The 72,089-nt window shown below is 36.1% G+C and overlaps 3 protein-coding genes, 3 long non-coding RNA genes and 2 other non-coding genes across 11 annotated transcripts; 4 read left to right on the top strand and 4 right to left on the bottom strand.

Moving 5' to 3' along the window:
* The first annotated feature begins 8,905 nt into the window (after positions 1-8,905).
* Positions 8,906-9,013, top strand: LOC125584852. The gene has a single exon (XR_007321759.1). It is a non-coding gene; the product is annotated as a small nucleolar RNA R71 (small nucleolar RNA).
* An 8,272-nt stretch (positions 9,014-17,285) lies between these two features.
* Positions 17,286-22,070, top strand: LOC106406426 (indole-3-acetaldehyde oxidase). Its single transcript, XM_013847091.3, has 9 exons — positions 17,286-17,543; positions 17,609-19,395; positions 19,474-19,683; positions 19,782-20,000; positions 20,084-21,040; positions 21,119-21,214; positions 21,307-21,405; positions 21,488-21,677; positions 21,756-22,070. The coding sequence occupies exons 1-9, from the start codon at positions 17,411-17,413 to the stop codon at positions 21,971-21,973; spliced, it is 3,909 nt and encodes a 1,302-aa protein (XP_013702545.2). The 5' UTR covers positions 17,286-17,410; the 3' UTR covers positions 21,974-22,070.
* A 5,391-nt stretch (positions 22,071-27,461) lies between these two features.
* Positions 27,462-30,132, bottom strand: LOC106406397 (zinc finger CCHC domain-containing protein 7). The gene is made up of 7 exons (XM_013847051.3): positions 29,793-30,132; positions 29,582-29,680; positions 29,329-29,490; positions 29,081-29,239; positions 28,833-28,949; positions 28,510-28,710; positions 27,462-28,406 (listed from the first exon to the last, which is right to left on the bottom strand). Exons 1-7 carry the CDS (start codon positions 30,060-30,062, stop codon positions 27,735-27,737), a joined length of 1,680 nt encoding a protein of 559 aa, XP_013702505.1. The 5' UTR covers positions 30,063-30,132; the 3' UTR covers positions 27,462-27,734.
* A 1,377-nt stretch (positions 30,133-31,509) lies between these two features.
* Positions 31,510-34,110, top strand: LOC125583956. Its single transcript, XR_007320963.1, has 2 exons — positions 31,510-31,891; positions 31,985-34,110. It is a non-coding gene; the product is annotated as an uncharacterized LOC125583956 (long non-coding RNA).
* A 3,199-nt stretch (positions 34,111-37,309) lies between these two features.
* Positions 37,310-37,416, top strand: LOC125584843. Its single transcript, XR_007321750.1, has one exon. It is a non-coding gene; the product is annotated as a small nucleolar RNA R71 (small nucleolar RNA).
* A 6,121-nt stretch (positions 37,417-43,537) lies between these two features.
* Positions 43,538-45,317, bottom strand: LOC106403017. Of its 2 annotated transcripts, none has more exons than XR_001280901.3 (2): positions 44,635-45,317; positions 43,538-44,534 (listed from the first exon to the last, which is right to left on the bottom strand). It is a non-coding gene; the product is annotated as an uncharacterized LOC106403017 (long non-coding RNA). The 2 variants fall into 2 exon arrangements; XR_001280902.3 differs by having other exon boundaries at positions 43,538-43,963.
* Positions 45,318-46,660: 1,343 nt separating this feature from the next.
* On the bottom strand, positions 46,661-48,963 carry LOC106406111. Of its 2 annotated transcripts, none has more exons than XM_048751586.1 (9): positions 48,600-48,963; positions 48,309-48,512; positions 48,157-48,214; positions 48,004-48,066; positions 47,773-47,848; positions 47,481-47,596; positions 47,265-47,354; positions 47,043-47,174; positions 46,661-46,960 (listed from the first exon to the last, which is right to left on the bottom strand). In XM_048751586.1, the coding sequence occupies exons 1-9, from the start codon at positions 48,833-48,835 to the stop codon at positions 46,826-46,828; spliced, it is 1,110 nt and encodes a 369-aa protein (XP_048607543.1). In that variant the 5' UTR covers positions 48,836-48,963; the 3' UTR covers positions 46,661-46,825. The 2 variants fall into 2 exon arrangements, with proteins under 2 accessions (XP_048607543.1, XP_048607544.1); XM_048751587.1 differs by having other exon boundaries at positions 48,411-48,512; positions 48,600-48,941.
* Positions 48,964-68,144: 19,181 nt separating this feature from the next.
* LOC106404644 lies at positions 68,145-71,661 on the bottom strand. 2 transcript variants are annotated; one of them, XR_002662196.2, is made up of 5 exons: positions 71,086-71,661; positions 70,863-70,987; positions 70,521-70,763; positions 68,661-70,443; positions 68,145-68,507 (listed from the first exon to the last, which is right to left on the bottom strand). It is a non-coding gene; the product is annotated as an uncharacterized LOC106404644 (long non-coding RNA). The 2 variants fall into 2 exon arrangements; XR_001281054.3 differs by having other exon boundaries at positions 70,701-70,763; positions 71,086-71,653.
* Between the last annotated feature and the right edge of the window lie 428 nt (positions 71,662-72,089).

Raw genomic sequence — 72,089 nt, 5'->3', positions numbered from 1 at the left:
TAAAACTCTCCAACCTCTCTCTAATCTCTTTGAACATCAAAACACCAAACTTTATATCCATTTCTCATTTTTTTTATGTCTTCTCACTAATTTATCTTCTTTATGCAGGTTTTTCATTACATGATTCTCATCTTTCACTCTTTCAAAGGTAGATCTCTAAATTTTGGATATGAATTTGTGTGTGTTTATATGTTAGCTTCTAAAAAGCTATAAATTCAACATAGTGTGACTGTTTTGTTTATTTTGTAAGCATAAAACTTTCATTTTTGAAGTTTTTCTATGTTTTGAAGTCATTTGAATGTTTTTGAATTTGCAGGTTTTTACAGATCTGAGAGACTTTGAAAGACTTCTTAGAAAACTCTCAGAAGACTCTCGGAAGACTTCTCAGAAGCCTTCTTAGAAAGTCTTCTAATGCATTTTATGCTAGAAGACTTCCCTTGAAGTCTTCAGGAAGTCTTCCGAAGTCTTATACCTAAAGTGGTATAAATCTTGGAAGACTTTCGAAAGACTCTCGAAAGACTCTCGGAAGATTTCTTGGAAAATCTTCTAATGTATTTTATGCTAGAATACTTCCCACGAAGTCTTCAGAAAATCTTCCAAAGTCTTCTGTACAAAGTGGTACAAAGAGATGATGTGAAGTGGAGTCTAAGCTTATCTATGTTGAGGAATAATATCTAGCTGTGTAATAATTTTGTTTATGGTCTTTTTATGATTTGTATGTGTAATATTTTAGTTGTGAATTATTTTGTAAACTTTAAGAGATGTTAATCAAAAGAATGATAAATATGTTAATGTTTTGCCAAAAGTATTTTGACTTCATTAAAGTTATTGATGCAACATACCAAAAAATATTTTAATCATTCTACCCACACATAACAAAACACAACAACACAAAAACTTATTAAAATTTGCTAAAACTAAGAGAGAAGACTTCTCAAGAAACCTTAGTCAAATTCACAAAAGATCAAAATTCAATTTTAAGCGAAATTTTAAATTTTAAATCTCATGAAAATTAAAAATTGTATCTTATGAGGAAGACAACACAAACACAGAACATCAACTTAATAAAACAAAATCATCGGAGAAGACTTCTTATGAGGAAGACTTACAGAAGACTTCTCCGTTTAGCTAGAAACATTATTAAACATCAATTTTTGCAGATGATTCCCAAGACGCCTCGGCAAAATTTTCATTATCACTTCCATGTGTTGTGTAACATTTTTATAATGATAAAATTTAATCACAAAGCATCTACTCAAAATTTCGTATTAAACACTCAGTGTATGAAGATGGTACCTCGTCAAACAACCACTTCAAGGGTTCTGCTATGTGAAGGAAGAAAGAATTCGTCACAACGTTGGAGGTTATGATCTGGAACATCCTGCAAGTTTTAACAATAGTTATAAACACTAACATTCGGTTTTCACTCAAAATAACATAACATGCAACTTACTGCGAAATGTTTTCACTCAAAATAGCACAAAATTTCCTGAACACTCCTCGCGACGGCTTCGCAGGGGCTTATGCTCTGGCTTCTTGTCACTCTTGAAAAACCCTTTCAACCTTGTGCCTGGGGTGTACACGCCTCCTATTTTCTAGGAGATTTTGTGCTCGCGTTTACCACTGATACCACTCAAATTACCCTAAGGAGTGAATTACTCTCTCAAATAAGAGGTTCAATTGTAGTACTTAGGGATCGAATCCACAAGGAGCTAGAGAACCTATTAAATCTAGTAATTTATTAATTCTAAGTGTTTGTTGTTTTATGGTTTAAATGTAAATAGCAATCCTAATTGAGCAAGTCTATTTCTCTACTAACAAGATGATTTGGGGGTGTAACTTATTGGAAATGTATTAGATGCAGGGTTTCTATTCAGGTGTTGGAGATTATAATCCTATAGATGCCTATCAGTTGCATGCATGATATATTAGAGCTCAACCCCTTGAACACAGTGATCAGCGATGACAATGTTTCACTGGTTACCTAACTAGATCTTGGATCTCAACGTCGTTTGTTGACCACAAGAAAGTGTCGATCAATGGTCCTATAGGGATATCGATCGATACACCTTTCACAAATATCGATCGATTGTCAGAAGACAATATCGATCGATACTTCTAGTTAAGCCCTAGGCGCAGGTTGGTAATGCTCACTACCTGTCTAGTTCAGCGGTAGCCTTTTTCTAGCAGACATAGTATGACAGATTAGATTCAGGACTGGATGGTCAAAGATGCTTGACTCATGCAGATTCCTAGGTTCAATATTCTAGTTAGCTAATGTAGAACAAGCATTAAGAACAATCAATCAATGAATATCACAACTTAGCAATCTATAGTTGGGGCTAATCCCTCTAACCTATTTGAACCCTGAATCTAACAGGTAAACTACTCAATTCATGACACAAAATATAAATAAAAACTGCATAGAATAAAATAGATGAATCAATGGAGTTCCAATCACAAATCTCTCTATGATCTTCTCTCCTAAAACTCTCTGCTGAAAATAAGAATACAAAGGTGGCCAAAAGCTCTCTTGCCTCCTAACAGTTAGGCAAGTATATAACTATTAGGTTAAAAACTCGTCAGGGGTAATCTTGTAATTTGGTGAAGTCTTGGGTTTAAAGTCGGCTGAAACCAAGTCGCGCTTATGCATCTCGACATCGATCGATGGTAAAGGATGTACATCGATCGATCATAATCTTCAATCGTCGAGGCTTCTCTTCTGTATCGATCGACGTCACTGGATGTCCATCGATCGATTGTTTCTTCTTCGTATCGACCTCTTATGGTCAGCTCGGATGAAATCTCTTCTAAGCTGCTAAATTCTCCATAATCATCACTTTACTCCAAGATACTTCTGAACCTGAAAACATACCTAATAGGATAGAATATATAGTATATAGATAGTAAAATACTTATATACCATGGGTAAAAAATGGGTCAAATCCATGGTATATCAACTCCCCCAAACTTACCATTTTGCTTGTCCTCAAGCAAAACAAACAGGCAGTCTCTCTGAAAGAGGTTTGAAAACAGCAAGGACTTATAGATATAAAACATAGAAATCATCACCTCTACAATTTCGTAAACCACATCTAAAGTCCTAATCCCAAAAGCACATTATGCAATATCCTAGCTTAGCAACCAAATTCAACTAGTCTACAACTCAGCAAATCATGGCTGACATTCCCCTCTACTAACCTCATTTCTTAGCATAAATATAAAATTGCATGCTTTACCTTGGGAGTATCGATCACAGGATGCAAGGATTTCAGACAAGTATCTGGAACTGCAGGTAAAAGTTAGTTCCTAATTTCTCTCTCTCTAATTTCTCTCTTGAGTCAAAGTCTGCTTCCATTGCAGGATCAGTGACCAAGATTGGACATGCTTCCATGAATCAAGTCTTAATGGTGGTTGCCACCAAGCCATGTTCACTTCTTTTTGACATATATCCAAGAATTCTTTGTGAAGCGAGCCTTGAAGATTGCCGCCTCCAGGTCCCATTCGGATTCTTTATTTAGAATCTTTATGAAGCAAGCCTTAATGGTTGTAGCCACCAAGCCATGTTCAGATTCTTCCTAACTAAATCCTAAGTCCTATTTAAATAATAATTTTTGGATTTTTTTTTTTAAATAAATAAAAACTAACTACTCTAGGATTGAAATAGAGAGAGAAAATTGTGATAAATAAATCTACATAAGGCTTTACCTTCCAGACTTGTCTGAAGAATCCGATCTCATGTATACCAAGCCCGAAGACAAGCGATTATGTCAGGTTTAGTGTTGGAGGTCAGCTTTGGTTCTTTCAAACATTCAAGGCAAGTGTGTATAGTTGACAGGTTGATCCACTTTAGCATCTTAGCACTATCTGCAATCAGTAAATCTAGAATGGTGCTAAAGAGTGGTTAGATATTCAAGTATAAATAAGGTCATAGCCCCTTTCACATAGCTAAGCATAATTTATAAAAAAAATATATATCAGTAAACTTCCCCCCAGACTTAAATTACACTGTCCCAATGTAACACAGTCGGAGTTACGGCGGAAATAAATCATAAGTACAAATGTAACAAGTTAGGAAGATAAACCTAACCGGAGTGGGAATCGATCGATGTGCATAAGTATGCATCGATCGTCGTGTGTGAGTGTATGTTGATCGATGTCGACGTGTCGTCCATGGTCGATATGTTGGTAATCATCCTACTTGGATCTTGCAATAAATCTGAAAGAATAAAAAAGAAAGTAAATACTAGTAACTAAGAAAATCAATTAAAATTACCTAATAGTGTGTTGCCTCCCACTCAGCGCTTTGTTATAGTCATTTAGCTTGAATTTGGAGGTATGTGGCTAGTTGGTGGAAAAACAGCTACTTGTTGGGAAACAAGCATCCACTTCATCTCTGCACATTCTGGACCAAGCTGCAATGAAACTTCTTGTGGCCTCATCATTTCTGGTCCATCTCTCATCCATCTTTTGTACTGCATTTGAGATGTTCTGTAGCCTTTCTAGGATGTCTTCAATGCTGAACTGATACCATCCTATATTGTTGTAGGCGTATTCTGATAGCTCGTTCAGTTGCTCCTGCATTGACTCCATGTTGTTATGTATCAGCTGCTCATCGTCTGGTGTACACGTGGTGTCGATCGATGCAACCAAGTGTCTGTCGATCGTTTCTGGTGCTTTACTGTCGATCGATTTGGAGTGTTCTCTGTCGATCGATGCTGATATCTGGTGTTGAGATGCGAGTTGCCTCTGAATGGCTTTGACTTCTTTTTGTAGCCATTCTGCTTGGCTATCTAGTCCACTGAGTTTGACGTCGAATGGAAAATAGATGTCATCACATCGCTTCTCAAGTCGTCCCTCCAAGGTGTATATAGCTGTGTAAAGCTTTGATGTGATCTGATCAACTTCTGCTGCTGTGTAGGGAAGATGTTCTGTAGGTTTCTTGCCGTCGAGCGATGTTCTTCGGAACCTATCGATCGATGTTGAACCTTCTTCCTGAAAATCATGTTGATCATTAAGTTTACCAATGTCCTTCTGGGCATTCATCATCTGTGTAGACAAGGTCTCCAAGCAGCGCATGATAGGTGAGGTGAAACGGTCGTGCATATCCTCATAAGATTTTAACCTATCCTCCATGGCTGTGAACCTTGTGTCGATCGATGTGATGGTGCAGATATCGATCGATGTGGCTGGCTGTGGATCATTCATGCGAATGGTATCCAAATCTTGCTGTAGCAAATCAATTCTCGTGCTCAACCAGTCCACGTTGTTGTTGAGAGGGTTGTATACGTCGTTAATCCTCGTGTTGATGTATGCGATCTCCCATTCATCATTCTTCTCTGCCAAACTTTCTGGTTCTGCAGGAATCTAGGATATCTGTGGCTTGACGTCGATCGATGTTGCTTTGTTGGCGTCGATCGATGGTGATGTCGTAGCTTCCTTCTCAAGGTTGTGCTGCATACTCTCAATCTATGTCCTCATCTCTGCCATACTTCTGAAAAGCTCATTGTAACCTCTGTCCAAAGGTTGATAGGTGTCATTTATCAATGTCTTGAGTTCATCTCCTAGCTTCTCCTGAGCTCCACAAATACCAGTCACCATCTCATTGATCTCATCCTTGGTGTAGATCTCTGGTGCCAGTCTTGTAGGTGTGAAGGAAGTGGCATGTTCTGGAAGACATATGTGATTCTCTCCAAATATTGATGCTCTCTCCAGAATTTTTATGATGTTGTCCTTGGTAACAGGAATCATCTCACCAGCTACGCTTCTTGCATGTCCAGACCCATCTCTGTAGACTCCATATTCGTCCTTCTGTTCCCATCTGAACTTTCTGGCTCCATAGCTGTCATAAGCGCGACGTCCACATTTGTAACGTCTATCGATCGATGGTGAAGGTGACTTATCGATCGACGTTGGTGTTACCCTGTCGAGTGACGTTGAAGCAACCTTGTCGATCGATGCTTAGCCAACAGGTCTGCACGATTGGTGTGGACCAATTCCTGTTGTGGTGGCCCTTGGATGTTCGTCTGGAACAGCTAGATTGTTGTCTGGAATGCTGCGTTGCTGCATAAACAAGTTGTCTGCTCCATTGACCAACTAAAGAATATCTGCTATGTCCTCTCTGGATACTTGTAGAATCCTTCCATTTATAGCTCTTGCATGGCCATCTTGGTCCCTGAAAATACCAAATTCATCAGGCAATAGAAAGTCGTAATCAATACTCATATTCTTCCTAGTACATAAGGAAAGTTTAGGTTTAGAATGAGAATCGATCGATGTTGATACTAGTGTATCGGTCGATGGTAGACATTTGTCTGCTGAATTAGGGTTTTTGGATTGAATGCTCTTCATGGACGTTCCTTCTGATTGGTTTGTGGGAGCATTCATCTTTTCTGCTTCTGTTTCGTGAGAAGTAATCTGGGGTGCAAAACTCCATATATAGGTATTGGTAAACCTATTTGGAATTGGAATATTCCCTTTTTCCTTTTCTAAGGTGGCGGCCTTGATATCGATCGATGTACCAGGTAAGGTATCGATCGATGTAGAAGATCGTTTTGCTGGATGAGGGTGGGTATCAACCGATGATGTGTAGATGTGGTCGATCGATGGTGGAGGCATGTTGTTGAAGGAATGGGTTGAATATCTTTCATCCTGTATAGCAATCTCTGTAGCTATTTCCTTCCAGTAATCCTCATCATACTCCTCAGTAGGATCCTCATTGGATGAAGGAATCACAGTCTCCACTGCAAAACTTTTATGGAATCCACTATCTGCCCAACTGCCTATGGAATAGTTATCTCGTCTGTTCTTGTTGGGTTGTTGAAAGGCAAAGTCTGGATAGTACTGATCTGGTAATGTGGAGTGGTCTACCGGTTGCATCCCGTCGAGAGACGTGGGATAGCGTTCATCGGTCATCGTTGACTCATTGGAATCGATCGATGTGATAGTGTGTGTATCGATCGATTCCGAGTACTCGGTTTCGTACTCTGCTCCACAGTGGCATGCTACAATGTAGCCAAGATCATTTCCAAGCTCCACGACGTTGACCTATTGTCTCACAACTCGAACTAGGTCATAATGGACGTCTGGATCTATCAATGTCAGACACAATCTGTTGGTGTTCATTTCACATACAGCTCCTACTGTAGCTAGGAAAGCTCTTCCAAGAAGATGTGAAGAGTTCCAGTTAAGCTTGATGTCCAGAACATGAAAATCTACTGGGACAAGGGCATTACCAATCTGTACCTCAAGGTCTTTTATGATGCCTCCTGAGCTTCTTTCTGAAAGATCCAGGAAGGTGAAAGATTCTGATGAGGGCTCTATTTTCAGACCCAGCTGGTATGCCATAACCTTAGGTAGTATACTGACTGATGCTCATGTGTCACAAAGTGCATGGGGAAATTAAATACCCTTTACAATACATGGTATTGCAAACTTCCCAAGATCACTCTTCTTCTTCAATGTGATCCTTAGTTTCATCATTTCCCTGATGTAATGAAACATTCTCCTAATGTCCTCCTCAATCTCCTTAGTCTCCTTGAAGAACATCCACAACCGGTGTGTGTAATAAACTTCATCAAAATGTTTCTCCACTGGGATTCTGAGGACTCTTTTAGTGAAACCATCCATTTCCTTCTTAAGGTGTTTAGGAATCTTCTCCTTCCTTTTCCTTAACACTCTTCCCTCAGTTGCCTCATCAACTTGCATAGGCTCTGGTGTAGTGTCTGAAGGGTTGGTTGTAGGTTCTGGTGGGTTTGCTAAAGTTTTAGGTGGTGGTCTGAGTGCGTTGATTTGGTTACTATCAATTGATGGTAATCGCACTCGGTAGGTGAGAGGTGCCCGTCGATTGATGGGTGGTGAGGGGGGTTGATCGATGTTGGTCTCTCTTTGTCGATCGATGGCTGTCTCATGCGGTCGATCGATTTTTATGTAGAAAGGGGAGGGTGGGTGAGGACGTTTTTCCGCGAATTCCTCATGAGTCATGATTTGAACTGCATTACACTCTGCAGTCGATTCAGCAGATGACGTCGATCGATGTCCAGAGTAATCCGTCAATCGATGTGCATCCATTGACATCGGTCGAGACCATTGAGATCCGCCGAAGCTCATGTAGCTTTCAACTTCGAAATCTCCTTCTCCAAGCTTCTCATGCTTCACCACTTGCCAGAAATCATCATCTAGGATGGCATTCACGTGGTGTTTTGCTTTCTCAACTCCTACCTCTCTAGCCAAGGCTTCTTGCCTCTTTACAGTGTCTCCAGTCTGAACCACTTGCATTTCAAGCTTCCTCACTTGAGTCCCTAAGGTCTCAATCCTTGTGTTCAGACTGTTGTAGGCTGAATCTATCTTCCCATTGAAATCCACAGTGAGTTGTTGCTGTCCTTCCAGAACTCTGTCAAGCATTGCTTCAATCTTGCTTTCCTGAGTCTGTGGTGGTGTATTCTGGTAGTATGAGTTTCCATAGCCTCTGCTGTTGTGGCTGAAAGGTTTCTGGAACTGTGAACTCTGGTTACTCCTCTGACCATTGCCAAAGTAGTTTATGTTTCCACCCTGGTTTCCAGACCTCTGAAATCCAGTACCTCCAATATAGTTCACATCTTCTTCTCTTTCCATGTCTACAGCTACTTCTTCTTCAGCTGAGCAGACCTGCTTCCTAAGAAGCTCATGAACCACATCTAACTTTGCTCTAACTTCGTCCATCTGCTCCTTTCCTAGGGATGCAATAGACTTCTTCCTCTCAAAGTCAGTGTTCTTGGTGCTGCTGATGTTTGCTAGATTTTCTATCAGTCTCATAGTTTCCACTGGATTCCTGGTGTTGAAGTTTCCCTCGCTAGCTGTATCAAGAGCCATCTGATACCTCAAGGCGATACCTCAGAAGAAAGTGCTCAGCAGTTGCACTTCATTGAATCCGTGGTGTGGACAGTCTCGCTGGAAGAACTTGAATCTGATCCATGAATCTTTGAAAGACTCTCCAGTCTCCTGCGCGAATGTAGCAATTTTGCTCCTCAAGTCTTCAGCGCGTGCCTCTTCAAAGAAGTTTCGCAAGAAAGCATTCTTGATGTCGGCCCAGGATTTTAGAGATCATGTGGGTAGCTACTTAAGCCAGTGCATCGCTTCTCCAGTCAGAGTATACTTGAAGAGCTTGCACAATAGGTAGTCCTCAGGGACTCCAGATGGTCCATAGGATGCTCGTGCGGTAACCTAGAGTAGGGTATCTACGACACGAGTGTGTAGTACCGAGACTTCAGCTCGAAATTCTCCTTTTGAATCTCTGGAAGTCGAATAGCTGATTTGTTGGCGTAGTACTCGTCTGGACGATTGTAGTCAGCCAGTGCCTTTGGTGGAGCAGCCTCTTCTACAGGTTGAGCAGCTCCTGTAACATCAGCATCAGAGATTACATTCCCCTGAGCGTCTAGTTTCTGACCTGTTGCATTACGCAGATGACCATCCTGGTCATACAGGTTTCCATTCTCATCTTGTCTGAGAATAACAATCACAACCATCCTCCGCGACTGAGGATCTATTGATGTAAGCGGTGTAGTATCGATCGATGTCGAATGATGTAGATCTGTCGACGATGAAGGTCGGGTGTCGGTCGATGGGTGGGTGCGAGAATCAGTTGACGTAAAAGCTGCTGCGTCGAGTGATGTTGAACGTTGATCTTTGCGGCTCGAGCGTTCCAAGTGAGTAGGATCTTCTGAGAATAGCAGGTGTTTTTTCTTGTTGCTTCTGGTACTGCTGGGCATGTACCTGAAAAGATAAGAAAATTTTTTTTCTCAGAATGAGGGTAAAGAAAAGAAAAGAATTAATAACACTAAATCTAATGGCGATCAAAGCTCCCCGGCAATGACGCCAAATTTGATACCACTCAAATTACCCTAAGGAGTGTATTACTCTCTCAAATAAGAGGTTCAATTGTAGTACTTAGGGAACGAATCCACAAGGAGCTAGGGAACCTATTAAATCTAGTAATTTATTAATTCTAAGTGTTTGTTGTTTTATGGTTTAAATGTAAATAGCAATTCTAATTGAGCAAGTCTATTGCTCGACTAACAAGATGATTTGGGGGTGTAACTTATTGGAAAGGTATTAGATGCAGGGTTTCTATTCAGGTGTTGGAGATTATAATCCTATAGATGCCTATCAGTTGCATGCATGATATATTAGAGCTCAACCCCTTGAACACAGTGATCAGCGATGACAATGTTTCACTGGTTAACTAACTAGATCTTGGATCTCAATTGTCATTTGTTGACCACAAGAATGTGTCGATCGATGGTCCTATAGGGATATTGATTGATACACCTTTCACAAATATCAATCGATTGTCAGAAGACAATATCGATCGATGCTTCTAGTTAAGCCCTAGGCGCATGTTGATAATGCTCGCTAGCTGTCTAGTTCAGCGGTAGCCTTTTTCTAGCAGACATAGTATGACAGATTAGATTCAGGACTGGATGGTCAAGGATGCTTGACTCATGCAGATTCCTAGGTTCAATATTCTAGTTAGCTAATCTAGAACAAGCATTAACAACAATCAATCAATGAATACCACAACTTAGCAATCTATAGTTGGGGCTAATCCCTCTAACCTATTTGAACCCTGAATCTAACAAGTAAACTACTCAGACATAGCTAAGCAATTCATGACACAAAATATAAATAAAAATTGCATAGAATAGAATAGATGAATCAATGGAGTTCCAATCACAAATCTCTCTATGATCTTCTCTCCTAAAACTCTCTGCTGAAAATAAGAATACAAAGGTGGCCAAAAGCTCTCTTGCCTCCTAACAGTTAGGCAAGTATATAACTATTAGGTTAAAAACTCGTCAGGGGTAATCTTGTAATTTGGTGAAGTCTTGGGTTTAAAGTCGGCTGAAACCAAGTCGCGCTTCCGCGTCTCGACATCGATCGATGGTAAGGATGTACATCGATCGATCATAATCTTCAATCGTCGAGGCTTCTCTTCTGTATCGATCGACGTCACTGGATGTGCATCGATCGATTGTTTCTTCTTCGTATCGACCTCTTATGGTCAGCTCGGATGAAATTTCTTTTAAGCTCCTAAATGCTCCATAATCATCACTTTACTCAAAGATACTTCTGAACCTGAAAACATAGCTAATAGGATAGAATATATAGTATATAGATAGTAAAATACTTATATACCATGGGTAAAAATGGGTCAAATCCATGGTATATCAACCACCACTACAAACATAATTCTCCTCGTCGTCCATCTCACACACAGGATGGGCTGGTCCCCCCGGGGTTTCTTCCTTTTGCAAAGAGGGATTAATTTGAACATGGATTGGGGTTCAGGTAGGGACGGGTGACCTACATGGAACTGTTATGTTTGGATCATCCACCATTGGGAAATCACGGCCACCGATGTCTACAACAGGGGAGGCAGATGAATGTTCAACGGCCTCTACAGCCTTTGAGGGGACTCTGACTTCCTCTACCACAACGCCTGGATTTGGATCCTCCAAACTAGAGGTTTCAACCATATTTTTCTCCACATTGGGTGAGACTGGTTGGACATTACCCACCGCAGGGGTTCCACACTTCGATTCCTTTATCATTGGTGACAGAGGTTTTGGATTACTCACGTTTGGGTTAACAGCTTCCCCACCTTCTTCATATGTGGTGGATGCAACAGGGACTACACAATCCGGATTGGTGCCTGAGGTTGCAGGATCTGTGGCAGCAGCTTTTATTCCCGAGTTGTACAGGTGAGGGTTTGATTCACCCCACGTGACATTAACAGGTTTGTCATCTTTGAAACGCTTCGGTAAGGGAGCAGCAGGTATAGGCGTCTGTTCCTTAAAAGTACTCTGCAAACAGTGTCAACATGAATGTTGTTAAAACTTCCATATTAATCATTAAAATCGCTGAGGACACGTTAAAATTTTAACAAAGACAGGACAACCTTTTTTGTGGTGACACATATCTCTGTGGAAGAACAAATACAGGTTCCTGGTACACAATGACATCATTGCAGGGTTTTACATGAGAGGTTGCATCGTTTCTTTGGATTGATGCGAAAATTCCCTGCATCTAATTGGTACACCATATATTTATAATCGTACACAAACTTCACACTTAGGGAAAAAAGATACAAAACTCGGTTACATCACCTCAACGGCGTCTGTTCTATGAAATCGTGGACTCATAGCATTGGCATCCTCATTAACGTCGTGCATCTAAATGTCAGCGTACGAGGGGATGGGAACCTTTTTTACCTTAAAATGCCAACCGCGTTGGAACATAGAAAATATCATAAGATTTTCGAATCAAGCCACCAGTACAAGGGTTTACCTCGTCGGAGACGTCCATGCCTTCGCCTGACCAAAGAGAATACTAATGTTTTCTCAAACCAGGTGTATTAACCACCAATTTTGTTTTTTTTTTGCCTTCCGGTTGGTGCGCTCAGTGTGGGGACCATCACTCTTAGGAGACCCGGACAGTCCATGATTATCGTTGTTTGCCTTCCTTTTGCGGGTCTGGTCGATGGCACCTTCACGCAAACTACAGCGACAGCAGCACAAATTTCTCCCCAACTCTCCTATATGTTTCTGGAAGGCACTAGCCAGCTGTTTGAACTGCTGTTCATCCACGGCTTCAAATCTTCATGCGTACACCTGTCTGGTTGAGGAGGAGCCTCTGGTTCAATGTCTTCAGATGAAGAGATGTCCTCGATTATAACTGCAGCAGGTTTACGGGGGCGTAGATTGAGGCGGTGGACGGGTTGATCATTAGGTTGGGCCACCTTACGCACACCTTTGCCCGCGTTTTCTTTTTCATCTCGAACGGGGGCAAATGAAGTGTCTCCATTCGAGAAATCTGATTTTTTAAAATGATGTCCACTAAGCATCAGCTCAACCAAATGCGTCACACGCTGGTCTGTAACCTCATCCAACCACATGTATCGTTTAGCTTCCGGAGTAGGCATGAATTGAACGACTAACTATTGAAGAATAACCAAAAGTGGAGATATTAATATATGTTTTAGATACTTAAAAATTTATCGAAAACATAATTGAAATGTCAAAGAGAGAACCGCAAACTTACATCTGGATCTTCTTCGACTTCAACAATGTCATTGATACTTAGAATGGGGATAGTGTTCTCGCATGCGAGATGGTTAACTAAGAAATTGTCGGTGGACTGTGTGTTGGGAATCTTAGCCAACAGCAAAGGCACCGCTTCAAAAGCAAACAACTGAAGAGCCAAAGGGAATCCATAGGCAGCTGCGGTCTGTTGAGATAAGCGGTGGCGAATTTCTCCCAGTGAGTCTTCCCTTGTATAAGGCGGCAACAAATGCGGTAGAGTCTTCAAGAATGACTCTCTACCCCAAGGATACTCCAAGAAGTACTCTACGTCGCAAAGCATCTCGACATACTTCGAGGTCAGCTTGAGCCATTTGTTACTGCAACATATAACACCATCAACCAGCGCAATGAGAGCCAAAGGAACACGTTTCCAGGGTGCCAGATATGGATTGCGAAGCATTTTAAGGACATCAGTCACCATAATGTCACCAAGCATTGTATCAAAAAGCTTGTGCCACATAGTTGAACCTGGGTCGTCCACTGCTTCAGAATCGGCAGCATCGAATGCTCCGCAGTTCAACCCAGTTACTTGGTGAAACCAATCTAGTGAGAAGCGAAGAGGATGAGTCGCAAAGTGGAACCAAAGCTCATACTTGCGAACAGTCAGAAGCTGACGGCAGAGGAAGTTGTTTAATAGCTTTGCAGAGTTGTGGCAACGAGCAACAGACAACTCAAATAGCCTGCCAAATTGAGACCCCATTATAATCTCCATGTCTTTGGAACCCTGGTGATAAGACGCAATAGTTCCAATGACGTGAGCCTTCGAGTAAATATTGAGACGCAATTTGGTTGGGTAACAACCCCAAGCCAAAAGCTTCGGAGGCAATTTCGAGGAAGATTCGGCCTCCTCAAGCTGGCCAATAGCCAGATCCGCCATTGGTCTCTGCACGGTCGAGTGTATCGATGATCCCATCCCCTCCTCGCCGGAATCGGAAACTATAAAATAAACAGAAGGGGAATTAATAAGAGGAGGACATGAGAAGAGAATAGGAACAGCCAAGGAGCGTCATCACTGGGGAAAAACAATACAAACAGAGGAGGACAGGAGCATCCAAATCGAAGATCGGTGTACACATGCAAGGAAGAGCGGAAGGAAATTCTGATGTTTAGAACAGTGGACGAAACAGCTAACCTGGATACCGCAGAGATTTCCGACGTTTTTCGGTAAACGGTGATGGTGACGAAGTTATTGGGTCGTCTGACTAGGGAAGAGTGAGGGCTCTCACGTGCGAGGGATGTGTGGCATTATCGTTATTCTTTCGGTCGATAAGGGTGTCTTACGTAATTTATGGAAGACTTGCGCAGGGTCAAAAAGCCACGCGACCCGCAAATAAAAACTTCTCAAGACCCAAAACCCAATTTGATAACTCGTCGACGACTCACTTCTCCAATTTTCTCACAATAACATGCTTTAAGTTTATTTGAGGTCATTTCTCTATTTCAAAAAAAAAAATTAAAACTTTTCCAAAATTTTTTTTGACAATTTTTATAAATGTTTTTTTTTAAATATTTTTATTTTAAAAAATTTAATGAAAACATTCATAAATAGAAAAATGATTGCTGACTACATGAAGCATTGACCATCACATGCCTAACCATGCAAACTAAACAAATGTATACTTAGCTACACGAAGTATATATTATGCATTGCAACAAACCCTCAACTTTATGATATTATGTAGTTAATATCACAAGTTTAATTTCATTCATCCAAAAAATGATGTGTATGTCGAAGACCGTTTAAATCTTCTGTTTCATCAATTAAAATGTAATGTATCTGACGGTAATTTGCCTAAATTGATTTTGATCCGTGTTTTAAAAGCGTAAGAATATTTTTAACAAAATCTAATTTACAAAATCAATATGTTTTATAAATTTTGATTAGTAATGTTTTAACATTTTTATTTTAGTGTATTTTAAAACAATATAATTATATTATTTTATTTATATTAAATATAAAAGTTATATAAGATATTATTTAAATTTAGTTTTTTTAATTCTTTAATCTGTTTTGGTATGAAATTTTAATAAAACTTCTGTTATTTGTTTGATTAATTGTGTGATATATACTTATTTGATAAACAAATATTATAACCTTCTTTGATGAATTATTAAGTTAATAATTCATTAACTTAATAATTTCATATTAAATAAATAAAATGTTAGAGTTAATAAATTAACAGCAAATAAGTTTTATAATTAAAAAATTATCAAAGAAGTATATATCACACAATTAATCAAACGAATTACAAATTTTTTACTAAAGTTTCATAAAAAACAGATTGAAATAATTAAAAAAAAAACAGATTAATATAAATGAAAATAATACAATTATATAGTTTTAAAATACACTAAAATAAAAATGTTAAAAACTACCTATTAAGCGTTCATAACAAAACAGATTAATATAAATAAATATAATACAATTATATAGTTTTAAAATACACTAAAACAAAAATATTAAAACACTACTTATCAAAAAATGTTAAAACATATTGATTTTGTGAATTAGATTTTGTTAAAAATATTCTTACGCTCTTAAAATGTGGGTCAAAATTTAATTTTAGTAATTATAGTCGGGTCGGTCATATTTTAATTGTTGAAACAAGATATTTAAATGATCTCTAACATCCACATAAGTTTTTGGATGAATGAAATTAAACTCGTGATGTTAACTACGTAACATCATAAAGTTGAGGGATGTTGTCATGCAGAACATATACTTTATGTGGGTAAATATACATTAGTTTAGTTTGAATGGCTAGCCATGTGATGGCCAATACTTCACGTAGTTAACAATCATTTTTCCTTCATAAATTGGTATGATATCTTCCAAAATTTGAGTTCAGTAATACCATCCTCAATAAGTATAATATCTTCTTAAAACTTAGGAATATATTGATAAATATATATAATATATTCATAAAATATAGGAAAATTTTCATTAATGTGTATGTAAAAGTCCATATTTTTTTATCATCATGTAAATATACATTCTTAAATGTATATTTAAGAAAACCTTCATGAATATATATTTATGATACATTGCTGAATTCGAATTATAAGTATATTTTGTAAGATATTCAAGCATATTTTGTAAGATATTCTTAGATATGTATAACATCTTTTTTAAGTTTTTGGAAGACCTTCCTGAATTTAATATCTAAATTTTATAAAAAATGTTATACATTTTGAAATTATTTTTGTATGTTTTTGAAAGATGTTATATATTGATTAATATTTTTCTAAATATGCATATAAAACAAATTCAGAAAAATGTCATACACATTTAGGATGAACTTCCAAATACATACAACTTACAACTTACATTCAAAAAGTGTTGTTACATGTTTATGAAGGCATTCCCCTGGGAAAAATATTTACAAATTTATAAAGATATCATACACATTCATGTCAGGTATACATATTTTTTAAAGAAAAATAGTTTTCCAAAAAGAAATTTCAAAAAATTTGAAAAAAAATATTTCGGTTTTATTATTTTTCCAAATTTTTAATATTTACTTGATGATATAATTGTCAGTTACTTCTTTAATGAAACGTAATTTGGTCATTTTGATTTTTGGTGGATATTTTGGGAACAAAAACTAAAAAAAAAACTATTTAAGAGATTTGCCCAAAAAAATATAAATAGTTAAGGAATAATGAAAATAAAAAGAAAAATTGGTAACAAAAATCAATTAAAAATGAGAGAAATTAAAAAATAAAAAGAAGAAAATGTAGTCTAGTATGGTTGTGCAATAAGATTGTAATATATGCAATTTGTGGAAAAAAGTTTTAAAATTAACAAAAAAAAAGAAAACATTTGCCGTTTTTTGACAATCCAAAAGTAATTCAAAATCAGAAACTCAATCATAAGAATTTTTCTAGTTTGTAGAGAAATTTTTTATCCTTTAGAATCTCTCCCAGTTGAGCGATTTTATTTTTCACATTTTATTTTTCTTTCTGTTCTCATTTTGCAGATTTGTTACTGCAACAGGAAGAGACTATCAACCAATCAGGGCAACTAGGCAAATCGTGATAAGCATGTTACAATATGTGCATATTTTTTTCTCTTTTTTTGGCCATCTCTTTAAGACTTTTGACAAGTGTCCGCAGAATATATGTACAACAAGTCACGAGGCGCGAGTCACAATTTAGTGGTAAGGGAGATTTTCCACTCTCCCCCTCAATCATCTCATAGCCGTACAATAATATCACTTTATATATTCAGAATACGTGTGCACTTGCATACAACAAGTGATTAGAGAGAGAGAGAGAGAGAGAGAGAGAAGATGAGCTTGGTTTTCGCCATTAATGGACAAAGGTTCGAGCTTTCCCTTTCTTCCGTCGACCCTTCAACAACTTTGTTAGAGTTCCTCCGTTACCAGTCTCCTTTCAAGAGCGTTAAACTGAGTTGCGGCGAAGGTGAGTGATTACTTGATTACCGTTTTCTTCTTCATTTGTCTGATAAAGTTGTGGTTTGGTTTTAGGAGGATGCGGTGCTTGTGTTGTTCTTCTCTCAAGATACGATCCTGTTCTACAAAATGTGGAAGATTTCACGGTGAGCTCTTGCCTCACGCTCCTCTGCAGCATAAACCATTGCAGCATCACAACATCAGAAGGACTTGGGAACAGCAGAGACGGTTTCCACACGATTCACAACCGATTCTCGGGTTTCCACGCCTCTCAGTGCGGTTTCTGCACACCAGGAATGTCTGTTTCTCTCTTCTCTGCTCTCTTAGACTCCTCCTCCTCCGAGTTTACTGTTCTTGAAGCAGAGAAAGCCGTGTCCGGGAATTTATGTCGCTGTACCGGATACCGTCCCATCGTTGATGCTTGCAAGAGCTTTGCTGCTGATGTCGACATTGAGGATCTCGGATTCAACTCTTTCTGTAAGAATAGTTTACCTCCGTTTGATAGTGAGAAGCGTGTCTGTTCGTTCCCAGAGTTTCTCAAGGATGAGATGAAGTCTATAGATTCGGGAATGCATCCTTGGTGTAGCCCGGGGAGTGTTGAGGAGCTTCAACGATTACTGGGAGCATGTAAGGCTAACCGTGATGGACTTTCTGTGAAACTGGTTGCTGGTAATACTAGCACAGGATACTATAAGGATGAAAGAGATCGGCATCACGATAAATACGTTGATATAACTCGGATACCAGAGATGAAAGAGATAAGAGAAAACCAGAACGGGGTTGAGATAGGAGCTGTGGTAACAATATCCAAAGTTATTGCTGCTCTAATAGAGATTCGAGTAGAAAAGTTGTTTGGGAAACTGGCTGCTCATATGGAGAAGATCGCTGCCAGGTTTATAAGGAACTTTGGTAGCATTGGAGGAAATCTTGTAATGGCTCAGAGGAAACAGTTTCCTTCTGACATGGCTACAATACTTCTTGCAGCTGGTGCATCGGTTAACATTATGAGCTTGTCGAGAGGACTCGAGAAGGTAACACTTGAACAGTTCCTTCAGGGACCTCCTCTTGAAGACTATGATCTGGTTTTGACTATCGAGATACCGTTTTGGCATCATCAATCCTCTGAGTTCCTCTTTGAAACCTACCGAGCTGCACCTCGTCCTAACGGAAGCGCTCTGGCTTACCTGAACGCTGCTTTCTTGGCTCAAGTGAAGGATAGAATGGTGATTAACTGTAGATTGGCTTTCGGTGCTTACGGGACAAAACACGCCATTAGGTGTAAGGAAGTTGAGGAGTTCCTCTCGGGGAAACTAATCACTGACAATGTTCTGTCTGAAGCTATTACCTTACTTGGCAAGTCCGTTGTGCCACAAGAGGGTACAAGCAATCTTGCTTACAGGTCAAGCTTGGCGCCTGGCTTCCTTTTCAAGTTCTTTCACTCCTTAATAATAACGGAGAAACCGTCTTCAAATGGTTACTACCACTTGGATCAGCCTAAACCGTTGCCAATGCTGTCATCTTCACAACATGTTCCTATAAACGATGAATATTTTCCGGTGGGCGAACCTGTTACGAAATCTGGAGCTTCCCTTCAAGCTTCCGGTGAGGCTGTTTATGTGGATGACATTCCAGCTCCCGCAAACTGCCTCTACGGTGCTTTCATCTATAGCACAAAGCCATACGCAAAGGTAAAAGGTATCAGTTTCAAGGAAAACTCAGTACCTGATGGAGTTCTTGCAGTCATTTCTTACAAGGATGTTCCTAAAGCTGGACAAAATATTGGTCTGAAGTTTTCATTTGGCACTGAGCCCTTATTTGCAGAGGATATCACCCTTCATGTAGGCCAGTGCATCGCACTCGTGGTAAGTCTTATCTTAATTGTCAATGATTTTTAGTTGTTTCTTTACTAGCAGTTTTGGTAACACATTAAAACTTTGCAGGTTGCAGATACACAGAGACATGCGGATACCGCAGCTAATCTTGCAGTAGTTGAATACGAAACAGAAGATTTGGAACCACCAATCTTATCAGTGGAAGATGCTGTCAAGAAATCGAGCCTGTTCGAGATTTATCCTTTCTTATACCCACAACAAGTTGGAGACACATCAAAAGGAATGTCTGAAGCTGATCATCGAATTCTCAGCTCGGAAGTATGTATTGTGATGTAGTCTCTCTCCTTCACATTTATTTTATTAAAAAGAAAAGGGTATATGTTCCATCTCTTAATATAACTTTTTATGTGAAACAGATAAGACTTGGATCGCAATACTTCTTCTACATGGAGACACAAACAGCTCTTGCAGTGCCAGACGAAGACAACTCCATTGTAGTTTATAGTTCATGTCAGACCCCTCAGTACGTACATTCCTCGGTCGCTGCTTGCCTAGGCATCCCTGAAAACAAGGTCCGCATCATAACCAGACGTGTTGGTGGAGGCTTTGGAGGAAAAGCTGTCAAAGCAATGCCGGTAAGTTTTATTTTATTTTATTTAAATGTCTTCTTTTCACTCACTTTCTACGCAAGAAACGTCAAAGCTATCCGTCGTCTCAGGTTGCAACAGCGTGCGCAGTTGCTGCTAATAAACTGCAGCGTCCTGTGAGAACCTATGTAAACCGTAAGACCGATATGATCATGACTGGTGGGAGGCATCCCATGAAAATAACCTACAGTGTTGGATTCAAATCCACAGGGAAGATCACTGCTTTGGAGCTAGAGATACTAATCGATGCAGGAGCCACTCTAGGCTTAAGTATGCTGATTCCATCAAATATCATAGGGGCGCTAAAGAAGTACAATTGGGGAGCCTTATCTTTTGATTTCAAACTTTGCAAAACGAATCTTCTAAGCAAAGCAATCATGAGAGCACCAGGGGATGTGCAGGGTACGTATATCGCTGAGGCCATTATCGAAAATGTAGCATCTAGCCTCTCTTTGGAGGCTGATACCATAAGAAAGATCAATCTCCATACATATGAGAGCTTAGCTCTGTTCTACAAGGACGGTGCTGGTGAACCACATGAGTATACTTTGTCTTCCATGTGGGATAAACTGGGTGTATCTTCCAACTTTGAAGAGCGGGTTTCGATTGTCCGAGAGTTCAACGAGTCTAACATATGGAGAAAACGAGGGATATCTCGAGTACCCATCATTTATCCGGTATCCATGTTTGCAACTCCAGGGAGAGTAAGTGTTCTGAGCGACGGCACGGTCGTTGTTGAGGTTGGTGGGATCGAGCTAGGACAAGGGCTATGGACGAAGGTGAAGCAAATGGCTGGTTATACTCTTGGTTTGCTCCAATGCGATGGAACTGAAGAGCTTGTGGACAAGATACGAGTTGTACAATCAGATACGTTGAGCATGGTCCAAGGAAACTTTACGGGAGGTAGCACAACATCCGAGGGAAGTTGCGCAGCTGTTCGTCTCTGCTGTGAAACCTTAGTCAAAAGATTGAAACCTTTAATAGATAAATCGGGTGGTCCCATCAGTTGGAATAATTTGATTTCTCAGGTTTTTCTTTTTAAACCTCACTGCTTCCTGATTGAGCTTCTTGATTTTCATTATTGTTATTATAATGTCCAAACGCAGGCCTATGCTCAGTCTGTAAACTTATCAGCAAGTGACTTGTATACTCCAGAAGAAACTCCCACACAGTACCTGAACTATGGTGTTGCAGTTAGCGAGGTAAGCTCTTTATGTCTTCTCTCAAATATCAGAACTGGAACATGTATGTATAAATTGAAGTAACTTTGGTGTATTCAATGATGTTAATATAGGTTGACGTAGACCTTGTGACCGGACATACCACGGTTCTACAGACAGATATCTTATATGACTCTGGAAAAAGCCTCAATCCGGCTGTGGATTTAGGACAGGTGAATAATAATAGAGAGCACACAAACACACATTGACTCTTCTTCACTTACAATTGTGATGGTTTTTTTATTCGGTCTTCAGATTGAAGGAGCTTTTGTGCAAGGACTTGGTTTTTTCATGCTTGAAGAGTACATAACAGATTCAGAAGGACTTGTTCTGACAGACAGCACATGGACATACAAGATCCCCACTGTTGACACCATCCCAAGGCAGTTCAACGTTGAGATACTAAACAGTGGACGCCACGAAAAGCGCGTCCTCTCTTCTAAAGGTTAGTATTTTGTACACACAAAGCATTTCAAGATCCGGGAATCAACTTTTTGATCATATTGTTTTCATGTAAATGCAGCTTCAGGAGAGCCTCCGTTACTACTGGCAGCTTCGGTGCACTGCGCTACAAGAGAGGCGGTTAAAGAAGCGCGGAAACAGCTAAGGATGTGGAAAGGTGTGAATGACTCGGAGTTAATGTTTCAGTTGCCGGTTCCAGCTACAATGCCCGTTGTGAAGGAGCTTTGTGGTCTAGATATCGTTGAGAGCTATTTGGAATGGAAATCCTCAGTTAACTAAAGATTATATGAGTTAACAAAAAATTATCAGTTTTTATATTTAATATATATTCTTGTCTTAAATTTGGAGATCGACATCATCTTTTCCTGTGTTTTAACTATTCATTTTCAATTGCTCAAAAAACTGTATAAAATGAAATCAAGCTTAGTAACAAATACAAGATCATCTTCAAAAGTTATACAAAGATGAATGTTAGAAAAAAATCTAAACAGTTGATCTGGAAAAAGGAAGTGAGGGCTGCACAAACTATATACGTAGGAGAACTAGAGAAGCTATCAAACCATTAAGAAACCAATCTGAACTAGATTTTGATCTGCGCAATCGCGCGATTGTTTGTTTTCATTTTTTTTATATAAACATTTTGTTTTCAATTTTTAATTGGTATATATATTATAATATATATGAGGTTTGTCTATCACTTTTTAAAACATAATAATTTTATCATATTTTTATTGAATTGGTTGTTTCAAACTTTCAAAAGTTATTAAGAAATTAAACGTTTAGCTTCGTAGATTTATATTATCGAGTATATTAAGGTTGTTCAAACATAATAATATTAGAGTATATTTGTTCTCCATCAAATAGGTTGTTTCAAACTTTCACATGTGTTTATTTCTTCTTATATTTTTTTGTTTGTCTGTTTGATTACTATTTCATTAATGAATAAATAAATAGAAAAAGAATTTGGAAAATATTAAAATATTATCATCTTCAAAGATAATCAAACATTTCACAAAATAAGAAAATTAACAAAAACTAAACTTAAAGCTTCGTGTATAAATTTTATAACGAATTTAATTTAACATTTAATTATATTTTGTAAATGAACTATATACAAAACACAAATCAATGTGAAATCAGTTTAGTTTTAAAAATGTATCTGATTAGGTGTAGAAGTCTCGAGAAATATTTATGCTCCTTGCAATCTCTTTCAAACACGATGATACAGCAGGATATGAAAGTAAAAATTTGATAATAGAGTTTTCAGATCACGTTTTTTTGCTTGGAAATGATTGATAGTTATTTAGTTCCTATAATGTAGCAATATTGTGTTATAGACATATTATTTAGTTCCTATAATCTAGAAAATATGTTATTTAGACCTATAATAATATAAGATTAGAGATTAAATGTAACATGACTTTCTAGTAATAAGTCCATTTGGTTATTTTTTTTTAAATCACACATAAATCAAGGTTCTGACTTTTGTTTTAATATATAATAAGATGTTGTGAAAGAGTCAAGTGGCCCAAATATCCTTAAAACTATTTAAATTGACAACTATGAGTTAAAGATTTTTACAATTTTTTAATCAATTTAATACATTTAAATACATTTTTACCCTTTTTTTTTTGTAACACAAATACATTTTTACCTTAGATTCAAAGATTAACATCTACCAAATTTTTTTAAACTGTCCACCATAAAAAAATATAAACTAGTTATAAAGGTTGAAAAAAAGACAGTTGGGCACAAGCGTCACGTCTGTAGACACGACTTCACACAAGAGCTAACCAAAGTAAGCCCAACCAGTCTGTACCTTGACTGAATCTATAGTAAGAGCATCAAACTTCATGGAGACGACTAGCACCACATACTCGAAACGGGTCCATCCTAAAGGAAAAAGCCTCGTCGCTATAATCTCTTCAATCACTGAACCTAGGCTATTAATGACGATGACAAAGTTGATGCGAAAGAACACCGAAGACACAATACTATCAAAAAGACAAGATATAAACATAAGTCATTCGACAAGGTGGGATCAAGGAAGATAAGATCGTGAAAGACCAAATCGCAGACCACAATCGACCCTTACATTGCTTCACCAAACTCAGAAGGAAGAATTAACAAGTTACATCAGAGGTGACTTCAACATGTACCGCACACCAAGAAGAAGATTTATAGATTTATAGATATGGTCAAGCACAACAATCAAACCACCGCGTCGCAGAAGAGATCATACCACACCACACAATCTTCAAAAATATTGAATGACCCTTCAACACCTCTAAAGCCAAATAAACTACACTACCGACTCTCTCCCAGTGCTGACGAGACTCGCCGGAGAAGGAGAACCGATCAACTTTTTCCTTTAACTGCTGCTAGGTTTTTTTTTTGTTTTTGAGAGGTTTTTTTTCAAATGGTTTATCATAAAAGTTTTTGTTCAGATTTCCCTTTGGTATATCTGTTTTCTTAACCTTTATCGCTACTGAAATACCATAGTATAGCACTAAAAAAGTTTATGTCACAAATATAGATTCTAAAGATCAAAATGACCAAAATATTTCAGTAAAGAGGTAAATATACACTTATACCCCTAAGGTTAACTAATCCAAACTTTAAGGTTTAGAGTTGAGCGGTGGAGATTTATGATTGATATTTAAAATTTTATAAAATAAAAAATAAATATTAAAAATTTGAAAATAAAAATTTTAAAAATAGTTTCAAAAAGTATTTTCGAATTACAAAAATAAAATTTGAAAAAAAATATAAAAAAAAATTCGAAAAACAAATTTATATAAAAAAAAAAATTTATAAAAAAGTTCAAATTTGAAAACATATAATCTAAAACTATAAAAAAAATAAAAAAAAAAATTATTTTTTTTATTTTTATTTATTTTTTTTTTTTATTATTATTTTTTGTATATCTAGGGTAGTAGGGTCTTTTTACCTATTAAATAAAACATTTTGGCATTTTCCTCCTTATGGTCTATTTTTATGATCAAAACTTGAAAATAGTCTATTTAGGAGAATTACCCTTATCACTAATTTATATTTTTTTATGGTGGACAATTTGAAAAAAAATTGGTAGATATTAATCTTCGCATATAAGATAAAAATGTATTTAAATGTATAAATTGATTAAAAAATTGTGAAAATCTTTAACTTGTAGTTGTCAATTCAAATAGTTTTTTAGGATATTTGGGCCCCTTGACTCATTCACAACATCCAATGTTTTGAGAACATAATTAACCCTAGCACCCCAAATAGAGTGCTTAATTTATTTTTATTTTTATTTTTTTTGGTTTTTTGTCTCTGATTAAAAAAAAAAATGAATCAATCGCAGGCCGCCACGTGTCAGTGGGGCCCGCGAACAGTGGGAACAACCGACGTTTACTGCGCTTGTTTAAGCACTGCTGCTTCCATTTATTTTATTTTTTTTTAAAGGTTAAGCACCGGGGTAAGCACCCCGGTTAATGGTGGCCTGATGGTTTGCTATCTTCTCAAGTTCTCCTACATATGTAGTTTGTGCAACCCTCATTTCCTTTTTTCCAGATCAACTACTTAATTTTTTTTTCACATTCATCTTTGTATAAATTTTGAAGATGATATTGTATTTGTTATTAAGCCTGGTTTCATTTTATAAATTTTTTTAGGCAATTGAAAATGAATAATTTAAAACTCGGGAAAAGATGATGTCATTCTCCAAATTTAAGACAAGAATATATATTAAATATAAAAACTGATAATTTTTTGTTAAAGATGATAATTTATAAACTGGTAAAAAAATATAAACTAGTTATAAAGGTTAAAAAGCAGATATAACAAAGGAAATCTGAACCAAAACTTTTAGATAAACCATTTGAAAAAACCTCTCCAAAACAAAACAAAACTAGCGGCGGTTAAAGGAAAAAGTTGACCGGTTCTCCTTCTCCGGCGAGTCTCGTCGGCACTGGGAGAGAGTCGGTAGTGTAGTTTATTTGGCTTTAGAGGTGTTGAAGGGTCATTCAATGTTTTCGAAGATTGTGTGGTGTGGTCTGATCTCTTCTGCGACGCGGTGGTTTGATTGTTGTGCTTGACCATATCTATAAATCTTCTTTCTGGTGTGCGGTACATGTTGAAGTCACATCTGATGTAACTCGTTAATTCTTCCTTCGAGTTTGGTGAAGCAATGTAAGAGTCGATTGTGGTCTACGATTTGGTCTTTCACGATCTCATCTTCCTTGATCCCACCTTGTCGAATAAATTATGTTTCTATCTTGCCCTTTTGATAGTATTGTGTCTCCGGTGTTCTGTCACTTCAACTTTGTCATCGTCAGATAGCCTTGGTTCAGTGATTGAAGATGTTATAGCGACGAGGCTTGTTCCTTTAGGATGGACCCGTTTCAGTAGTGCTAGTCGTCTCCATAAAGTTTGATGCTCTTACTATGGATTCAGTCAATATGGGTTGGTTTGGGCTTGCTTTGGTTAGCTCTTTTGTGAAGTCGTCCCTACAGATGTGATGCTTGCGCGTCCCTACAGACGTGATGCTTGCGCCCAGCTTCTTTGGCTTATTTAGACGGTGCCTTTAAGGCTTTTGGCTTCAATGGTAGTTATGGTATTACTACTTGTTTGAAGTGTGATGCTTTGTGAAAGATTGTGTCGTTTAAAGATATCGTTTGGTTTTTGTTGTATTGTCTCCAAAATAATCGGCATGTGGCTTCGGTTCCTATCCGATATAGCTTTTCCTTAAGGCTCTTCATAGTCCTAGTTTAGTGATTAAATCCATCCTAGGAAGATGTGATGATTGTGTAAAGAACTCATGTGTCTTTGTTTTGTTGTTGACAAAACAAAAGTCGACAAAATAAAATCTGAGCAAAACATGGTATAGATATCAGTAAAAGCTATTTGAAATGAAAATCACGAATTAATTCAAATTTACGAATTAACAAAAAGATTTTGCCGATTTTGATATTGACAATGATTTTTAAATTTGGAGAATAATTTCTTACTTCTGCGCTGTTTTCAATAACCTAATTTTGATTGGTTGATTAAGAAAAAATAATCAATTTTAAAAATGAAATCATGACCGATAACAAAAAAAAAAAGTATCCCCAGATTTGAAATTAAACAAAAAAAAATACAGATAAAACTAGCATGGGACTTTTATCCGAGATCCGGATCCGATCCGAGGTTCGATCCGGATCCGATCCGAGGTTCGATCCGGATCCGATCCGAGGTTCGATCCGGATCCGATCCGAGGTTCGATCCGGATCCGATCCGGATCAGATCCGAAAATCCGGATATCCGGAGGGGTCGAATCCGGATCCGGATAGTAAAATGTTGGATCCGGCTTTGACGGATCCGGATCTGGATATCTTAATTTTTAAGTCTGCATATCCGGATCCGTAAATTTTATTAATAAATATTTCAAAAATAGTAATATCTATATATAAAAATTAATTTTATTTAATATATTTTTATTTTTATAATAGTATTTATAAATTTTATGTAAATTTTGTAATATTATACATAGAAATAATTAAAGACATTATATATATTTTTATTTTTTAATTATGGTTAATACTTTATATATATATATATTAATATTATTTTTTATTTATTTAAGGATCCAAATTCGGATATACGCAGGATATTACCATTTTTAGAAGGATATTCAACACCCAGATATCAGCAGGATATTACCATTTTTAGAAAGATATCCAACACCAGGATATCCGAGAACACCGGATCCGGATAAGGATAGTAAAATTATGGATCCGTCGGATAAAGATCTGAATACCTTAAAATTGCCCGGATACCCGATCTGTCTCAGGCCTAGATAAAACAAAGAAAAATGTGATGTGTTGACATGGGGAAAGGAAATGAGGACTGACTAAACAAATTGTGTTTGGTGAGGAGAACAAAACATAATGCTGACCCCAAAACTTGAAACAAATACTAGACGCCTATGGAAACTAAGCTAACCTGTGATCCCCAACAAAGACCATCAAGCATAACTGATTTCGAGCTAGATCGTCGCTGACCAGATCTATTGACACTACCAACGACCATAGTCCCCTTGAAACTCGTCATAGTGGTGGGCCGAACCATACCTTGAGGGTGCAGGTGCATATCTTTGATTATGCTGATGATGACGGGAAGAAGGATAATTTGGCTGCCACCTTGAAGGTGGATGACTCAAGACACGCCCACTAGACTCGAATGATGAGTTTCTACCATATGGTGTGGTCGGAAAATTCCCACCGGAATGGAATGTTGGTGACCTTTGCTTATGACCACCCATATATGTAGTGGGTACCCTATGGTGGTTATGACCCGATGGTGTAACAAGAGACCTCAGTCTCCTCATCTTTCCTCTTTGGAAAGAATCTTCCTCCGGATCCTCTGTGATCCATCCCCCTCTCTGTTTTGATTTCTGTGGTGTAGAATGGGCTTGTTCTCCTTTATGTGTTTTCTTCTTACTCTTCAACTTCCCGTTAGACTCATGGGGAGTAGAATAATGTTGCGAGTTTTCTTTACTCTTCTTCTTCTTCTTCCCATTGGATTCATGGGGAGTAGAATCGTGTTCTGAGTTTTCTTTACTCCTCTTCTTCTTCTTAGTCTTCTTCCCATTGGATTCATAGGGAGTAGAATTGTATTCCGGAGTTTCTTTGAATTTCTTGTGAGAATTGCTCGATGGTGTAGATGTCTCACGGTTCCTCTTAGAAACCTACATGCAGAAGAAAAAAAGGGAGCGCTGAGTCACATAACATGAGAGAGAAAGGGAAAAAGTGAAGAAAAGTCAAAAGCAGAGAGTGAAATAGAGCGTCTACCTGGAAGGAATTCGGACATTCACGAGCAAAATGTCCTGCTCCATTACATCTGTAGCACAAACTCGGCGAGTCTCTTCCATGTGAAGTGCTTATGCTCGACGAGTTCGGGCATTCACGTGAGAAATGCCCTTCTTCCCCACACCTAAAGCATGAGCTGGCAGAATCTTTTTCTGTGCTTTCCTCATGGTATCTACCACATGCCTATAGAGAAAATTATTATATTCAGATAATGAACTCAGCATCGATACTATGAGAATAGATCGATTCAGTTTAGAGCCGCGGACTCGTGTGGATGATTGAAAACAAGAATCTCAACAACTTACTAATCCAATGTGACCCAGTTGACCACATCTGTAGCAAGACACAGCCCATGACGGTGAGTTGCCAGGTTCAACACAGCACAGATGGCCAAAGCTTTTACAGACATAGCACTGTATATCCTGGTCAAAGTAAATACAGTAGCATCATTTGTCTGAACTACAATCTAGGCCAATTATATACTAAAGCAACCAGAAAACAACAGAAGGCGTGAAAAAGAAACCTTAAGCAAGATTATTAAAAACAAAGATACCTTCAAATCATCTCGAGAGTACTCATACTTGCACAATATCATGTCATGTCCAAAGTCTCCACATCTTAAGCAAACAGCTGATTTAGATCCGCTTTTGTACTTATCTGGACAATCTTTCGCTCGGTGGCCACTTTTTTTGCAAATATAACAATCGTGTCCCTGTACAAACAAGGAACAACCCTAGACATAAGGCTAAAGAGAGTATATTGGAACAATTAAAAAAAAACAGCCGAGGCTCAAGACCGCACCTTTGTACACTGCTTTGCACCGTGTTCCAAACTGCCGCAAATAAAGCAAGGCTTCTTACGCTTTGTTGGAGTTGGACAATTAATAGTAACGTGACCAGGCTCCCCACAACTATAACAAGTCTCCCAACCAGCATCAGGTGGGTCAAAATACCTCGCTCCACGCTAATAATTACAAACACATCCAACAATTTTCATCACAAAGAGAGATCTTGTTACCCGAAAAAATAAAAACAAAAAGATGATTTAAACTCACAAGAAGCTTTTTCAAAACCATATTGCTAGATGTTGGTTCAGCAGATTTCTCATCTTCCCCTTTTGGTATATTTTCATCTTGGTCTTTCAAGACAATGGGCTGTTACAATATAGAGAAAATCAAGAAGCAATAAACACAAGCATCAAACTTTACAATTGATTTAAAGCAACGTTTAATGAGGGAGATACAGAAGAGAACCGTTCATACTGACAATTTCGTGGGCATCTTCTAGACTGGTCTTCGTCTTCTTCTTATGACTCTTTGAATCTCGTCCATTCACCATCAAAGTACTTACTACACCAGAACCGCCGAGATCCGACAAACTTGTGTCCTTTGAATCATCTAACTCACGCCTCGATAACGCTTTCTCCAATATCTTTAAGCTAAGATCTTCATTAGCTTCGTCTTCGTCTTCATCCGAGCCATCTCTAATGGCTACTGGATCTTCCTTGTCCTCGTTTTCATCACTGCGCCTCGGCATGGTTTCGATTTTGGTTCAGAAACGGGATTCTCTGTGTTAACTGGTGTTTTGTGTTACGGCGGTGGCCAAAGACTAGTGTAGGGTTTGTATTTATTGGTTTTACGTTTTTACCCTTTAATAAGGTACACCTATGCAAAAAAAATTATTATATTACGGAAATTTTTCAATATTACAATAAATATATTGAAGATCTCTGCATATTATTTGAGAAACATTACAGGTTCTTTTTGTACTAACATGTTATCATTAGAATGATTCTTAGAATCATTAGAGAAATATATTGGTACATCGAATTATATAATAAGTTTTTTATTAAACTAACAATAAATTCATCATTAATGTACTTTATTATTTCCTTAAATAAAATTTACGGAATTGCTTAATGTGGCTAAAGTATATATGACAATTAATGATTTTGAATAATAAAAATTTGATAAAAAATAGTGTATATTCTATCATATTTGTTTAATTTTAAACTACTAAATAAATTAAATAACCACAATAACCATATAATAAAAATTTAGATTTTTATGTATATATTATATTTTGAATTTTTCAATATTACAATAAATTTGAAGATATTTACTTAAGCCTCGATATATTTCCCGGAAGCGGTAGTTACCCGAAAAATCAGATTTTGAATCGGATTTGGATACAGGAAAATACCCGGTTGGATAAAGTTTAAAATTTGGTCAGGTACCGGATTGGATACGGATAATATCCGGGATCCGTATGGGTATTCAAAAAACCCGAATTAAACCTTAATTAAGATAACCCTAATAATCTATTACTAGGATAAGACATGCGCTTTGCGTAGAGTGAATTCATTTGTATATATTATCGATAATTGTTTTTATATATTTGATCATTTTATTTATATATATATAATGTTTTTTATTGTTATTATATAATTTCTTTCTGATGCACCAGATCAATTTTTATTAAAAATTATGGAAGTAAACTATAATTAATACTAGAGATGGATCCGCGCGGATTTTTGCAAGAATGATTTTTGTTTTACAGGTGAATATTATATATTTTAGATGTGTCACGATTTTGTTAGAGAATTGTATCGCGGTATTAGTATTTTTTTTTATAAACTTTTATTTGTTTTCCATTGTAAATGTGCAATTTTTTATACAAAAAACTACATTGCAGAGATATCATATTGAAATGTTATTAGTTTAGTAAATACTAATATGCTATCAATTTTACTGATTTTATTTAAACAAAGTCTATATATTTCAAATTAAATTAATGTTTTTACAGAAAGAAAGAAGAAATGTATTTTTTTACCTTTCAATAATTTATTTCCTTAAATAATTTTTATAAACAATATATTAATCAAAATCTCAATAAAAATGAAATTTAGATTATGATTTGGGCTGAGATGTTTTAAATGTGATTTGGGCCCAACAATTCATTTTTATCAAAACAAATCCATTAGGTATCTATTAATTTTTTTTTCCGGGATCGATCAAAACAAAGCTAAGATCCCGACGACATGTTCTTCTGATTCCCAATCAAAACTAAGAAAATGAGTGCAGATCGTAAGGGAAAAACGGTAAATATAAAGCTTATGTTTTTGCGAATCTTTAGGTTTTGTTTTATTTCTATAAAGCTTCTGTTATAGAAGTTCTTTAGGTTTTGATAAATTTCTTAGATATTGATTGTTGGCGATCTACATCATGTAGAACGGGAGCACGGGTGAAGCTAAGAAACTTACTATAGAAGATCTGTTTATAAAAACATGTCTTAACACACTGGCTTCGGAGGAAAATATATACAGAGAACATCGAAGAAGGTTTGAGATCGTCAGAGTGTACATGGTAAGTATTTTTTGTTAATTATTCAATTAATTAGAGAATTTGGTAACTGTATACTCATTTGGTAATGATGTTTCTTGTCAAATTTAATTTTAGTGTTTGCAAATTCAGCTCTTGGCGGGCCTTGAAGAATCTGTCATTGGTAGAAGGATTGTTCATTCGTGAGCAAAATAAAAATGTTTCTGATTTTCGTTAATTGTTTATTTAGTTTCTTTGTGTGTATATTAATTGGAATTGGCATAACAGCTTCTGTATAATTCCTGCAAACATAGAAGAAGTTTATTGGAGCTATAATGGAGTTGGTAGATTGGGAAGTTCTATCAAAGGAGTGTGATGAGGTTGCTTTTACAGAGAATCGTCTCTTTGGCAAGGCAGTGGAGCAGGAAGAAAGTGATATTCGTGATCAGAGCCCAACTAAGTTGAGAAGAAGTAAGTAGGGGTGGTTTTTAATTTCTGTATTTACTTATTTATCAAAGTTGCAGAGATTACTATATTGTATACTTTTCTAGTGTGTTGAGCTGTTGTTTTTTTTTGTTTATAATGAAAACATGTTGGTGAAGGAACGACCAGAAGCTATGAAGAAAGAAGTTTCTCTCCCACGTTGAGCAAGCGCATCCAAACAACAACTCACGGTTAGTAACTATGATCTTAACTCAGATGAAAGCAATGTAGTAGCATGTAGATTTAGGAATAAGATTGAACCATTGCCTTAGATAGTATTATATGGCTTTAGGATTGATTGAATAACGATGCATATATGGGTTCTTGTGAATGAATGTGTTATAAATAACAAAGACGTTCAAAAATATTTCACTTAAGTATCTATACTATTAAAGCAGGATTCTGCCCTTGCCTTTGGAAAAAATTACAAAGCTATGTCATTCTTTAATTTTAGTTTTACATAATTAATTAATATTACCTAATGTTACTGTTTATGTTATTAGAGAATATTCTGAAATACAGAAAAGTAAGATTTAGACTCCAACAATAAACGTTTAATGAATACATTAACTATACAAAATATTATTCAGAAATAATCCACCTCTACCAAATCGTTAGTTTAAAGTTTAAACTACCAACCCAATATTAAAATAACCCGTAATCATGTTGATAAGTTGAGCTAATGTGCTGCCAAAAAAAAAAAAAAAGTTGAGCTAATGTGGACGACCAATCAATAAGTGTATTTTTAATAATGATAATAAGTGCATTTTATATACAACTAGGATCGGCCCGGGCTACGCCCGGGTTTTTTGTTTGAATTTTAATTTTAATTATATATTTAGTATGTTTATTTTAATATATAAATATTATAATCTATTACACAAATATAAGTAGCTCGATAATTAAAAAATAATTTTAAATTATTCATTGTTTTTTTTCTTATGCAAATCCAAATTTTGTATTCAATTTTTTATTGAAAATTATATATAAAATGATGAGTAGAATGAAAAAAAAATAATTAAATTTTAGTTATGGTGTTTAATTGGCTGAATTGTAGACATGTTTCATTTATAACTTTTTTTTTCAATTTGTCTCTGAGTAATTTAATGGACCCTCTTCTTAAATCTACAATATATATTTTTGTGATTTTTTTCTTATATCATATGTTTAAAATTTTTAATATTATCTTGATCAAAAAACTTACAACTACTTAAAAATTATAGACTAAATTCTTACAATAAATTTTTTCCATTTACAACGCACTTAATTAGACTCGTTATCTAAATATTATTTATCTTACTTATATAAGTTTTGTTATAAAATATTGTTAAATGTACAACTAATTAAATATTATTTTTCTCAGTTACTGCCTTATGCTTTTCAGTTGTTCCATTTGTTCAAAAGTCAAAAAGCAAATCATATTTCTAGACAAAAATATGTCTGGTGGGTACCAAACGCAGCTTGGCTCAAGACTTGTCTCGAGGTTAGACTCACTGCCGAGACAGTAACGGAGGAGTATTATGATATAGAAAGAAACAAATGAAAAGTTCCTAACTCATGCCTGGACTTAGGTTCTAGTGAAAACGCATGATATCAAATGTGTATAGCTCATTCACAAACAAATCCTAGGTGAGATATACTTTTACTTTGCTACTACTGAAGCAAAAAGTTCTTGTATGAAATTTGGTTGAAGATGTAAATAGAGCGCATAAGGTACTTGTCTTTACTGCATAGTGTTAGAGGAATGTGTATAATATTTATTCTGAAGGCTATTTTAATTATCAACTTAGTAGTTCAGTTAAATTTTATATAATAGAATCATAGGGGAAGCTTTACGTATTTGGATTGGTAGTAAAAGTAAAACAAAGATGGTGGCAATCCCTTTATTATTTTGAATTATCAAGTTAACGCATTCTGAAATACCAAGTCAAAAATTAAAACTGCACTTGGGGGGTGTCCATACCATGTCATCATCAAGATCCTCTTCGTCATCAGAAACTTGAGGTGGACTTAAAAAGGTGAAGAAACTCTCACAGTCCTCAGTCTTAGTGATCGGCTTTGTGTTTTTGGATCCCTTATTTGGCTTCTTTTTAAGGATCCTCCGAGTCAAACACTTTCCAGGAAACCACTCAATCTCCGTCCTGGATAATACTTAAAAGATCAATAAGACTTCTAGAGAACCATAAAACAGTAAATGCATGATAAAATCAAAAGATCATATCCAATGGCCTTCTCGAGGATAGGCTCATCTTCATATCATGTGATATGTCTTGGTCAAGACTGTGTTCTTGAAGTAAGGGTTCTCATCAAAGAAAAACTCGAGCTTAAAAACCCTTTTGGTTCTTCAACGCTGTTCCACTTGATATCCTTAAAATACTTAAGAGCACCTTCATCTCAGGTATCTAGAATCATTGGGGAAAAAGTACATCAAGATAAAGAGAATCGAATTTTAATAAACAAAAACAATATAAGAGTATCCTAATAATGGACCTCTTCAGCAGTAATTTCATTGTTTTTTAATGCAATAAGCCATAAATCAGGTACTTCTTTCGCTGCATGAAACAAAAAAGAAAAACAGATGCTCGTATCAATTGAAACAATATTTCACGATCATCAGAAACTAAAAACATAATCAGGTTTTAGTGTGCGCAATAGATAGCATACCTTCAGCAGTTTTGTCTTCTCATTTTTCTGTTTTCACTTCTTCTGGTGCACCTTCAACTTCAACCACACCACTACACCAGTGACAATCTCATATCGCTGTTTTATGTGAACAATGGGATAGGAAAGCAGAAAACCATTAGTGTCAGTTACTTATAATCATACGACAGAGAGAAGTCTTGTTAAACTTGTATTAGTCATCTTAGGAAAGCAGAAAAACATCAATATATCAGTTATAAGCATGTGGGAATACAAAAAGAAGTAAAGAACACTCAACACTATTAACATATAAGTAAGTAGCAACGCATAGAAGTATTTTTAATCAAACTTTTATTAGTTGAGGTTTCATGTGATGATAGAATCAAAGACCATTTGCATTACCTTGGTATAGAAAGGCTGATACAATTTCTGATATTTAGCTTCTAGTGCTGCTCTCTGACTCTCCTCGAAGAACTTTGCTTCGATTTCATCATGTTGGTTCTACAGTGCAAAACTGAATTAAGGAATCAGATATAACTCTGGACTCCCCCAAAATGTAATCAGAGCCAACGATTTCAAACCAAATGCAAAATGAGATTGTGTTAGAAAACAGAGAAAACAAAAAAAACTTTAATGTTTTACTGCCCAAAAGAGATGAAGTAATGCACGTGAAAACAACTCCAATCTCTGGGATTATTCCACACTTCGTCTCCTCCAACAGTTTTCTCTTCCTTCCATCCAATCAAATTTTAACGGAAGAAATCGATCTACCGGTGGAGTTTGAGGAGATGGTGTCACCCGAAAACGCTAATTGGATATCCGACCTGATCGATACCGACTATGGAAGCTTCACCATCCAAGGTCCTGGTTTCTCTTGGCCCGTTCACCAACCTCTTGGCGTTTCTTCTAACTCCAGGACTGCGTGTTGGACTGCGTGTGTACGCCGGAGATTCACCGGGAAGGATGTCTCCGATTTTTATGTCGGCGGTTTTGGCGAAGTATTACGGCGAGAAGAAAAGACGACAGAAAGAGAAGAAAAAAAGAGAGAACACAGACGAAGTGCAGCGTTTTGGAAGAGGGACAGGTGTCACGACGTCAGGCTTCAAATTAGTGATGTGGACGCTGAGATGGCTTCACCAGGAGGGAGTAATATATAAAGATGATCTGGCTGAAGCAAGAAGCTAAACAAGTGTATTGATAGTTGTTATTTTCACGTGTACAAATTCTATTTATGTATTTTTGATTAAAAAAAACATGTCAAAAAATCAAAAACCACAAATTTGCTACATTCAAATCTACATATAAGATATATAAGAATATCCTTTTTTGAAACTAGATATATAAGAATATCTGTATCAATGCAATTGAAGTTCAAGGGTGAAGTTTTGTTTGGGTCATTTTATCAAAAATTGCAATATTTATAAAGTACAAAACAAAAGAAACATATTAGCCCACTCTATTACAAAATATAAAAACATATTTTATGTAAAGTGAAGGGGGTTCATTTTGATTTTAATTCATTTTGATTTTAAATAAATAAGACTAAAATTAGAATTAATATAAAATATATTAAATAAAATAAATTTTTATATAATATTTATATTTTAAAAATCATCAAAGTTAATCCCGCACTTTAAAAGCTCGGGTCAAAATCTAGTAACAGTTAAAGAAAAACTCCAATTTGTCAAACTAAAACGACCATCTTCTGAAACACACTTAACAAACTTGATGCTTGGAAAAACAATCATGCTTGTCCGAATCATGAAAGGAACATAAACAATATTAATAGAAAAATCTATTTCTGGTTGCGCACAAGTAAGAGATACCCCATCAACCCCAACTATTCTCAATGCATCATCTGAACCTGCATGCCTCAAAAACAGTTGCGAGGGTCAAATTTTTTAAATATCTACAACAGTAGAAAAACTCAAGATAACATAAATTGAGAATACCTCATCACTCATACTCTTCCAGGTTATTAAAAACCTCTTTGAAAACAACATTAGTAGTTTTCTGTTTAGTTTTACCATTTTTGTCGATAATCAGAATTTTCAGTCCTTTATTTGATGTGACCCTTGAAACAGCCACATATAGCTGTCCATGTGAAAACACAGGTCTAGGTAGAAATATACCAACTTCAGATAGTGGTTGCCCTTGACTTTTGTTAATCGTTATTGCGAAAGCCACAGCCAAAGGTAATTGCCTTTTACGCATTTTAAAAGGCAATCTCGTGTCTGATGGTGTGATCAACAAAGTCGCTTGGTATGTCCAGCGTCCAAAGTCGCTTGGTATGTCCAGTCGAGACTTCTGAAGAAAATATTAAGTAGTTGGATTTCGGGAAAACCATGGTGTGGGCAGTCTCGCTGGTAGGCTTTGAATCTCAACCAAGAAGCCTTGAAAGCTTCAGTAGTGCCTTGAGAAAAATTATAGATCTTATTCCTAAATTCCTCGGTTCGTGCATCATCGAAGAAGTTATTGAGAAAGACGCTTTTGATATCACTCCAACAAGTCAAAGATCATGGCTGCAATTGTTTCAGCCAGTGCGTCACATCTCCAGCTAGGGAGCGCGGGACGAGTTTTGAAAATAGGTAGTCTTCAGAGACTTCATGCACCTTGATTTTAGACACAAAGTCCTCAAGTGATTCGATATGGTCTATGGGGTTTTCATGAGGAAGACCATGAAATGGGTGCTGACTTGCTAGAGAGAAATATTTGGGTTTCAATTCAAAAGTCTTTTCTTTGAATTGCTGGAGGACGGATCAAAGACCTGTTAGTGTAGAACCGATCAGGTCTGTCACAATCTCCAAGCGTTCGGTGATGCTCCGGTCCAGCATTCAAAACAACAGCTACTCCAATAGGAATTGGAGCCCTATGTCTATAATTAATTTGGTTTGATGCATTGCATACTCGACCTTTTTGATCTCCTAGAACTACTTTTTCATTATTGAAACAGGTAAGAACATACTTACTTGCTTCCGGCAGGATGACGTCGATCGATATTGGTAGCGGAATGTCGATCAACTTTTCGGTCGACCCGTCGCTCATGTTGTTGTCTGAGCGTCGATCGATTTCGGGCCGAAATTCATGTCTTCCATCTTAAGTACCTGTGTCAGCATGGAAAGAGGAAAAACTTAAGCAGATTTAGTAACAAAATCTAGACTATATTTTAAACTTAATCTAATGGTAATAAGAAAGAGTCCTTGGCAATGGCGCCAAATTTGATATCACTCAAATTACCCTAAGGAGTGAATTACTCTCTCAAATAAGAGGTTCAGATGTAGTAATTAGGGATCGAATCCACAGAGACTCTAGGATTACACAATAGATTATGGTCTTTGAAATAAGCTAGATTAATTGGTTTATAGGTTTTAAAGCAGTAAATAGATTTGTGAGCAAGTTTCTTGCTCGATTGATTTGTTTTTAGGTTGTTAACAGTTGACCGATACCAATGATGTTTCATTGATCGACAGTCCTTCATCTCCTCGACAGCTTCCTCTCGCGAGGCAGACTGACCACTCTTCAGTAAAACGGAAATAACGTCTGATACAGGATGCTGATTTACCTCAAACCGGTAGCATTGGAAAGCTAACTCAAAGCTCTATCGTGTGTCAAAAGATGGGCTCAATCTAACGGTGTGAAGGTTTCCATCCATAGCTAAACATCTGATGCGTCTGTGCAGTTATGCACCTTAAAAGGTTCCAAAATCACCATATTTCTCCAGAACGTACCTGAACCTGTAAATACTCTAAATAGACTCTATATAGTAGTAAATATATATTAAAACACTTATATACCATGGCTGAAAGTGGGTAAAATCCATGGTATATCATTAAGTGTAACTTTTTGGCTCATTTTTTTCCAAAAAAACAAACGTATTTCGTTTTAAAAAGATAAATAATTATCTCAAAAACGTCATGCAATTTATTCTCTCGCTAGATATTTAAACGATAAGAGAAAGTGAGCGAGTCTTGTGAATAATTTTTTCGTAACTTAAAAGCCCCAAGATCTCTGCGAAATTCCCACTAACGAACACACGTTTTGCAACAATTATGGGAAGTCGTCCCTCGTCTGCTCTTTAAATATCAGTCTATTTTCGTTCTTCATTTCACATTTTTCCATCGAGAAACCAACAACAAAATGCCTTATTGTGAATGGTTCGAGAGTGTTTCGTAGTTCTATAGTTTGTAGGGTTGTTCACGAGTGCCGCGTAACATCTTATCCCTTATATATTTAAAGAAAAACATTTGTAATAAATATGTTCACACACACATTAACATGTGTCAGTCCCACAATCATTTTAACTTCAGAATGTTTACATGTCAGCCTCACAGTCATTTAACAATTCTTGTGTTAACACACTAATTTTCTTAACTTTGTCGCAAACAATTTAATGTGTTTACACACTATTTTTTTTAAATCAGTTCATTTTTAGTTTTTGTAATTTTAACCTTTGTATTAGTGAATTGAAGTTCTCTCTGGACAAGTACTGAATAATATCATTGTTAAGAGAAATAAATTACAAAATCATTAAAATTCACATCAACTAAAATACCAGAATGAGAATGTTTTTAAAAATTGATAGTTTCGTATCTTGCCGAACTTGGCCATGGTTGAGGTTTATGCATACAGAAGCAACAAATAATTGTGGTTGGTTATGAATTAAGGAAAATGAGGTGAATAACGCCACACGCAAACTTGAATCTTTAGTTTAGCCAAGTATTATTTTTCTTTACAGCGTTTTTATATCAGACCAAGAATTAGAAAAATAATTAGATTGTTAGAAAAAATCAGAAATCGTAAAAGCTTTAAATGAAAAGAAATTCGTAAAATCAATTAAAAAACAAAAGTCATGTACCGAGTGAAGAGATCACATTATTTTTGACGCAACTCTAATCTATTTCACTCGACTGAATCATATTTTTATCATATTTACCAAGAACTTTTATAAGAAAGTACACATTATTTGTTATAGACTACGTCAATTTTTAACATGTCCAACAATATTGACACGACGTCCAACCATTTTTATTGGTATTCTTAAAGTATGGAATTATGTATGTAAAATAAGCCTAACATATTAGTTTTACATTTACCCAAAACTTTTATAAGAAAGTATACATCTATCTTATTAAAACTCAAGTACAAATTAGGTTTGTTTGGAAACATGTATAGAAATTTTTTAAAAAAGTTTGTTTGGAAACATAGATTGTAGTTTAAAAAAAAAGGTTTGTTTGGAAACATGAATTCCAGTTAAAAAAAAGAGTTTTGTTTGGAAACATAGATTGTAGTTTTAAAAAATATGTTTGTTTGGAAACATGGATATCAGTATATTAAGAGACAAAAAAGTAATGGGCTTATATTTTTAAGAAAATTTGGAAGTCTGTTATATTATGAGAAACTATCTATCTGGTACCTAATCGGGTTCGGTTCAGGTCTGTTTGTGTTTCGGGTTTCCGAGGTCAAAGATTTTAGCTTCATTCTAATATTTCTAAATTTGAGTTCGGGTTCGCTTCGGATTTTTGCGGGTTCGGTTTGAGTTCGGATAACCCATTTAAATTACCTTAATTTTTTATAATTCATTATATATTTATATACTTTAAATTTCTCAAAAACTATAAACAAAAATATATATTAAATATAAATTTGAATAACATATGTCAGAATACCTAAACTTAACATATAAATTATTTTAGTTCAAATATTTGGATAGATAATCAATAATTATTTTAAGTCTACTTTTACTATTTTATATATTTACTATTGATTATTTGTATATATTTTCAAGTATTTAAACCAGCTTAAAAGTATCATATATGTTCTAGATGTTTTTATATATATTAAATCTATAAATAATTAATATATATAAGTATATAAATCTATTTTGGATACATTCGGGTACCTAGAATACTTCGGTTCAGATCGGATTCGGTTTCGGTTCTCCAAAAACCAAAATTTTGAATAATTCAGATATTTAATCACTTTCGGTTTGGGTTTGGTACTACTTTTTCGGATCGAGATCGGTTCGGTTCTTCAGATTCGGGTATTTTGCCTACCCCTTATATTATTGACATGAAAAACAAATAGAAACATATTTTTGAAAAATATATCCGCGCGGACGCGCGGATCAAAGTCTAGTTATTTTTTATAAACTACGTCAATTTTTTACATGTTCAACAATATTGACACGATTCCCAACCATTTTTATTGGTATTCTTAAAGTATGATCCAATAATTATGTATGTAAAATAAGCCTAACATATTAGTTTTACATTTATTTATTTTTCTTTATATTTTTAGAAGAAAGTAAGTCTTGGTAAAATATTTGGATTCGAAGAACCAAACTTGATTTGAAAGTAATACTAAACACAAACTAAAACTGATTAAGTACTCAAATTAATCTAAAAGTTTAATATCCTGATAACTAGACCCGAATCCGATCCAAACTGAAATATTTTAGGTACCGAAAATATCTAAAACACAATTATATACTTAAATATATTAGTTATTTTAAATTTTATATCTATTAGATATTCATTAATATGAATATATCTAAAATAACAAAATATGTTCAAAATACTAAAAATATATATATTTTCCATCTAAATATTTAAAATGAACTATTTTTTTATGTAAATTTAATTATTTAGTCTTAAATTATTCAAATGTTTATGTTTTATATTATTTTTATTTTCGGATTTTGAGGATGAAGTATATTTGGATTTGTTCAAAATTACATAATTAAAATTGGTACCCGAACCGCACATGCAATGATTCGAACCAAATCCAATCCAAAGTCAACCCGAAATTTTAAATATCAGAATCGTATTTATATTTCTAACTCTAAAAGTCAAAATCTGAATAGATCAACTGAATCCGAACGGATATCTGAATGTCCATCCCTTGAAAAAGCTAGACAACAAATTTCTTATTACAGCGTAAAATAAATAATATAATCAACTATTTTACCCCGCACACGGCGGATTATTACCTAGTTGTGGTTTAAACCTGAAACTATAATTCATATTAAGAGCTAAGGAAAAAGATTCATCTCGATTCAACGATCTGTTTTTCGAAAACGTTTTCATTTCATCGTTTTCGATTAATCGGTTTCCTTAACATCACGTTTATATATATCACTAGGATAAGTACGCCCTACGGGCGGGAAACAGACTAGTAAATAATTTAAGTAATCAGAATGAATATTTAATATTAGTTGTTATTATTTAAAATATACATATTTGTTAAAAAGTTATGTGTTATTGAATTTGAAAACTAAATAAACCATATTGTCTGAATAATAATTGGTTATGCTTTTTAAATATAAATACTACCTATTATTTTTTAAGATATGATTTTCTAAATAAACCATGTTTTCCAAAAACTGGCTATGATTTAAAAAAAATAAATACTACATATTATTTTTTAAAGGTTTTATTTTTTTTAATAATTTAAGTTTTAATTATAAATTAAGAATTAAATTTGGGTTACATCATTTCTTGTGATTTTCGGGGGTTGGATGACCAAGAAATCAGTGAGATCCTTTTTTCATTTTTTTAGTAGAAAAGAAGCAAACTTGTAAATAGATTCATATATTTTTATTTCATTTAATTTTATATATATTACTGGATTATGTTTTTTTTTTACTAAATTTAGTTTTACAGTAGGATTTTGATAGAATTTTATTCGAGTTAAAATATATAATTAATTATAAAATTACTTATGTAATATTAGATGTTTGCATAAAGTAACATGAGGTAACAGAAGGTGAAGGAATCTAATCTGATAGTTATCAATTTTGTTTACGCAGGAACGCTATTTTACATACATGATCATCTCGTCATTTGAAATATAATTTACCATATATGATAGTTTTTTTTGTTAATATGGCTACTGACATTGTTGTAGTTAGTTTGTTTGTATACCAAGTTCAAATCACTGGATAGACGGTTGAGAATGAAGATCATGTGTTTTGAATTGTCTTTGAGCTTTTGCAGTTGACTATACTTTTTAATTAATTGTGTGTGTTTTAAACATATTATGGAATGTGATTTTGGTTATGTGAATGCATTAGTGGAAATAACATGAGCTTTTGTAGTTGAACTATTGCTGTGGCCTCTGATTTATATGATTTGTATATGCTAGTAGTATATTGATTTATAGAGGCTATTTTAGTTTTTATAATTTGTTGTAGCAACTAATATAAATTGTTTTATGCATTGAATTAGCAAATGGACCATAAAATAATAACAAATTAAGTGTATTAACTGTGGTTTGTTTCGGTTAACGTAGTAAATCGTAGAATCATGATAACAATTACAATCTATGGAGATTTCTATTGTGTAAGGCGAGTGTTAGGATTCTAGCTTTGACACAGAAAGCAATTGATGATAGCTTTGGGTGTTTATTTGGTATTTCTTGTTTGATGGGATTATCTTATTGTAATAAGCCGATTTGTTTAATACTCATTTTATGTTGAATATTTTTTTCTTCTCTAACATCCCATAAGGTTTATTCTTCGTGATAAAGAAAATAATAATGTGTTGGTTATTGTTAAACAAAATATAGATAAATTATAACTAAAATAATATAAATTGAACATAAATTATATCTCTGTAAGTTGCATACTGGTTATACGCAGAAAAATATCAAAGGTCGTGTAACTTTATATCAGAATATTTGGATATGTTATAAGTATATATCATAGTCGAATTTGTCTTGTGTAAAGTTAAAATTTGTCTACAAACCGATATCAGCAGCAGCTCTGTCGGCTTCTCCTCCAATATCATCACCCACGTTAAGAAAACAGCTACAGAAGATTATCTACCACTGGACCTGCCTAACCTCCCATGTGCTCCTCTTGCCTAACTCGTTTGGTTAAACCGTTTGGTTTAAGGCAGACCTTCAATCCTAAAGTCATTTCAGATATTCTCTCAAAGTACTTGTCTTCCAAGAGAAACAGAAGAGAAGAAGTTGTCATTTCCGAGCAACCGCAACCTGAAACATCTACCAATAACTCATCATTAAAATCTAAGTGTTCTAGTCATTGGTGGAGATGGTTATTTCGGTTGGGCTCCTGCTCTCACGTGTCCAAGAAGAACTACCAAGTTAACATCTCAGTTGAAATGTGACAAAAAAGCTCATAGATCGGACTAATTAACAAACATTACCAACCGGCTCTGGTTCAGATTCATTCATAAAGCTAGAACTATTTAGGTGAAACCATATTGTCGGACCCATGTAAGAAAATCTATTGTGAAATCAAATGCGCTCTGACTCGAGCATAGGCCTCGGCACTATGTCAAATATTGGTTACTCTTGCCACACAGAAAGTTAACATCAAGTATCAACAGAACAGATATTTTGGAACAAAGTTAAACAGTTGCAGTGATAAACTACATCAGCCAGACTTGATTGAGTCTTGTAATAGTGAAGTATGAAAATTGAGAAGAAAAAACAGCAACTGACACAATCAAAAGAAGTATGCGGTTGTGTCAATGTATTTATGTAGATTGTAAAGAACACATATTTGATGTTACCATTCCCCGCAAGGTCTGCAACAAATCAACTGCTCCAACAAAACAAATAAGCTTATTTCTAAGACAATGTACTGAGAAATATACACATACATATAAACATACATATAAAGAGAGAGAAATGAAGGTTACCTCTTATGTGTTTTGATTGTCAGCAAGGAGGACAGATGAGTTCGCCATTTTGCTCTACGGAAGTTTTTTGGGTTGTAAGGAATGAAAGGGTGATGTTCTGGGGATGAAGGCTCACCTTTTTATACATAGAGATTCAACGACTGAGAGTCAAGGGAGATGCAGTGAATTGAATGAGGAATCGTAAGTGGAATGAAGGAGTTAAGATGGTCATTCATGACACGAACATCAATTCCCCTTACCCGGCGTAAATCCAAACGACACGAACAACAATTCACTCTAGATATTCACCGTTAAAAGTCCCATCACCTTCCAGAAACTCCATGGTCGGATTATGAACATGAGCTGAAAACACCATGAACCCTAGAAAGCGAAGTAATTGTTGAAGACGAAGAGGAAAGGTAGTTTACGGAGTTCAGATAATGGGTTTGACCGTGTTACAAAAAAAAATAATGGGTTTGACCAGTCAGATAGATAACATTCAATTCGTAAGCCCATTTAGTTCAATTGTTAAGTCCACAAATAAGAGTAATGAAGAGAATAAAAAAATAGGACACATGTCAATCTGAGAGGAGTGATTATTGATGTGGCAGCAACAGGAAGAGAGAAAAATCCCCGATATATTATTTGTGAAACATTACAACTTCTTTTTGAACCCACGTGTCATCACTAAGATGATTCTTAGAATTATCAAAAAAATATGTTGGTTCATCTAATTATATAATAAGTTTTTTATTAAAATAATCATAAATTCATTATTAATGTCATTTATTATTTCCTTAAATAAAGATTACGGAATTGCCTAATGTGAGTAAAGTATATATGACAATTAATGATTTTGAATAATAAAGATCTGATAAAAAAATAATGTATCTTCTATCAAATTTGTTTAATTTTAAACTATTAAAAAAAAATTTAAAAAAAATCACAATAACCATATTATAAAAAATTAGATTTTTCTGTATATGTTATATTTTCAATTTTTAAAAATGACTATAAATTACTAAAACTGTTAAAAGTCTCACATTCAAATTTTGCGATCCATGGTTTAAAATTTTTGTTATGACAAAATACAAATGATTACAAAATCATATAAGTAAAAGTCTAATTAAATTAATAATTAAGATTTAAAATATATATGTATATATATCATTCTAATTAAATTATAAACCATATTGAATAAATAAATATTTTAGTTTGAAAATTTATTTTGAATAAATGTTTTTGATAAAAGTTTTGAACTAGCATTGATACATTTTTTTTAATTATCAATTACTAAAATTATTAATCCCACAATGAAAATTTTGTTATCAGTAATTTAAAGTTTTTGCTATTAAAGATACACATGATCAAAAAAACATATGAGTAGAAGCATCATTTAATAGACATTAATATTAAAAATATACTATGTATGTTAATATCATTTAGATTTAATTACATATCCTATCAATTTTTTTTAAAAAAATTGTTTGGATTAATAAAATTGATTTATACGTTCGCACCAATTTAATTATATATGTAATAGTTACTGACATTTAATTATTCAATATATATTTATTATTTCATAATATGTAAGAACATATAATACATAAAATAATTTATATATATAATGTTTATCCCGCACAAGGCACGAATCTTAATCTAGTGTTCTTTATATTAATAGACTAGAATAAAACCAAGGCGCATGGTGAATTTCTTTGTATATATTATCGATAATTTTTTTATATATTTGATCATTTTATTTATACATACACAAAATTAACTTCACCAGGAGGTTTAATATTCATGAAACAACGTCTACTCTGATTGCCATTGTCTTCGCAACTGACTTTCCTCGAGATCGATTCTTGTTTTGGAGCCAGACTAGGGAAGAGGCTGTAAAATTCGGACCTTTGACTGGAACTGAACTGGGAAAAGCAGATGCATTTTGCAATGCAACTTTCAAATTACAACATTTTTGCAACTCGACAAACCTTCTTCCACGGAAAATCAGCGAATATATATGACCTATCTATGTCATTTATCAAAATATACACATAAATATTTTATTGCAAATCCAATGATACAGCAATCATAAACAAGACTTGTATCCCATATTTTGCGTTGACTCGACAATAACAATAAAGATATTTGTAATACCATGACTCATGTATATACATATTTTTACCATTTCTTAACAATACACGAGGTTGGCTCAATTCTCAAACCTTGTAAACCAATCGACGATTGTCCTTGAAAGAACACGGGTGTCCCTCAGAGGTATTGTCTTTAGCGCCTGAGCCACAGCGTCTGCTGGCGTGTAAACAGACCCAATTTGCCATTTGGGGTCCTGGAGACAACACACTGTTAACAGACCGAACAAGAAACAGAGCAATGATGTTACTAGCTCTAAACTTGCTCTGTTTTTATACCTGTATGCAAGGTGTGAGATGGTTCCCGTTCAGCCGAACCTTTTCAAGTGTACCACCAAAAGATTCTATCCGAGGCCTCAGGGTTTCTTCCAGTAAATCAGTCTCGTCGATTGCATCAGAGTTGAATTGTACCTGAGACCATATGAATCACGCAGAGACTTCATTTCTACTAAAAATCAATGCAAGAAAACAAAAACAAATATCTGTGTGTGTGCGCATTACCAGTAAAGTGTGCGGAACGCTGTAGGAGCATTTGAAGCAAGTACGATTCTCAAGTGGTGATGGTCTGAATTCCGACACCCCTTGTCCAACCTTTTGATAGAACAACAAGACAAAAGAGCAAAAAAAAAATTTAAGTTCTCTTATGGCTTGGTCAATTACAAAGGAACAACATAAATCATTCTAACAACCTTGGATACTACTAGGGTAAAGAAATACCTCACCAAATACTGAGGGCAATTGATCCACCAAATTAGTAAATGACTTGAGAGCTTCTTGATCATTGTTCAGAATCGTTTTCCCAGCGGTATCGAGTAGTGCTTTCAAGCCATCACCTGAAAGGTGATAACAAGTCTCATCTCAGCATGAAATCACATCCTAGAAAGGTTCACTTATCCTATGCTAAGACTTAACAGGCAAGAAAGACTAAAAACATTGTTTCTACTAATGAATGGGTTGGGTTAACTGAGAGAAGATCTGCATTAGAGCTTGTAGCGTTTGGTAGCAACACCTGAAGCATTTCGAGCTATTTCATATAATGGAGAAGCTTCCACGACTGGCATCATCTGCTGGATGAGAGGACCAAGCTGCAAAGGCAACATAGGCAATCTAAGATACAAGCACTGCTAGTCTTATTTCTTAAGTGAACACGTGGAGCTTCGACTCTATTGTAGCTCAGGTTATAACAATAAGTAAAGCTTAGAAGACTAATCATAAGGTAACAACCAATGAGTAATATTACCTGCTCAAAATATGGAACTGCCTCTGTGGCTGATTTGTTGTTGAATGAAATGATGGCATTAACCTTTAACAAGAGATATCACTTTTTCTTCACTTACTTAGTTATAAATAAAGACGAAGCATTTTATTGACATTAGTTCACGAGAAACCAAACCTTTGGTATCTTGTCAGAAAAATAACTTCCGGTCAAAACTTGGAGCAGCGCACCGTTACTGTCAGCATTCAGAGCACAGAGAAATCATAAGATTGAGAAACAAAACATAAGGATGAAGTGAACAGATTTAGCTGAGGAGACAAGAAGAGAACCTGTGACCAACAGAGAAAACAGGAAGGTTAGATAGATCTTGAGGGTTCAAATTGGCATTTGGAACTCCAGATAAGACAATCGCGTCCAAGCAGGAGTTGAACCTCTGGTAAACCTGCTTGGCAGCTTGTTCATGATCAAAAGTGACGTTGTATGGCACAGATACAATCAAATACCCTTCTTTAGCCAGTAGCTCCTTGAGGTAACTAGAGATCACAAAATAACATCTTCCAGTTTTCTCAAGATATCTAAACCAATAAATCCATCCATCAAGGCATAAAGGATAAAAGAACCTGTAGGTGAGTTCAGGGACAGCTCCGACGAAGGCGCCTCCCAAGAACTTGATAATGGCACGCGGTTTCTTAAAATTGGGGGGAGGAGGAATCACGAGACAAGAGTCGAGCCTCGTGTAAATCTTAGTGCTACTTGCGGTGACGGTGAGAGACGCTGCTCGAGCTCGTCTGCAAAACAGAGTGGCGGGGATCACTTTGGTACCCATGAAACTAGATGTCGCTAAGGTAAACTCCATTCTCTTGTGGAGAAAAAACAACAAACGTGTTCCTCGTAACTCACTCACTCGGGAACTGGAAAAATTAAAAAATCTATCTATAATAACAATGAGAATTTTCTTTCTTTCTCCTATTGCCGCATCATCCAAGAGCAAAGGGTAAACAATGACAGGTGTCTCTTTATAAAACTCAATGGGTTTGAATGGTAACCAATGAAACGAAGAGAAACACTACATTCCTTAACGTTTCTTAAAAAGATTACCAAGAATATTTTTTCCTCTTTATTCCTTCTCACTCTTTTTTTTGTAGAGAATTATAATGTTGTTATGAATCAGATTGTGGATGGCTCATAACCAAGAGATTATGATTTGTAATCTTTCCATTTATCTATGACGGTGTAATCTCCTATATAAGGAACCTCTATGTTATGAATAAAGATAGACTTTTCCATTACTTTTATAAAACGTTATCAGCACGATTGATCTCTAAAACCCTAAGCTAAAATATCGACCATAAACCCTAAATCTCTCTCCATTGCTAAAACCCTAATCTCTATCGATCACCTCTCTTTGATCATGACCCTGATCTGTATTCAACCACTGATCTCAACAAGATCGATCTGTGGACTGATCTCTGCAAGTTTCAGTACGCCTCAACTATTCCAGATTGTACGATCAGCCTGTTCCAGTCCGTGATCAAACTGTTCCAGATCTACGAGTTCTTTGATTGCAAGTACCAGCTCGCGTACCAACGATCCCGATCAGCTCAAACTAAGCTAACTCGCGGACTGCAAGGAAACAGTTTGGACCAGTTCGCGTAAGGTTCCAGTTTGTACCAGTCCACGTAAGCTCATTCTCTTGGTGGTCCATTCAACCCATCAAAGGTTTAAGGTATACCTAAACTCTAAGAACCAAGAATCGAATGAACTAATGTTCAAAGTGAAACCCTAAAATCTGTAAACCCTAAATTACGTGTGCATGGATTGTTTTATTTGATTGATTGAATGTTTCTTTGAGGTTTAAATCCGTGTGAGTTAGGATTGATATATTTTATAACCTGATTGAATGATTTGAGGTTTAATATTGCATGTTAGAATCTGTTATAATATAAACCCTAATTCGAATTGATAAACCCTAAAATAGAATATGTGTATTGCATAATCCGAATTGAATGTTTTGAGGTTTTATATTATACTAGGCTGATAGTTTCATGATATAATCAACTGTTCTGGGGTTTAAGATTATTTGCTAGAAACTGATTGATTGATAAAACCCTAATTTCGAATTGAAACCCTAAACCCTAATTTGCGTATTCCTAAAATCAGATTGCTTGATTCCATCTTGCTAATATCAGCCTTGAAACTGATAAATATCAGCCTTGAAACTGATTAATAAAATTAATAGAATCAGCCTTGAAACTGATTGTGTTTTTTTTTTTTATGATTGAAATCCTATTTTTGGATCGAAACCCTAAATTGTGTAATGCTTGAATCCGTTTGATTATTGATCCAATTGCTAGTCTTGATAAAACCTAATTGAATCTGATTGTTAGTCTAGCTAAATCTCATACCTGAAACTGATTGATTAATTGCTAAACCTTGATTGAATGTTTTAATATTACCATTGCACATATAGAATCCGATTGCTAAGATTGAGTGCATCATATCTACTTGGCCGTGTGGCCAGTTTGCATCATATATCATCCTGACCAACATGTTTATGTTATGCGCATGATCTGATTATTATCACCTTTGCATGATCTGATTGTTTTAAATTGAGGTTCCATAATTTCACTACTGTACATATAGAATCAGTATGCTAGGTTTGCATTATAACCATATGGCCACTTGAAAACATATAGAAATTGCTTGTTTGGTCGATACCTTTGCTTGATAAATTTGTGTGACTTATTATGCATCATATATCACTTTGGCCGTATGGCCTTATTGCATTATATCACCTTTGGCCGTGTGGCTTGTTTGCTTATTAGAAATGTATTGACTTGATAGCATGTCTTGTTTATGGCCGTATGTTAAATATTTTATGAGATCTAAAATTGATTGATATATGATTTGAAACATCGAAAAGCAACTTGGATTTTGCTGCCCTAAATCTCTCAGGAGATATTATTTGAAATGGGCACTGGATACTGAGTTTATCCTAAAGTCAAAGGACTTGGTGAATGAATCACAAAAGGCGATAATGCCAAATGAGGAAGATTGATACAGGGCAATATTAATTATTAGCTATCATCTTATTAATAGTTTCAAAGATCAGTATCTGACTATAGAGAATCCTCTAGACCTTTGGACATAGTTAAAAATCGAGATATGATCACCAAAGAACAGTGTTATTACCAAAGGCCCTATTTGATTGGAGGAATCCCAGAATCCAGGACTATAAGTCCGTGGATGAGTCTATTGCTAGCAGAGCAAAATAATGGATCACTGATGAGAAAAAGTGAATTGAGACCTCCTGGATTAACCCCATTACCTGATACCAATAAGACAGCATAAGAAAAAAAAAGGTAACTACATCCAGAATGATAGACCACACGGCCATGGCCGTGGAGGGTGGAAAGGACGTGACCATGGCCACTATAACACATTTGGCCGTGGGAATCACTATGGCAGAGGCCGTGGGTATCAACCCAATTTGAGCCATGGTCAAGGCAGTGGCCGTGGTATATCCTTTAAACCACAAAGCTCGACCAAATCAGTGTGCCATAGATGTGGAATGGGGAACCATTGGGCTAAGATATGAAGGACTCCCAAATATTTTTGGGACCTCTATAAAAGAGAGTCTGAAAGGGAAGATTCCTGAAACCCACTTGGTCTATAAAGATGGTGAAAATAATTTCGAACATGATCAAGATGATCTTATGGAATATGAGACTTATGATTGCCTAAAAGAATCAAGTTGATAATCTGATTTCGACATCAAACTTGTGTGATTGCTTTGCTTGTATACTTTCTTTGATTTTTATCTCCTTGAATTTATTTCTATTACATTGTTTGCTTAGATTAAATGAATGAATGATTTTTCTATATGAGTACACTGAAAAACGCCAATATAAGTACTAAAGCATGTATCGCCAGTCTGAAAGAAGACTATGGCTAGGCTAATATATTATTGCCTAAGGGTATGCATCTAGAAATCAGTGATGTATTCACCTAGCTCTAAGAGCAAGAGCAGCCTATTGAGTTTTAAAGATATAAGAATGAATGGTTTCCATATTGAAACAATGGGCGAAGGAAACAAATAGTAACTTCAGATATATGTATAAAATAGCCCAAGGTCATAATAAGTCCTAAAGACTATACCTGCATTCTCTACTGACCTATACTATGCATAGATCAATATGATAGAAGCTAAAATCCTGTAAAAATATACACTTTATGGCACGACCGAATTGGCCATCCTGGTCCAAACATGATGCGAAAATTGATATTCAAAAGGCACACATTAAAAGATAAGAAGAGTTATCCCAAAGAATCTCACGTGTGTAGCATGAACACAAGGGAAACTCATTAGGCCATCACCAGTAAAACGACTACGAGCTCCTTTTTCATAATAAAGACTATATGTCTAGATAATACTGGTGAATACATGTCCCAAGCGTTTAAATGATTATGGTATGTCCATGGGGGTAAGTGTGAAAAATTCTGTGATACATGTCCATACCAAGAACGGCTTGGCCGAAATCTTTTAAAACGCAAATAGCTGATTGATAGACCATAACTTATGAGGTTAAAACTCTCATTCACAGCTTGGGCCACACGAAATTTACATGCACCTAAGTTAACACGCATCAGGCCATTTAATGAGCATAGATATCCCCTATCACAATTATTAACGGGTCAAAAGCCAGACATACCCCATCATAAGACATTTGGATGTGCTGTCTATGTATTAATTGCTCCACCACAGAGAACTAAGATGGGACCTCAAAAGGAGGATGAGGATATATGTTGGATATGATTCTCCCACAATAATAAAGTACTTTGAGCCAAATATGGGTGATTATATTTGAGGCCAGGTACACGGATTATTTTAACACCAGGAGGAGAAAAAATAATAAAGCTGGTAAAAGAACGGTAAAAGAAATAGAATGGAATCAACCATCAATGTCTTGGCAAGATCCTCGGACTAAAGAATATGAAATAGACGTCCAAAGATTATACATTTACAAAGCTAGCTAATCAAATTCCATACACATTTTCTGACCCGAAAAAGAATGACTAAGTCATATATAAACCAGCTTGTAAAGCACCAACGAATTTGATGTCCAAGAAGAGACACAGTCAAGTTGCTACAGAGTCTAGATAACGTATGAAACGTGGTAGAACAATAGGTTCCAAAAGATAAAAATCCTCAGGAAACAAAAGAAAGGTGCAGAGAATGATAATCAAAATCCAAATCCGAGGTTACTAAGGAAACCATCCCAGATATGAAGATAAGGCCGGCCGGCTCTAAGGTACAGGTACCAAACAATGTAGCTTGGGACGCCAAGCTGCAAAGTATTAAAGTTCCTGATAAAAATGAATCTCAATCGATTATATCATGTCTGGAACATAATGGAACCAATAAGAAATGTCTACATAAGATGATTTATTTGCAAACAAGGTAGCACTTGAATTTATGAATATAAGCGAGGATCATGAACCCACGTCAATATAAGAGTGCACACTCGTAGAACAGATTGGATTGAATGGAAACGTGGGGTTAAATAGTTTAAAGAAGAAAGGCGTATTTGGCCATATGATTAAGACGCCATATGATGTTAAAACCAATGGATATAAATGGGTCTTGTGAGGAATAGAAATCGTGAGATATAAAGCTGATGTTGCACAAGGATTCTCACAAAGACCAGTAATAGATTATGAGGATACATACTCCCATATGGTGGATGCAACTACTTTTAGATTTCTCATAAGTCTGGCTATATAAGAGAGAAAATTAAACTTGCAGCAAATTGATATAGTGACTGCATATTTATATGGTCCACTGGATAATGAAAGTACTAGAGGGTATTGAGCTGAAAGTACAGCAAGTTCTCGAGAACAATATTGATAATCATCAAAGTATATGATCTGAATATCCTAGGAACCTCTGGATACAATTTCCCAAACAGTTGAATATCTCAAGAAAGAGTTTGAGATGAAAGATCTTGGAAAACAAAGTTTTGTTTGGGATTACAGCTTGAGTACATTAACAATGAAATCCTTGTGCATCAAATAGTATATACAGAAAAGGGTACTCAAGAGATTTAATATGGACCAGTCTCACCCATTATCTAGTACATGGGCGTGAGATCACTTGTTTTGGACACTGATCCATTCAGTCCAAAAGTGGACGATAAAGAAGTCCATTTAGCCCTGAGATTGACGATGCAGAAGTCTTGTTTTAGACACTGATCTGATTGGTCCATAAGAAGGACGATGAAGAAGCCTTTGATTTTGGTTTATTTTATACTAACCAGCCCAAAGAGGGGTTATTTGGTTTTGTTGATTTGTTTCCAGACAGGTTATGTTTTACATATGGTGGTACACGCATATCACAGCAACATCATCCAAGATTTCGTGTGTGTGTGTTTGAGGTCGATGACTCAATATGTTCGATCAGATTGTGACATGGCCGATGGTAAAGAAGAACCAACTATCATGTTCGAGGACGAAGCATATTCTGCCCAAGATCTTCATCACCCACGGATTGCAGAAAATTGGAGAGGTCCAAGGGACCTTCAGTAATGTCCAAATCAGGGGGAGTAATGTGTGTTGTACTCTTTTTCTTTCACCATGGTTTTGTCCCAATTGGGTTTTTCTGGTAAGGTTTTAATGAGGCAATATTAAAGCACATTACAAGCTCTAAATGGTTATGGCATCCAAGGGGGAGTGTTATGAACCAGATTGTGGATGGCTCATAACAAAGAAATTATGATTTGTAATCTTTCTATTTATCTATGACGGTGTAATCTCCTATATAAGGAACCTCTATGTTATGAATAAAGATAGACTTTTCCATTACTTCTATAACAAATGTAAATTTGTTCCTCGTTAATTTTGATAAGAAACCATCATTCCTCATCATTCCCAAAATTTTATTTATATTCATTCTTTGTCTATTCATTCCTAATATTCCTGCGATAGTTACCAGTCAGACCCCTATATTTTTGTTTACAAAAAGGAAACCATCAAATTAGGTCACAGAAACATAGAAACCAAACTCTGTTATTTTCTTTCCAGCTCAATTTTGGCCCATCTGACTTTCTTAACCTTTTGTCTTCTCCGTTGCCCTGTATGCAAACGTCTATGTAATGATTGTAATCCTCGTTGAAACATGTCATTAAGCTTCTTAATTAATTCTCACCATCTCTCCTACTACGTTGAGTTTAATTATCCTTGCCCACCACCGCTTGGAAAACCCTTAATGTTTGATACTATAAATAAGTGATGAAGACCTCTCCAAATCGCACTGCTTCATCCTCTTCATTATACTTCGCCCTTACTAGCAGAGATTGCAATAAAGGAGTCCTCTCCATTCATGTTTTCGGACCTGAAGTCAGGTCGTGCTTCTCATTCGGTGGTGACAGGTGTTCTTCGTCGTTTTTGGGAGGCAACCAAACCAATCTCAAAGAGGGAGAAGAGATCATGGGATTGACATGCTCCTACTTGATGAAAAGGTATGTTTTCTTATCTTCCATCTCATATCTCTTACTATTATTAACTGCTCAGCCTACTTAACTTGACCATGTTCTAATGATTCTTGCTCTGTACAGTTGACACTTCTCCAAGGTTATATCACTGTCCATCTTCTTAACACGTTTAAAAAGTATATGGGGCTTTAAACTGGGTTTGATCCTTTTGGTTTACCTAACCGGTAGAGTATCTCCAGATCGATATAGATTCTTTAGACCAGAATCTGGCTTAGAACTTAGCCAGCAACGTGATCAGAACCCGTACGAAAGTGGCGTCCCCAAATCGACGCCTTTTTAGCCGTATAGTGAGGTGTTCGGAATTCAGAGATTCAAGAATGCAAGCTGATTGACGGACGATGGGTGATATTCGCCCACTCTCAGCCCTCTTTCTTCTCACGGGCGTTACTTGGCAAGACGCCGGAAAGGTACGGCTTTTCTTCCTCTCGCTGCCGGAAAAATCCCTTAATTTTGCGTTTTTGTTGAGTGTTTGAGATTCTTAATGAAATACCAAATACTTGGGGCAGGCACTACCGTTCCCCATCTCGACATTGATACGGATCGAGGTGTTAGTGATTGGCTACATCGAGTTCCGACACAATCTCGAGCTTGACTCAGAGAAGCGTTTGTACCCATCAATGGAGTTTAGAAGCATATCAAACGTAATTGAGCGTTGCTCAAAGAAAAAAAAAGAACGTAATTGAGCTTTCACCTTCAGCTTCTCTCCATTCCTTTTTAATTATGTTACCGGTGAAATCTACTTAGAAATATTATATATACCTTCCTGATGACAAAATATACTTATCTGATTTCGCTGAAAGCATTGACCTCCACTCCGAATTGTTCTTTAGAGCACCCAAAAACCATTTCACATGAATGCATACGACCACATAAACCAACAATCAAGCAAGCTTTTTCTTGGTGGAAAACTAAGAGTATTTGGTCATTGGCTGTAAAAACGTGATTCAAAAGTCATTGTGATATTATCATGTTGGTTCTTCTGATTTGTTGGCTCTGCACATAAATTTGAGTACTTTAAGTAAAAAGAAAAATAGAGAATGCAGTGGAGTGATAGAGAGAAGAGAGAGAGGTGTGTGTTGCTTTAAGAACACTGTTTGACATACCCAATGTGTAGAATCCAAACCTCGAAGTATTTGCTTACCTTCAAGTGTCCATTTAAAAGAGTTTATTACCAAATAAAAAAACATCTGCCGGCCACCATATCAATATTGTAGTTTACTGCTTCTATAACAGTTTTCATCTCCTATCTTTCTAAATTCGTAATAACATTTTGGCAATGTGATGACTCTGAAAAGTAAAATACGAGCTCCATGTTTTTTGTTGTATATGTTACATGCTTCATCCTACGTTACCAAAAGATCAGTAGTTTATGTGTACGTTGATAACACCATATTTAATCCCACTATATAAAATATAATATAAATTGAGTTTGAAAATATCTTTCTCGCATTCAATATCTATATTCTAATTAATACTCATTTTCAACACTCAAATATGTTACACTTTTAATAATTAAAAAATCTTGTTTGATGAAAATATCCCTTTGGCATTCATTATTTAGACTGTAATACTCTTTTTAAACTTTCAATATATTACACTTTTTAAATAAGGAAATATCTAATTTGTTACAATGCAATTTTTTTTTCAAGAATATTATATTCAATATTTCGAGGAAAACAATTAAAAAATATATCATACGAAATGAAAATTAAGCGTTGGAAGCGAGGAATTAATAGACATATAGAAAAACTACAATTTAACAAAATAGAAAACAATCAGAAGAAAATTACCAATATAGCTCAACTACAAAGGCACAAACACATTGGCCATAACATGGTTCCTTTTCTCTGTAACTAGCGCATCTAGGGCCAAGATTTTTAACCAAACCTAACTTGCCGAACCAAACCAAAAAGTTTGGTTTTTGGTTAGTTCGGTTCGAAAGTTCGTAAAAGAAAAAAAAATCAGTTTTCGATTCGGTTCGGTTCGGTAACTGGTTAGTTCGGTTTTTCAAAAAAAATATTTACAAACAGTACCAATCTTAGCCAAAATTCGGAAGTGAACTAACCAAAATATGAATCGAAATAACCAAATCTAACTAACCGAACTAACCAAAATCCAAAATGAAAAAACCTAACTAACCAAAATAACTGAAATTTTCGAATTTTATTCAATTTAAACCGAAAATTTAGCCGAACTAACCGAAAACCAAACCAACCAAAAACCGAAACCAAACTTTTTTCGTTTCACTTCAGTGAGATTTTGACCGACCCATACTAACCGAATTCTAAAATAACCAACCCAAATAAACCGAACCCGTAGGCATAAGCGCATCTATAAGCCGATTGCTATGACAATAGAAACAAGAGTTTTCCACAATAAGAAACTCCAATAAAAATTTACAATATAAACATTGATTGATGTCTTGTAAACAATTTTTAATTTTTTTTACATAAATAGTAAACAACCCATGCGCAGCGCGTGAAAACCACTAGTAAAAAATAAAGCTCCTACCTCAAATCCAATTAAGAGGCTATTTTTTCCGAAACTGATATCTACTATTCCTGGCTTTTTCTTATGATCAAACATTATTTGCGACAATGAAATTTACATTATTTGGCATATCATTTATTTTAATGATTATTTTATCCCTTTTCGTTTAAAGCAAGACCTTTTTGCCCAAGCTATTCACAAATATCGAGTAGAATTTAAAAAATGAACTTATAGCATGTATGATTTGACATGCGGTAATTATTTGATATATATAGAGACTCTTTTTTTTTTGAAAATTCTAGGTATTTTTTCTAAAAATTTAAGTTATGCATCTTCATAAAAGGCCCCAAATCGATGGTATATGTCGTTGTAAGTTCATTGTTCTTCCACATCTTCATCTTAAGATGGAATTTATTGTGAACTCTAAAAAGTTTCGTGCTATATTTATGCATGTTTTTTTATTTATTTATGGGTTTATAGAGTGTTATTGACATGGAAGATGAAGCAATAATGAAAGTTTTCTACTTATTCCCTCCATATTTTTGGCATTCGGGGATGAGCTGGTTGGTGTAAGGTTCACCCCTACCACAAACTAGGAGGTATAAGACATATATTAATGCTCTTTCAGAAGATGAGGTTGATGTTATAAGAATATCCTCATTTAAAAAGTGCATTTATTGGGCCGACCAGTTGACATTCTCTGGCCACTTAGGACGATATCTCTTATCCTGACTGTTAAAATTTTCGAAGAAGTATGAGACTTGGTTCTTGTTTGCTGAGAAATCAGTCAAGTTTTTGTTAAGGGAGATTGTTATTGTCACAAGGTTGCCATGTGACAAGGACCAAAAAATCTCCAAGAGATACATGTATTGGATGGTATAAACTAATTATTCTTATTAACATAAAAGCTCTGATTATATACAGAGAAGCAGAGTGCTGAGCAAGAGAAGAATATACGAGAGTTAATACAAATATACAAAGTAACTATAAACATTGATTGAAGGATTTAGTCAATCCACGAAATCCACATTCCATATTCTATCACACCCCCTCAAGATGGACGGCCTGGAGAGAGTCCGATCTTGACTGAGAGAGTTTGAAACCGAGCACGTGGAAGTGGTTTGGTAAGCACATCAGCTAGTTGATCTGTGGAGGTAACATGAGTAACTCTGAGCTGTCCACTCTGTACAAATTGCCGAACAAAGTGATAGTCTAATGCGATGTGCTTCATACGAGAGTGGAATACTTGATTGGCTGCTAAGTATGTGGCTCCAATATTGTCACAGTAAATAACCGGTTTCGTGGGAATTGCAATACCAAGCTCCTGAAGTAAAGATGATATTCAGCAGATTTCAGATGTTGTTGCTGCAATCGATCGGTACTCAGTTTCGGTAGAGGACCGAGCCACACATGTTTGCTTCTTCGATGACCAAGCAACTGGATGACTTCCCAAGTAGACTACATACGCTCCAGTTGAAGTGTAGTCATCTTTATTGCCTGCTCAGTCTGCGTAGGTAAAGGGATGGAGATGTGGCGCGTTGTTGGATCGAAAATGCAGGCCTTGGGTACGTGTACCAGAGAGATAGCATAGGATACGCTTGACAGCAGACCAATGTTCTATGGTTGGACGATGCATGCACTGCGATAGCTTGTTGACGGAGTATGAGATGTCCGGCCGAGTGAGAGATAGATACTGAAGACTGCCAACAAGGGTTCGGTATTCAGTGGCATCAGAAAGAGGTGTGCCTGAAAGTAATGTGAACGCCGAGTTAGACTCCATTGGTGTAGATACAGGTTTCGCATTGCTCATGTCTGCCTTGTGTAACAAGTCTGAAACATAACGAGATTGTGCTAAGTGCATGCCAGTTTGAGTTCTTAAAACTTCAATACCTAAAAAAAATGAGAGATCGCCCAAATCTTTAAGTGAAAAACGAGTAGAGAGGGAAGTGATAAACCAAGATATTGCTGATGGATTGTTTCCGGTGATAATGATGTCATCCACATACACGAGCATGTAGAGCATAACTTTGTCTTAGTTATAAATAAATAGGGATGCATCTGCAATTGAGTTCACGAAGCCCGAATGGATGATAAAGGTTTGCCACTCAGTGTACCAAGTCCTCGGTGCTTGTTTGAGACCATATAACGCTTTGCGTAGCCTACATACCGCTTGTGGATTATCTTTGTCTTGAAATCCCGGTGGTTGCTTCATGTACACTTCTTCATTAAGTGTGCCTTGTAAGAAGGCATTGTTGACATCAACCTGCCTCAATGGCCAGTTCCGGGTCACTGCAGTACTGAGAACAATTATAATCGTTGCTGGCTTGACTACATGACTGAAGGTGTCTTGAAAATCAACACCAGGCTGTTGTGTGTAGCCTTTGTCAACTAGACGCGCCTTATATCTTTCTATTGTTCCATCAGCTCGTCTTTTTATTGTGAAAACCCACTGGCAACCTACAACATTAAAATCAGAGGGTGCATTAGACAAATCCCAAGTATGATTCTTGATATGAGAATTGATCTCATCAATCATGGCTTGACGCCAGTAAGGACTTTTGAGAGCCTCTGCAACTGTTTTAAGAATAATGTCAATAGGGAGAGAGTTGAGTATGTAAGTTAAGATTTTGTACTGGCTTGTGAGTGCGGTTGCTAGTCTGTAGAGGTACAGATGGTACAACAGGGGAAGCCGGTGCAACAGGTGGAGCCAGTGAAGACGACATTGGTTGTTTTTGTGTTGCTGAAGTTTGTTTTGAGGTCGCTGTGATGGTTGGCGGAACAGAGGTGGTTGGCGGTTGCTGTGATGTTTCAAGTGTGGTTTGATTTTGTTGCTGTGTCGTGGTAGGAGAGGGTTGTGGAGGTGTCTCCAGGTGATGTGATTTTTGCTGCGGAATAAGTGTCACAGGTGGGGAAGAAGAGATGACTTCTTCAGCGGACTCTGTTTGTTCCTGCACATGAAGAGATGAAGACATAGCAAAGGGAAACACAGTTTCATGAAACACAACGTGACGTGATGTAAATATCCGATTAGTAATCCTATCTAGACAGAAGTAAGCACTCTGCAATGGAGAGTAAGCAAGAAAAACACAGGTAGGTGAGCGAGAATCTAACTTAAGTGAAGCATATGGCCTTAGCCAAGGAAAACATAAACACTCCCAAGGACACACAATTTTTCATAGTTTGGATTTTCATTGTAAAGACACTGAAATGGGTTTTTGAAATCCAGATTTTGAGTTGGCATCCTATTAATAAGATAAACAGCCACAACAAATGCATAAGTCCAATATGAGTTAGGCATGTAAGAATGAGACAAAAGAGCTAGACCAGTCTCAACTATATGTCTATCGCGCCTTTCGGCAATGCCATTGTGCTCAGGAGTGTGTGGGGGACTGGTCATGTGTGAAATACCATGACTGGAGAGAAAAGTCCTAAGACCAATATACTCACCCCCATTGTCCGTATAAAGTGTTTTGATTTTTCTTTGAAAATGATTTTCAACTAAGGTTGTAAACTTTGTGAAAACATAAAAAACATGAGATTTTAGCTTCAAAGGATATAACCATGTATACCTAGTAAAGTGATCTATAAAAATAATATAGTACTTAAAACCATCAATTGCAATCAGTGGTGAGGTCCAAACATCAGAGAACACATAATCTAAAGGTTGAGAAGATTTTAGAGACGAAAGAGTGAAAGGTAACTTATGCATTTTATTAGAAGAACAAGCATTGCAAGGAGTAACTAACACATGATTAGAAGAAATAGGTAATTGAAAGTGAGAAACTATTTTATTGAGAATAGATAAGGCTGGATGTCCTAAACGAGAGTACCAATCTGTTAAGGTTGTCCGGACAGCAGAAGCAAAAGCAAGAGAAGGAGGTGTAGAAGACTGCGATTTGGGCCATTCATAAGTCCCATTACTAGGTTTTCCCTCCAAACAAAGGGTTCCCGTTTGTAAATCCCTGACCTGAAAGTAGGTTGGTGTAAAGGTAATAGAAATATCATTTGTTTTACAAAGTTGAAAAACATAAATCAGATTCTTATCTAGAGAAGGAACACACAAAACATTTTTCAAAAAGAAAGGTTTAGTATAAGAGAGTGTAGAGAAAGAACCAGAGTGCGTTATTGGCAGTGCAGATCCATCACCAAGAAGCACATCATCAGACCCACCATACGGATGATGAGCAGAGAGATTGGCTAGCTCAGACGTCATATGGTGTGAGGCACTGAAGTCGAGCAGCCATATAGAGGAATCAGAGAGCAAAGCAGCATTGGCACGAGGTCTCCATGGCTGAAAAGGAGTTGACTGTTGTTGGCACTGTTGAGGTGGTAGCATTTGTTGATTAGGCCACTTCTGAGCTTGATTGGAACCACGAACAATACAGAACTCAGGGCAGTACTTTGCGCTATGACCCTGCACTCTTTACGCCTGACACCTACCAAGATATGGTCTAGTGGAGCGATTTGCGTTATTGTTGTTGTGACCAAACGACCAACTGTGAGATGAAGTGTTGTTGTTGTTGTGATAGCGTGGTTGATTATTGATGTTGTTACGCTGCTGGTTCCTTTTTTTTTCTTTTGGCTCAACATCTAACTTTCTATTAACCAAAACTTCAAATACATATAACAGACTTATCAGTCTGCGCACAAGATTGTAACCACATAGGCGAAAGAGAATACAACTTAGGGACAAAGGACGTAAACGTAGTAGTCTCCTTTGCTATTCTATCCGCTACCTTATTGCCACTCCGAGGGGTAAACACCACATCAAAGCCCTGATTTGTTGCCATCATGCTTGCAATCTCCTGCAGTAGAGGTCTCATTTTTGGCCAGACTTCTTCCTCCCCACTGATCAGTCTTTTAAGCACCAAGGAATCTGTCTCAAAGGTGACATCCTTATAACCAAAACCTGAGAGTACTTGTATCGCCCATCGGAGAGTCTCCGTTTCAGCCTCCAAAGCCGATCCCAAGCAATATAGCTTTATGCACCAGCCCACAACAGATTTCCCTTATGATCTCTTAACACCCACCCCGCTCCACCATCTCCCGTCTCCTGTTTCCAGGTTCCATCTGTGTTGCATTTCAGTCTCTCTGGTGGTGGAGGTTTCCAACGTTGTTGGGGCTCCTCTGTTGCAGGTTTTTTAACCTCTTTCATTTTCACCTCGTCTCTGCTCTTCCACTCCTTCCCATCCTCTCTGGCTTTTACGATTGTAGCAAGAGCATTGTAGTCCTTCCCTTGGAAAACAAACTCATTTCTATTCTTCCAGATTCTCCACAGTAGCCAAAGTATCAAGTCAGCCTCCACATCCTCTCTTGGGAACTCTTTTTTTTTGGTTTAAGACCCAATATAGATTAGTGTACAGCGACTCTGACCATATACCTTGAGGCGGGACATGGATTGGTGATAGAGCCCATATAAGTCGTGCATAAGGACACAAGAAGAGCAGGTGGTTGATGCTCTCTTCACCATCGGCACATCGACTGCAACTTTTGTCTTTTGCCATATGTCTGTGTGTCATGTTAGATGCCACTGGGAGGGAGTTGTGTAAGCATCTCCACATGAAAGTCTAGTTTCGAAACATGATCAGTCTCTGTGAATCGAGTCTGTTTGAGAGTCTTGTTTGTTTATTATCATTTTTGATTGTTAAACTGGAAATAGGATAATAGAGGATTCAACAGTTGTGTGAAATGATTGATGTTAAAGACTGTTATATATATATATATATATATAGTTATATAGTAGGGACTATGTGATGAGTGCGGGGGCCCAGAGAGATTTGGGCTAGCGACGCATATGAGTACAGGGGGCAGAGAAATCTGAGCTAGCAACGTATAGAGTACGGGGACCATAGAAATCTGAGCTAGCGACGTATAGAGTGCGGGGGCACAGAGACATCTGAGCTAGCGACGCATATGTGATGAGTATGGGGGCCCAGAGACGTCTGAGCTAGCGACATATATATTGTTTGGTGCGGGGTGCAGAGACGTTTGCATATCGACGCATATTGGTGGAGTGCGGGGCTCCAGAGATGTCTGGACTAGCGATACATATTATATTATCGTATATCTGTATGAGGAGAATGCGGGGTGTGTGGACTAGCTATGTACCATCAGCGCATTGTTTGTTTTGTGTGATGCGCTAGGCATCTTGTTTGTTCATGCTAGAGCTATGCCTACATAGTCGTAGTGCTATGTACTGAGTCAGTGGTTTGCGGTTTAACATCCCATACCTCACTGGGTGACTCCCCTGTTGCTCATCCCTCTTTCTTCCCATTGCAGGTGAGCTTGCCGAGTAGTTGGATATCTGGACGGTTTGGTGTCTAGGGATAATTGTATTTTATTTCGGTTTTAATTAACTTTTCGATTTAATGTATTTGGTTTTTAAATTATAAACTTGTTTTATTTGGAAATTATTTGATTTAAAGGTTTGACATTTTATTCGGTTTTATAAATTGGTTTAATTTGGCATATTCCGGTTAGTAGCACGCCATTCTCGAGAGAGGAGGAGACGAGTGTTAAAATTTGGTATCAGAGCGGGTTCCGTCCCGGCTCTGACCCGGGACGGCGGTTTATGGGACTCGGATTTTAATGGTTTTCAATGTTTCGGAATTAACGTTTTTAAAAAAAAATATATATATATTTGACACCAAGAAGTCCAGTATCATTCGGTTAGTTTGTAGTGTTTCTGATATTTTTTCCTTGTAGAGAAGACCAAGTTTATGTTCGTTTCATTTGTTTCCCATCTCGTGTTCTTCTTCCTTCATAGTCGTTGAAATTCTTTCCCAGTTCTCTTTAAAAATTCGGGACGAATTCCGATTAAGCGGGAAAGAATTGTAACGACCCGGATTTCTCTAACCAGAGTCTTCTTTTATTTTTTTTATTTTAATTTTCCATACCATTCATTAAACCAAGATTGGTTTAATTATTTAAGAAAAGTGTAAACCATTCGGTCTTTTACCTTCTCACTTCCTCCCGTGTGTATGAGCTATTATATATTACCTAATAATATATATGTATCATCTTCTTCCTCTCAAGGCAGCCGCCTCCTCCATCCAAGCTTCTTTGATCTCCCATGATATCTCTTTCTTGATCTCTAATCCTTTTAATTGAGCTCGTGTGCTTGGCCATCGGAGAAGACGTGACGCATCCATCATCTTCAATCACCACCGGCCACTGTCATTGGAGGAGAGCCACTGTTGCTGGAGGATCACCGTTGGAGAGCACCGGAGCTATCTCCACGCTTTGTCAGTGATGTGACGGTGAACCGAGATGAGGTGACACGAACCCGCATTGGAACCACGACGTTCGCCACCACCAACCACCACGGACACCGATCTACACCACCTCCTGCCGCGAACCACTGGGGTGACTCATCTCATGTCACGGTACAGCCGCACTCTGGTAGGCGGAGCCACCGTCATCAACCTTATGCCTCTTGCCTTGTGTTTGTTTCTTTCCGATCTGGTGTGATGCGGGCGAGACCTAAGGCAAAACCCTAGTTTTCTTGTTGTTAGAGTTATGTCGTTATCTTCTATTTGTTTCCGGCGGTCCGATATGGCAAAGTTGAGGGCTACTCCGTTAAATCCTGAACTAGTTTAGTACTATTTTTATGGAAAGTCTAGTTTCGAAACATAATCCATCTCTGTGAATCGAATCTGTTTGAGAGTCTTGTTTGTTTATTATTATTTTTGACTCTTAAACTGGAAATAAGATAATAGAGGATTCAACGGTTGTGTGAAATGATTGATGTTAAAGACTGTTATATATATATAACTATATATATATATATATATATATAGTAGGGACTATGTGATGAGTGCATGGGTCCAGAGAGATCTGGGCTAGCGACGCATACGAATACAGGGGCCAGAGAAATCTGAGCTAGCGACGTATATAGTACGGGGGCCAGAGAAATCTGAGCTAGCGACGTAAAGAGTGCGGGGGGCACGGAGACATCTGAGCTAGCGACGCATATGTGATGAGTACGGGGGCCCAGAGACGTCTGAGCTAGCGACGTATATATTGTGTAGTGCGGGGTGCAGAGACGTTTGCATATCGACGCATATTGGTGGAGTGCGTGGGTCCAGAGATGTCTGGACTAGCGATGCATATTATATTATCATATATCCGTATGAAGAGAATGCGGGGTGTGCTGACTAGCTATGTACCATCAGCGCATTGTTTGTTTTGTGTGATGCGCTAGGCATCTTGTTTGCTCATGCTAGAGCTATGCCTACATAGTCGTAGTGCTATGTACTGAGTCAGTGGTTTGCGGTTTAGCTTCCCATACCTCACTGGGTGAATCCCCTGTTGCTCATCCCTCATTCTTTCCCCCTTTCAGGTGAGACTGACGAGCATGAGTGATTGCTATCGGATTGGTGTTTTGGGAGTTTTATTTCTTTAGTTTTTAGACTTGCGGTTTTTATGCTTTTACCGATATTTTCGGGATTTATTATGTTATTTGGATTTATGGCTATTTATTGGATTTACCACTTTGGAGTTGACTTTTGAGAAGTAATAAATGGAGATTTCAGACTTTTAATTTAATTAAGTTACTAGATTTTGACCCGCGCTTTCAAAGCGCGGGTTTATTTTTGTTTTTTTTTTCAATTGACAAATATTTAGTAAATGTCACATTTTCATATATTTGTGTTTTATTTTATAAAAGACTTAAAAATTTTATCTTTATTTATCGTATTTCATTTTAAATGACTATTTATGTTAAAAAAAATTAAACTTTATTTTTTTAATGAATTAAGTTGGTATAACTCTGATAAATTAATTTTATTATGGGGTTAATATTTTAATTAAAAAATTATATACTTTTAATAAAGATTTATACTTTTCAATAAAAAAATTCAATTATTTTTATGAATGCTTAAATTATATTAAGAAAATAAAAAAAATAATAATTAAGAATAGTTGAAAAAAAATTATTTGAACTTGGACTCAATGGTCCAAAGGAAAAAAAAAGGTGAGAATTGAATTTGATTTTTTAATAGGCCCAAATGGCCCAAGAGAGATTTGATTTGGGCTGGATCCAAAAATAATGACCCAATATAGATTTGTTATTAATATTACTTAATTGCCCTTAATGAAACATGCAATGTTAGTGAAGGAAACATGCCCCTAAGGTAATTATGACAATAGGATCCTGCTTTAATAGTATAGATTTCGGAAAATACGGGTGTTACAGATAACTTCCCTATTCACCAGGCGTTCATAGGGTTCAGTAAACAAAATTGAAGTGTCACGACCATGAATGGCATCAATCTCTAGCTTGCACTCTTCAGGAAGCCCGTCTAGAATCCGTTCTGTAAGGTCTTCATGATCCATCGGTTTGCCCAAAAGAGCAAGGTCATCTGATGTTGATTTCATCTGACGTAGATACTCACTGATCGTCTTTGTTCCTTTGACACAGCGCTCAATCTGAAGCTTGAGCTGACGTACATGACCACAAGATGCATTACCAAAGGTCGCAGCCAGAGAAGACAAAACTTCTTGAGTAGTATTGGCACTGGAGACAACCGATTGAACTGGGAGAGATATGGCTCTTATCATCGAGCTGTAGAGGAGACGGTCTTGGCGACGCCATGGAGCATATGTCGGATTTGTTATGACCAAACAATCACGAGTTATTGTGGTTGGTGGTGCTTAGTTCGGCTCGTCGATAAAATGTGAAGTTCATGGCCTTCAAGCAATGCTCTGACTTGTCTGCTCCACATCAAGTAATTGAGATTACTAGTTTTGTGACACTGGACATATTGGCCGAAAGTAGAGTATTTTGAGGATCTTGAGCATTGAACAATAGAGTAAAAGCACTACATGAAATAAGGGTAGTAATAGCAGACGAAAAACCCTATAAATCATGTATGATAGCGCTTCCTTAGCCGTTTTGACAGCGCCCGTTATAATAGATCCGACACTTTTAATAGCGGTTTTCGTTTATGCTATAATTAACTATACAACAATAGCGTTATTGTTTATGCAATTGTTAATATTTTTTAATAACATAATACAAATATTATTAAATTGATTTATATATTTAACATTTCTTTATTATTTAAATTGATTTATACAAATTTCTTTATAATATAATTAGCTTTTATATATTGGAATCGGAAATTAATTAAAAATTAAAACTACCAAATATAATTAATTTTGGTTTACAAATAAATTCTAGTTTACAAAACCCGGTTTGGAAATGTAAAACTAAAAAGTTTAACCTAATAAAAAAAATTAACCCTACATCTAAACTTTTTGCCGTCAACTTCATCTCCTTCGCCGTCGACTTCAGCTCCTTCGGTTTCTTCATCTTTGAGGCCGAGACCACCAGCCAAGAACACCACAGGTAAGCTTATTCAGCCCCCTCCACCGCTCTAAGCTACCATTGACGAAGTCGAGACCACCATTGTTGACGCCGAGACCACCATTGTTGACGCCGAGACCACAACCATCAAGCTTCTTCAGCCTCCTCCGCCTTTTTCACTAAGAACAGAAAAACAAAACCGGAATCAGAACACAGATTGAGAGTAACACCACTTCTTCTCCTTCCCGGTTCCTTCTTAGATCAAACAAAAAAAAAATCAATTACAAGTAAATAGGAAGGTCAAAAGAAAGAGGAAGGGCAAGTGACTTTACATGTCGTAGTGGTGAGGAGGTCAAACAATTTTTCATCCTCGCCTCGATGGACAAGCTATGGTGGTGACGAAGCTATGGCTGTAACAACGACGAGATATGGTGGAGACGATGACGAGATCTGCTGGTGACAAAGGTTTAGTGGTGATGAAGAAAGATAATACAGAGACAAGATCTGTGAGATTAGGGAGCATGATTAACGAAGAAAAAAAAGTGGAAACAAAAGAGAAGAGAAATGGACAGGAAGAAACACATGAGAAGAGATTAGAGAGACAAGATCTTGTCCATTAGATTTAGGTTAATCAACGGTTGTGATTTAAAAGGTCTGATCTCCACCCTTGTACATTATTGGTCAGTTTGTTTTGACCAATCAAATATTTGTAACTCCTTTCTTATTCTATTTTTGTTTTAATACCCAAAGTATTAGTGGTAAAATTGCAATGTACATAAATTATTCTGATACAAAATTTACAGATTTAGATTTCACAATTTCAAATTTGAAAAAATTAATTTATATTTGAATTTAAATTTTAAAAATTTAAACTTTGTTATTAGTGTTTAGAGTATATGAATTAGAATTATGGTCAACGAAATAAAGTTTAGGGTATAGAATTATGGTTTTGAATATTTGAATTAAGTATATGGTTTTAGATTAGATATAAGCTTTGAAGTTTAGGTTTTATGATTTGAGGTATAAAGTTTAAGTTTGAAATTTGAAGTTTAAGATTTGAGAGTGAATTGTGAAAAGATTAAATTTAGGGTTCGGATATTGTTTTGTGTATAGATTTAAGATTTAATATTAGATTTTAAGATTAAATTTAAGATTTGAAATTAAATAATAAAAGATTAGAGTTTTAAAATTTTGTATGCAAGGTTTAAATTTGGAGTTTAGGGATTAGATTTAGGATGTAGATTTATGATTTACTGTTTGAGGTTTATAATTTGAAGTTTAGATTGTATTTTTAAAATGATTAAATTTTGAATTTAAATTTAAGACTAAAGTTATATTATGAAAAAAATTGAAGTTTTAAAGTTTATGTTTAGGGGTTAGGGTTGAAACCCTAAACTTCAACACACAACTCTTAAAACTTAAACATTTTTTTTTTATTTTAATCTCAAATCTTATGTTTAAATTCGAAATTAAACATTTTATAAAATCTTCTTCAATTATTAAATCTAAACCTCAAACCATAAATGCTAATTTAATCTCTAAACACAATCTTTATTTTATTATGAAATTTCAAATTTATTGAGCAATCATAAAGGAATGTTATTTTACAAATCAAAATTTTAAATATAACTTTATAAATATCAGTTATCATTCTTTTGTTAATCATCCTCATTATTTTTCATTGGTAAAAATATATTGCATAAATTGTAAACTACAAATTGTTGAAGTTTAGGGCATGTTTAGGGTTTAAAATTTGAAGTAAAAATATTATTTTTATTTTTTTTTAATTTTTTATTAGTATTAGATTTTCTTTTGATCATATAACATTTCCATACATTATCATAACCATCTCTGCAAGAATCAAAAGCATCAATCTCCCTAATTCAAAAATGAAACTTAAAGCGAAAAGGAGATGTTCTTGATTAATTATGGATCCTTCTTTCTTCTTGTTATTGTGTGAACCCATTACCAGTCCACCCGACCACTCCCAACATCTTCTCAGACACCTACTTATCCTAAGTCCACCTCTGCAGTCTGCGTTCATAGTTATATCTGTTTTAATACAAAACATGTCTTAGGCAACCATGCCTTCCAACATCTTTCGTCTCTCAGCAGCTGAAACAAGAGACACATAAGAACATAAAAAAACAAAAAATTCATTTTTTAAGTGTAAAAGATGAGGTTGTTCATACAAAAGACTCGGCCTTGATACCATCGGATCCCGCTTGGTTAAGACCATTGAGATGAGCCGCAATTAATCAAGAAACAATCACTAAGATTTGACTTTCTAAGAAGACCTTTTCTTGATTCAACATCCTATTAAACCATAAACACAATCACTATGAGAAATAAAGATTGAGATCTTAACATACCTTCAAATTCAAGCTCTATTTGATCCAAGAACATTCAACAGTTTCATCACTTACAGCTCCAGCCTAAACACAAAAGAAGATAAAAAGCCCTTTAATTTACAATGAAACTAACTTTACAGAAACCTTATAGGAAAGATTCATCATTCAAATCTGAGTCCTAACCTGGGGTGAGTTATCAACTGAATCAGTGAGAGCAGTACTTTTAGATTCATCAGACACAGACATAGAAATAGTGTTCTGATCAGTCACTGTAGTGTTCTTCTGGTTCTCAGTCGCTGTATCTGAAGCTGAAGACAGGAAAAAAAAACACAGAAGCTGAAGAAAATAGAACTGAGAAAACAAAACGAAATCATTCACAAATAAAACTCGCGAGAAAGACCCTTACTTATACGAGAGACGTATGAGATTTGTAGAGTTCTCTTGTCTGGTTGTATGTGTGTGTATAAACTCCAATGGAAAATGATGAGAGCTTGCTCTAGGTGATTTAGAAAGACAGATTAATGAGAGTGTTTATGGGAGAATAAGAGATTTAGGAACATAGATTAAGATACTGAGAGATTAGGAGAATAAGAGATTAGAGATTAGGGTTTCAGATTCAAGAACAAGTTTATCATGAAGTGGAGAGGGAAACTCCCCCTCACTCCCTTGAGTGTTACAAATCGCCAACCTAAGGCTTATATATGAGCTGTACATTTCCAATATCATAACCTAGATCTAATGGCTGATAAAAGACTTGAAGATGGATGATCAGGATCTGGTCTTGGAGTGGTCTTGTGCAAGCTGTAAAGTGGAGAAGATAGGATGAAGAATCAATGGCCAGATTTGCTCAGTTTGAATTGGACAACCCAGATTGTCTCATGTGTGGTCCTGCTCCAAAAGGTGCTTTACCTTTTGGCCATTCCCGGCCAGCCTGTCACCAGCTGTCTCACGTGCCCCATTTGCTGCTCCAACGGTCACAAGATCATACCCTAAGCTTCTTTGTGCCTTAACTGAGCAAAACTCCAATTCTGGTCGATCCGGGTAAGTTTGGTACGGTCACTTGCTTTGTACGGTCGTTGGTACGGACAGGCCGTCCGTACCTCGCCCTAACTTTGCATCTCTCGTCTAGACTTCTCCTTAAGTCGATCCTATCTGATCTTGGGTCGCCCTATCTTTGCACCATTGCCTATCTTACTCCAAATGATGTCTAAGCCCTTCCTGGACTTAATCCCTGTCTTTGCACAGCCTTCATGATACTTCTAGACTTCTTTAAACCTTCATGAAGCCTTGATAGACAATCTCTGAAGATCTTGCCTTATCTTTACCAAAGACCCAAACTCCAAACCACTCCTTTGGCTTCATTTCTTTTCTTCGAGTTAACAGAACTGAGAGAACATAGTTGATGCAGTG

The sequence above is a fragment of the Brassica napus genome, chromosome C3 (assembly GCF_020379485.1).
Source record: "Brassica napus cultivar Da-Ae chromosome C3, Da-Ae, whole genome shotgun sequence".
Taxonomy (NCBI): Eukaryota; Viridiplantae; Streptophyta; class Magnoliopsida; order Brassicales; family Brassicaceae; genus Brassica; species Brassica napus.
This window is presented reverse-complemented; position numbering and strand designations above follow the sequence as displayed.

What these genes read in the sequence shown, in the direction of transcription:
- LOC106406111 (XM_048751586.1), bottom strand. Translation starts at nt 48,835, where the DNA reads ATGGAGTTTACCTTAGCGACATCTAGTTTCATGGGTACCAAAGTGATC. An exon ending in GTCCCTGAACTCACCTACAG is followed by an intron (nt 48,513 to 48,599) that starts GTTCTTTTATCC and finishes TGTGATCTCTAG; the next exon opens with TTACCTCAAGGAGCTACTGG. An exon ending in GCGTTCCGCACACTTTACTG is followed by an intron (nt 47,175 to 47,264) that starts GTAATGCGCACA and finishes ATATGGTCTCAG; the next exon opens with GTACAATTCAACTCTGATGC.
- LOC106406397 (XM_013847051.3), bottom strand. Translation starts at nt 30,062, where the DNA reads ATGCCGAGGCGCAGTGATGAAAACGAGGACAAGGAAGATCCAGTAGCC. An exon ending in TAGAAGATGCCCACGAAATT is followed by an intron (nt 29,681 to 29,792) that starts GTCAGTATGAAC and finishes ATATTGTAACAG; the next exon opens with CCCATTGTCTTGAAAGACCA. An exon ending in AATGTCCGAATTCCTTCCAG is followed by an intron (nt 28,407 to 28,509) that starts GTAGACGCTCTA and finishes TTCTGCATGTAG; the next exon opens with GTTTCTAAGAGGAACCGTGA.
- LOC106406426 (XM_013847091.3), top strand. Translation starts at nt 17,411, where the DNA reads ATGAGCTTGGTTTTCGCCATTAATGGACAAAGGTTCGAGCTTTCCCTT. An exon ending in TAAACTGAGTTGCGGCGAAG is followed by an intron (nt 17,544 to 17,608) that starts GTGAGTGATTAC and finishes GTTTGGTTTTAG; the next exon opens with GAGGATGCGGTGCTTGTGTT. An exon ending in AAGCTGTCAAAGCAATGCCG is followed by an intron (nt 20,001 to 20,083) that starts GTAAGTTTTATT and finishes CCGTCGTCTCAG; the next exon opens with GTTGCAACAGCGTGCGCAGT.